Source organism: Cryptomeria japonica, chromosome 4 (genome assembly GCF_030272615.1).
Source record: "Cryptomeria japonica chromosome 4, Sugi_1.0, whole genome shotgun sequence".
Lineage (NCBI taxonomy): Eukaryota > Viridiplantae > Streptophyta > Pinopsida > Cupressales > Cupressaceae > Cryptomeria > Cryptomeria japonica.
Window position 1 is genome coordinate 226,264,251 of NC_081408.1, and position 72,089 is coordinate 226,336,339.

Here is a 72,089-nt window from a genome sequence, read left to right on the forward strand (position 1 = left end):
GTTTTCTCATCTTGTGGTTGACATCAACCTGCGTGGTGGCATCAATTACCTATTTATTGTTGAGTATAAATTGTTTTATCCAATGACGACCTTCCTTTGGTTCTTCCTTCATTGTACTTCCAGCATGTATTCTTCAGTGACGTGAATGTATTTCACAATAAAATCTTTATCACCCAATATTTCCACGTCATAGTGGTTATTTCAGCACCATTGTATCCCGTGATGTTTGGAATATGGAAACTCACGATGGAGGACATGTGATACTAGCTATATGGAGGATGTGCTTTCTTGACGAAACTGCAGATATTAGTTTGTGAAAGAGGATGTGCTTGGTAGTTGGAGAAAAACCAACAATATTCCCATCTTAATTTTTGGTCCGTTGTTATAACAATGTTGATTTTCATTTGTGGATTAAAACCAATGTTTTACGTGCACCATTCTTGTAGCGATTGACAAGGAAACTCATGGTGGAGATGTGTTGCTGGAGGAGAAACACACAGATCCTCCCCTTCGCTATTTTTGGTTACTATTTTATATTGCTTTGTTATTGCTTGTTAAAACCCCGACCTCTATAAATATGGTCTACTATAATAACAACAAGGACAGATTATTGTAAGCAGATTTTGGTATCGATAGTATTAATCTCTGATAAATAAAAAACAACGTTTGCGTGATCAATCCAATGTTAAAAGGAATTCGTGCTCCATCACCAGATGTACTGAGGGGGCATGGCCCACTTCTTGGGATGTGTGGTGATTTTTGTTAGCTTAGCAATATGTTTATTTTTGTTCTTTATTGAATGTTGTTTCTATGTTATTTTCAAGTGGGTTTGTGTTTCATTTAAATTATGTACTCATTATAAGTTGATGTTGTTCCTATTGTCAAGAAGTGATAGTTCTTGTCACCAAAATTATTTCATTTTGCAATAGGTTTATTTTCTAGTTGCATTTTATGCCTACTTAGCTTGCCACCTACAACACTTGTGCAGATAGCCATGACACCTTTCACAAGTTTACGCCCTAGATTGACACGTAGACCAAGTTGAATCTAGTTATTAATTCCTTTTATTTTTTACCCTAATTTTGGCCTATCAGTATTGAAAATAGCGCATGACTATTTTTTGCTTCTATACGTCTTATATAGTGCAGCTGCCATAATGGGCTCCAATAAAACTAAAGAAAAACCAAAAAAACAATACAATATTTTTCTTTGGTTGATGCAAGATTTATCCTACACCCTGGATGCTGCTGCATTAGACCCCTGGGATTATTCAAAAAGTGACCTTATCACATCTCAAGTGTTCAAAGGAAAACTATGGCAGTCAACCTTTGCTTTAGACAACCATGATGAATCTTCAACATGCCTTCCTTTTCACTTGACCAAATACTCCTCATATTGCTTGTTTCTTGTGCTTCTACCCACATAGATATCCATGATGCCTTATATCTCCTCCTTCTCTGAAGTAGTTGCTAGAATATTCCACTATGCTTCTGCTATTTCATCTTCAATACCACCTTTAGCATACTCTATCAAACTTGAATATTACAAACAGGGGAAATATTAAGTCCACTTGGTAACTCTACCTAATAAGCATTTCTTGAATCATGCTTCATCAAGATTTTGAATGGCCCAAATTTCCTCATCTTTAACTTACCTTGTTGTAAACCTCTCTTTTCTCAAATGAACCATGACTTCATCTCCAATATGAAATTCATTATATCTCCTTTTATGATCTACCTTAGCCTTGTACTGAATATTCATCTTATTAATATGTTTTCTCACTTCTTCATGCAAATTCTTTAGGTGCTTTGCAAAGTCTTCAGTTGCAACACTACTCTTTTCTCCTTTGCCCATCTTCCTTAATTCTGAAGCATTTCTAGGACTACTTCCAAATACAATTTGGAATGGTGATTTACCAGTACTCCTATTGATATAATTATTGTATGCAAACTCTACCTATGGTAAAATCAAATCCTATCCCTTGGGCTTATCTCCTACTAAGAATCTCAGTAAGTGACCGAAACATCTATTCACCACTTCAGTCTACCCATCAGTCTGCAGATGGTGTCCTGAACTAAACTTCCAATTTATTTTCAAATTTTTCCACAATGTCCTCCAAAAGTACCCAACAAACTTGGTGTCTCAATCTGAAACTATACTCTTTGGTAAACCATGTAGTCTCACCACCTCTTTGAGAAACAACTTTTTCACGTGAACAACATCATTAATCTTCATACAAGGAATATAATGTATCATTTTTTAGAATCTGTCCACAACCACAAAAATGGAATCATGTCCTCTCTGATTCCTTGGTAAACCAAAAACAAAATCCATACTGATATCCCCCATGGCCTCTCTAGTACGAGTAATGGATGATACAACCATGTATTATACCTACTGCCTTTTACTATCTGACATACTCTACAAATTTGCACAAACTTTCTAACATCTTTCTACTATTCTGGCCAATAATAATACTCATTGACAAGAGCAATGTTCTTATCTTGACCAAAGTGTCCAACCAACCCTTCACTATGCTTCTCATTAATCAAGTTCTCTCTCATGGAACTCTTTGGAATTCACAATTCACTTCCTCTGAATAACATCCCATCTTGGATTATAAAATCCAATCACTTGGTTTTGTCTAAAGTAACAGGATCCTTGCAAGCTCTCCAAGCCTCTCCAAAATTGGGATCTTCCAGATACAAACTCTTGAGTTCATGGAACCCAACAACTTTGATTTGCGTCTCTATCAACAAATTCTACCTTCTACTCAAGGCATTTGCAACTCTATTAGATTTTCCACTCATGTGCTTCAAAACAAAGGTGTAACTATATAAAAAATAAACCCATTTTAAATGCCTTTGATTCAACTTTCTTTGGCTATTTAAATATTATATAGCTTGATGGTGAGTAAATAAAACAAACTCTCTTGGCAAAAGATAATGTCTCCACTTTTACAATTCCTGAACTATAGCATAAAACTCCTAACCATAAACATAATACTTTCTCTTAGAATCATTCAACTTTTCACTAAAAGAAGAAATGGGTTTACCTTCCCAATTCAAAATAAATCCAATGGAATTGCCACTAGCATCATAATCTACCTAAAATGCCTTCTTAAAATCTAGATGTGCCAAAATAGATCTTTCTCTATAACTTTTCTTTTCAACAAATCAAAACTCTTTGTTGCTCATGTTTTCCACTCAAACTCTTTTCTATCCCCTCTCATTGTTTCAATTAGGGGTCCACAAATACTATTGAAATTCTTGATAATTTTTCTATAAAAACTAGGCAAACCATGAAAACATCTCACCTCAGTAGCACTCATTGGGGTAGGCCATTCAAGGATAGCCTTTACTTTTCTGGGTCCATTTTAAGATCATTTGTTGAGACAATAAATCTCACGTACAATAATTCCTTCTTCACAAAACTTCACTTCTTCAAGTTAATCAATAACCTTTCTTCTGTTAACTTCTCAAAGACCCTATGAATATGCATTATATGCTCCTCTAATTTTTTACTGAAAATTAGAATATCATCCAAGTAGACAATAACATTTATCCAAAAATTATTTTAATACCTTATTCGTGAGCTGCATGAATGTGCTTGGTCCATTGGTTAGCCCAAAAGGCATGACTAACCACTCATACAAGCCCTCCTTTGTTTTCAAGGTTCTTTTACATTCATCTCCTTCTCTAATCCAAATTTGGTAATATCCACCCTTCAGATCTATCTTTGTGAAGTACTCAACACTACTCAAGGAATCCATAATATCATCCATCATTGGCAAGGGAAATCTATACTTGATAGTAATCTTATTCATGGCTTGTGAGTCTATACACATCCTCCATTCTCCATTTTTATTCAGTGCTAGTATTGCAAGTACCACACATGGACTCACACTCTCTCAAATCAACCCTTTATGTAACAACTCTTGTAAAACTCTTCACTGTTTGTTGGAGTCATTCTATGGGTTGCCTTATTTGATAAATTGGCTCTTGGAATCAGGTACATCTAATGACTAATCTTTCTCCCTAGTGGTAAGCCATTAGGTACATTATTAGATACAATATCTTATAACTTGTCCAACAAATTTGCAACTTTCACTGATAAATCTTTCACTTATTCTTTTTTAGCATTGGGAATTAAAGAAAAACATAGATGCTCATGCTTCATTCCATTTAGAAATTTTCTTCCATCAACTAAACATATTCTTACATTATTGCATACCTTTTTCTTTGTCTCCTTAAATGGCTTTATCTCAATAGTGGAAGCTTTCATCTCTCTAAAAATAAGGCTTTTACTATATAACCTTCTTTGCCATTGGATCCCAAATCTTATACTCTTTGACACGAACACCATAGCCAATAAACATGCACTTAACAATCATGTTCTCCAACTTAGATCTTTTTTTCACTCAGAACGTGAGAATAAGTTTCACAACCAATCGCTCTAACATGTATCATTGAAGGCTTCTTTCTTGACCACACCTTTGTAATTGTCTTATCAACAAGTACTTTTGTTGGTGATTTGTTAACCAGATAGTAGGTATTGGCTACAACCTTGGCCCAAAATGAGGCTAAAACCACTAAGAATACTCCTAGCCCTCTCCATCAATGTCATGTTCACCCTCTCCACAACTCCATTTATTTGAGGGGTGTACGGATTTTTCTTATGCCTCTCGATTCCATCATCCTTACAAAACCTATCAAAATCTATTGATTAAAACTCACCATTATTATCAGTTCTTAAATAATCAATCTTTCCATAAGTTTGTGTTGGACTAATCGCCAATGTCCCCTTTCAGATTAGGGAAATGGACTAATTGCCTCCCATTGATTCATTCATCTTTGGGGTTTATATCAAGCATTTATAGGTTGATCTTTTGGTGCCATGAAACCAACAAGTGGTACCAAAGTTGGGTCGTAGGTTCGAATCCCCTCAAGTGACATTGAGGGGGGGATTGTTGGACTAATTGCCAATGCCCCCCTTTGGATTCAAGACATGGACTAACCACCTCCCATGGATCTATTTATCTCTGGCATTTATATTGGGTTTTAATAGGTCAATCTTTTGGTGCAATAACAAACATGTTTCAACTATTTCATTCTCAACAAGAGCTTTAAACTCCTTAAATCAACCAAAGACTTCATATTTACTTTTGAGAAAATAAAAACATGTCCTTCTATTGTAGTCATCAATGAATGATATATAATACAAATTTTGAAATAAAAAGAGCATTAATAGGACCAAAAACATCAAAATGTATCGACTCCAACAACCAAGATGATTTGTGAGAACTAGAGTAAAACTAAACACAATTTTTTTTACCATCAATGTAGTGTTCACAAAAATCAAACTCGAGATTATGATTATCAAGCCCCTCTATGAGGCATTTATTTTTCATGGTTTTGAGACCCTTCTCACCGATGTGACCAATTATTTAGTGTCATAACATTGTTTTCTTAGATAGAAATTTCATCTCTAAAGCATTGGCACCCTTAAGTACCTAGAAAGTATGACCATCAAATATAAAAGCAATAGTCCTCGTCACAGCTCAATCTGATAGCAAGGATAAAGACTCTATCTAGCCCTCTTTTTCAACTCCACATAAGTACTATTTTACTATATCATGTATGCATCCAAATTATATAAGGTGCCAATGTGAACACTCTTAGAAATCACCATAGAACCTCTAATCATCTTACATCCACCTTGCAAGAAAACAACCTACACACCTACAACACTCAATTTACTTACAAAGGGTAGATTATATTCCAAACTCAAGATATGCATAACATTATCAATCCCCTTCACTCTGCCTTCAAGGAATCTAAACTTGACTCTTCTATGACCAACAACCTTAAAATCAGAGATATCATTGAGATGCACCTTCCCACCACCATATTATTCATGCTTTATAAACCAACCCCAATGTGAGGTCATGTGAAAATATGCACTCAAATTTATCAACCACACATCTTTTGATGCATGCATTTCCAAGGCTTCAACAAATGCTTCAGTGTCAAAGTTTCTCTTCTTCTTCTTTTTCTCCTCCTTACATTTTTTATAAAAGTGATCATTTTGTTGTAGTTCCAACACTTTGCCTTGGACTTTTTAGGAGACTCATATCTACCATGGTATTTGGATCTGCCTTTTTCATTTTTCTTGTCCTTCTTCTTTCCTTTCTCTTTAGATCTACCACAAACTGTAAGATCCTCCTTAGTTATCTCAAAAGTCTTCCTACACATCTCTTTGTAAAGTAATAACTCTACAACCTCATCCATCTTGAACTTGTTGGTTGTACTCCTGATAGCCATAACAAGGTGGTCCCATGAATCTAATAAAGAACACAATGGAAGCATGAATTGATACTCCTCCTTGATCTTATCACCAACAAAACCTAACTAAGGAACTATCAAGTTAAATGAATTGAAATTATTCATAAACGATCCTCCATCTTCCATATTCAAAGAATATATCTTCATTCTTAGGTAAAATTTGTTTACCAAGGATTTAGCTTGATAAACATATCCAAAATTCCTTTTGCAATCTTCTCTTCATGGATATTCAAAAGAATAGAGTCTGCCAAACATAGCCTCCTAAGGCCCTTAGCTATTTGATCTATTGTATCCCAAACATTATGTGGTGTAGATTGAGGTTTTTTTTCCACATATTTCAGCCCATACATCTTGATCTATGAGCATATCCCCCATCTTCAACTTCCATAGTTTGAAGTTGTTTTCATTGAACTTCTCCATATCAACTTTTTTAGATATGCTTGTCATCTTCTTTCGACAACAACATTTTGAAAATTCTTTTTAAATGTTCCCACACAAACCAAGATCTGTATAAAAAAACCCTCTACCCAAAAATGAGACCAAAATTGACCAAGTTTTGATACCAACTGAAAGGAAGCAATGGAGCAAAAAATGCTTCCTAACACTAATCTAGTGGGAGAGATAGTACAAATTTTCTTTATAATCTTTAACTATTACAGAAATGGAAACACATTTAGATAGAGGATATGAACATCTAAATAGATACACACAATGAAAACATGATATACATGGGGAAAACCATTTTAGGAGACAAAATTCCACACACCAAAAGCATAATACTTTGTATTCCAGTAAATTGATCAGTTACAATACAACATTAACATTTAGCTTCTTTATTTAGAGTATAGAACCAACAACCCACAAATCTAGATTAATTTTGGTAGCATAACACTTCACCTACAAAACATAAAATGCATAATGATCTCTGAGACTACCTTACATATAGTCATATAGAAATACAACAAAGGAGGAAGCTTCTCGATGAAGGCAAAAGAAGGGGTTGTGAGAAATGCTTGACATACTTTTCAAGCAACTTGTAAGCATGCAAATGTCACATGTACATAATTCTATGACTCTTCATTTAAAACTCATAAGTCGAGTGCCCAAAATTTGCTATATTTAAACAAATATTTTTACACATCTTATAGTTGTCATAAAAATAATCATAATTGACAACACTTACAACTATAGGAGAATCCATCATAATTGACTATTAATAATTGAGCCTCTTACAACCAATCATTACCCAACTTAGGCACCCACCTTCTCCATACAAATGTGTCTCCTAACACTTCTCCATCATGTCGTAGAATATGTTTTAAAGTCATCATAAGTTGTCATAAATTTCTATAGGTATGTGTGTCATAGAATCTTGTCATATTAATTTTGTCACTATGTGACACTTGTCACCTACCTCACAAAAATCAAAGATCTTGTAAGTGGGATGCCTACTTCCATGTAAGGACAAAAATACTCCATGTCACGTCAAGTAGGATGACAAGTCAACATACGAACTCCCACAAGATGATGAAATAGCATGTGCAAATAAATTTGTCAAGTAGGCTAGTAAAATTAAACCAAATATTAAATAAATAAATCCGAATATCAACGTTAGGAATTTCAAAGGTTGAGACACCCTAATGCCAAAAAAATAGTGTTTATTCATGTTTTTTTCTTGGAGTGGATGAAGTGGCTTGCTAATCCTTGAATCTAAGGTTTCTAGTCATTTAATTAAAAGAGTCTAAAATCCACAAGAAAAATAAAAAATTTTATGAATGCACTAGGGGCTATTGGATAATAAATCTTTATAGTGCTATGTCATTAGAATGAACTTAAATTCCATATTTTTATCTTTTACACCCATGAATTTTATGGAAAGGGATCCTCAAGCATGCTACAAAAATGGTTTAAAGACAAACTCTAATGAATTATACCATCAAAGTAATTAGCTATACTATATTATTCTTTGACCATTCATGTAAACATTTATTTAAATTAATATTATTTAGATGAGTCATACCTCTTCCTAGCACAACTTCTTAATAAAATACTAAGCCTTCTTCAAAAACATAAATGCTTTGAGATTTATAAACTACTAGTTTTATTCTATTAATGATGTAAACTATTTTTTAATTCATGAATATTTGTAATATACCTTAGTTACACTTTAAATATGAGTTTTATATCATTTAGTTGACTTAACAAATGCATCCATGTCATTAAATAATACATCAACTAGCAATAATAAAATTTTAATCGTATGACAAAAAATAATGAGTCAAAAACCAAGGAAATGAATCAATTATAAATATATGGTACAATCCAATTCCTACAATCAACTTGGAGAAAACAATTATACAATTAATATAATGCATAAAACATTAAAAAGTTAGTATCAAATTCAAATATCTTATTGTTATATTGGTTAAAATTGTACTCATGCAATTTTCCCTTATGTTTTGGACCCACAATGAATAGGTACTTCTCAATGCATTTTTTCTATTTGATTAAATAAGGTGTAATATATATCTTCCCTTTTTTACAAAATAGCAAAAATTAATCATTTATTTTGTATATCAAACTTGTAAATAGGAGCGCAAAGGAGAAACAACAAAGATCGACCTACATGAGACAAACCTAACCTACATCTTAATTAACCCTAATAAGAGAGAAAATAAATATCTCTAATAAAATATAAAATCATATTTTCCCTATAAATCATACTTACCCATATTAACATGATAACATAAGGTCATCCTATACTAGTTATATTTGGATTTACAAATTTCTACTTGATAATTGTGCATTTATTATGCTATAGTTATCACTCTTACTCTTGGAAACAAGTGCTTTGCACTATTGCATACTATAAGCTATATATTAAGATACTTTTTTGTTATTGTAATTCATAATGAAAATGAGTAGACATTCAAATTGAAGTTAAAATCTACTCTAATTGCATCTATATATATGTATATGCATATGCATATATACATATGTATAATTAAAAAATTGTCAAGAGAAAAATTAAACTAATTTTTTGTTGTTCACAGTGTTTTATTTATTAATTTCAATTTTTTTATTTTTAAAGATTTATTCTTGATTGACCTGTGATATTTTTCTTCTATGTTAAATTCTTTTAGGCAGATGCCAAAAACCGTGTTAGGAGGAAAATTAAAGTCATTTGCTATGGTTGAAATCTTTTATTTATTAATATCAATATATTTGGAAATATATACATATACACATATACGTATACATATACATATATATACATAAACATATATATAATATATATATGCATATATGTATACATGTATATATATGTATATACATTATGTACACGTGTATACATATGCATATATGTTTATACATATATATGTATATATATATGCATATATGTGTATACATACACGCTACAAGTGTGGCAGAGCTTACAGTTCAAGTTCCCTTACGATAAACAAATTTGCACCAAAAAATTATGTTATTACCTAGCCATACATGGGTGAATGCTTATAGCAGAGCATAAATTTTAATCCTACTAACAAAATGACCATTGGGCTTATTATGCAGGAGTATATTATGCAGGAGTAGAAATTTTAATCCTACTACATTCATTGCAGTAAACTAGAGCACAAGTGAGGAGAAAGGAAAAAAACAATGGCTAAAATAGATTGTGCACATCATAATAACATAATTTTATAGTGATATTGAAAAATGGGGTAATAGTTTTTTGGAATTATAAAAAGTACTAGCATATCAAAAAGAAATAGGTGCTTGATAGGAAGAGGCATTTGGATAGTGTAATTAAACTAGAGAATATGTTTGATGTTTTTAAACTATGCAATCGTGATAAAATTCAATAGAACAAGAGTCATAAACGTTTATGCCAAAAAGCAAAGTAAACATGTGCGAGCAACTATGATTTGTTTGAGCCAGGCAAATCAGCTATCCTGCAAATAGATACAAAAGCACCTAGGTTAAGTTCGTAAGATATATGATAATTTCAATGCATTTAAAAAAAAATTGTATTGATAATAGATAAGATACGGTGCATTGCTTTGTGTATCTTTTGTTATCTCCAATAGGAAAGATATGAACTTGGAACCTAAGTTTGCCCCATTGCTCGAAGATGCAGATATCTCCTTTGTGTAGATTATTGTCTTGTACAAAGTACCTCCGTCCTGCAGAGAAGATAGGTGTGCGTTTATCAATTATGCATCGCACCTTCCATATTCGTTCAATGCCAATGAACAAGACTATTTTAGTGTTATGTTTTGGTAGCTGAATCATAGATGCAAACTGTTTACCAAATTTCTACAATTGCATATGGAAACAAATGTCATGATATTTGATACAATAAATGAATCAATTGGAAAGAAAAGAACAAAACTATATATGATATTGTAGAATCCTTGAGCATAAACATAAATGTGGAAAGATATGAACATTGATAGAAAGGTTAACTTATTACATGTTTACCAAAAGCAATGGTCGATTCATGTTGAATGATTTCATTGCCATTCTACAAAAGGGATCTTCTATTTTGAAAACAATTGCACCCACATGTGGGAGGTATGTGTCCTTGCACCTAGCATGCTCTAGGTCCATGTGTCCAATATCTGAAACAGGAATAGTTATATTGTTATGCGGATTCTGGTAACTAAAACAAATATGCAGATTACAAATAGCAAATGCTTTCCCAAAATTCTTGAACAAATATTGTGCTCACCTTGTGTGACAAATTCATTATGGTTTTCAAACTTATTAGCAAAAGAAAATTTCTGACAACCAGATTCATTGAATATGTGAACAATGAAATAAAGTTCTTGAAAATATTTGAACTGTAGAAAGTCTCCGGACTACACGTTGTGGTTATTTGTTAGTTTAAAAATGAGCAGAGAAGACACATAATAATGAACAGAAAACAACAGAAAGAATAATAGACAAAACAAAAAACTCAAGACACAAGATTAACGTGGTTCACCACTAAGTGGCTACGTCCACCAGAAACGCAGGGAGGATTCTTATTAACCAATATCCAATTACATAGTACATTATGTATGGGCTGCACATAGCCATTTATATAAACATATCAAATATGAAATGAAGAGTCTTCTGGGGGAGACAAACAGCCATGTGACTGTTGGGCTTCATATACCCAACAATCTCCCCCGTGAAGTCCAACCGGCACAACCTGTAACATTCCCTGCATCTCCATTCCAAGACTCATACTACAACCAGCTCTTGAGAAGATTTTAATATCGCCAAACTCTGTTCATGAACAATGCGAATTAATCTTCTCCAAGTCAGATCAGAGTTAAAAACATATTCTCTAACTACTTCATCCGATAATCCATAATCAGGAACACTACTATCAACAGATGCATAATACACTCCTCCATCAAAGTCTCTTGTTCTTGTGCTCCCCCGTAATAGATTATCTAGAAGATCACCATTATCAGATTTTAATACCCAAATATAAAACTCTCGTACATGTGTGAATATCCTACAAACATCACTCCCAATTCTCACGGTTGCCTCACTGAATGAATTTGTTGTATTTTGTGCAGAAACTTGTGCAGTACCTGCAATCAATGTGTTCCACTCAGCGTCTATTTCTACAATCTGGAGCAATAAATCATCACTCTTTTGTTCTTTTTGAAATTCATTTTCCTCAAAGACATTATCCTCAGCCTTTCCGAAGTCTTTTGGATCTTGCGCAGCCTTGAGCCAGAGGCTCTCTCCCGCCTCCGTGAGCTCTATAATCCCTGCGCTTCTGGGATATTCAATCTCCAGGCACCCTGAATCCTCTTGTAGATTCTTTCCACCAAAGAAAGGCTTTCTTATCAACAAGGCATACATTTTTGTGAGGAAAGAGTCCTCAGTTAGGAGCTTCCCATCACTTTCCTCTTGCTGAAATACGGTCTCTTCAGAAAAATCTCATTCTTTCTCAAAGTTATCTTTTCCAATATTCATGATGCGACACAAAACCATCAACTTCTGTTCCATACAAATCAGTTTGTCGGTGAGTAGGAGATTCTCTTCCTTCAACCTCATAAATTTTTCTTTTTCATAATCCTCCTGAGTCTTGGTCTCAACCTCATCAACTTCATCCTCACTTGCTTCAGCATCCTCTTTTTCAGTCGAATCAAGAAAATCTTCAAACAATGAATACTTCAAACCCTCTTCTTCTTCAGCCGAAGTCTCCTCATTTTTCCAGCCATCCCACCAATGAACATGGCGTTTTGTTTTAACTTTTGCTTGCACAATTTTACTCTCCACCGAGTCTAAATTTGCAAGAAAATCTTCGATGACTAGATCGGTGTCTTCATCTTTTGGCTACCTTTTAGCCTTCTCGAGAAACCAACAATTTTTTTTGACGTGGCCTCGCTTGCCACAATACCAGCAACTAATTTCTCTAACTTCGAACTTCTGCATCTTCTCAAGAATTTTCAATCCTTTATCTATCTACCTTTCCGTCTCTGCTCAATCACTTCACCTAAGCTCTGATACCAATTGTTAGTTTAAAAACGAGCAGAGAAAACACATAATAATGAACAGAAAACAGCAAAAAGAATAATAGACACAACAAAGAACTCAAGACACAAGATTAACGTGGTTCACCACTAAGTGGCTACGTCCACCAGAAACGCAGGAAGGATTCTTATTAACCAATATCTAATTACACAGTACATTATGTATGGGCTGCACATAGCCATTTATATAAACATATCAAATATGAAATGAAGAGTCTTCTGGGGGAGATAAACAGTCATGTGACTGTTGGACTTCATATACCCAACATCATTAACAAACTAATTCCAACCATTGTCAAACTCTAGATTGTTTTCTATAGCAACCAATTCCACTTTCCATTCATCTCCGGCAGTATCTTGCAATATCACATGGTTATGCTTGCAATTTCTCAAATGGGCATTAAATGATCGAGGAATCATCTACAAGAAACAAGTTCAAAAGGTCATACGAAAAAAGTTATAAATAATTTAAATCACATGAATTAAAGTGAGATTATAATGGTGTGGAATTTACAAATCTGTTCATAAGATCTGGACGCATAACTGAGAAAAAAGAACTAATATTGGAATGTTTCGTGCAACAATTCTGAGTGCATACTGTGCATGCCATGAAACAAATGTTCGATTCTTCATGCATTTTCCAGAAACAACAATATATATACTGCACAGCAATCACGATGTTCAATATTGTTTGAATATAGAAAATAGAAACAAGCATAATAAAAAAATAGAAAGACTTGCAAAAAAGTCGAAGATCAAGAACATTGCAAATCAGAGATACATATTGCAGAAACTATAAAACTGCTTTAGCATACTTATCTAAAGTTATTTGGTAAGATTTTGTTCCTCGATTTCCTTTTTCTATTTTTGACAGATTGTTAAAAAAGCTTCCATGCTCAGCCAAAAATGAGAGAGTCCATGTTTCTGACATAGATGTTAGGGAAAGAAAAAAAGCATAGTAATAAAAATTTATCATTGACTACTTCAAATCTTACTATCTTGATAGACTTGCCAAAGAATAATTTTTACTATCACAAGCTTTGGCTATTGAATGGTTTCTAGTTTCAGTGGACCACTCTAGATTTTGGTGATGCTTATTTTAAAAATCATGTTTAATGTCAATGTGCTATTTGTAAAACCAGTCTATTAAATCATTATCTGTAAACAAAACAATATTTACAAACTTATTACCACTGCAATAAGTAGAAAATAGTGTCATATAGACTGATAATTTATATGTTGGTTTGTATTCTAAGCAATCATTGATACAAAACAACCTCAGAAGTCTAATCTGGTTCCAGTTCAGGGTAAGTTATCAATTCTTAAACTTGTTGCTGATTCAATTTCTGAAATATTTGTAGCTTGACATAGTTTTTGTATTTGTCAACTAGCATAGTTTTAGTTCAGTACAGGTACAAGGTTCTGTGGTGGAGTAAAATGCTTCTAAGCAACTATGCAAGCAAGCAAATATGTCAAAAGAACTGATCATAGTAGAAGCATATGAAACGCATGAACAACCACAGACAATATCAATTGATGAAGCTTTAGACAATGCACATTATTTTCGAATTGAGGCATTCAACTATAAAATTGGTGAATGCTTATTTGACATGGTCCATGTGTTTGCTCCATTGTAGATATACACCAAATAAGCTACGCAATGGCCTTGTAGATCATTTCTTGCATTGTCTTTACAATGGTTGTCCTATAGCTTTGAACTCTTTTGAACATGAGTTACATCCAACAATACTTTATGATTTGCATGATATACGTGACAAAGACACTTATCTACGCAAAATGACGCTTTCAGCAATAGAAATAAACGCAAATGGTGAAACTGGTCTATGGGGAAACACATTTTGTGTGCATTGGTTAGCACAATGGTTGAACATACCTATATGAATATAGTCTCTAACACGGAAAAACCATATTTCCATTTCAACAAAGGTGCATGTCATCCTACAATATCAATCCTTTTTCATGATACAAATCCAAGAGTTGGACACTTGAGCCTATCTTTTCAAGAGTAAATACATGTAATTGGAACAAAGACATGCAATTACATTTGCCAACTGTAAATTGGAATTTGGACAATAATTGGGTTGCAATTGCAAATGCATTCTACATATTAGGTCTATGGCGAATTAATGCATTCGCAACAACATGTGGCAAAAGCATGTTTGTTATTGTACCAACACTAGTTGATGAGCGGTTTGACACAATTGGTCTAGGATTATTCATGGCACAGTCATTAACTAATACATTGAAAGTGAAAAACAAATTTGCATTGGCATATTTTTCTCCAACACATTAGCTTGGTTTTACAAATAACAATTATGTGCTACAAATGCAATCACTTATTTCTAACATTCGGAGACTGTATGTTGAAAGTTGAAGGTTATGAATTTTGCCTACTATGACTTTCATACATATTGTTGGTATTATGGATATGTTTCTTGGTTTTGTCATTGATGTCAACACTTATCAACACTTATCCTTCTGGAGATCTTTTGATTATGTTCACTAGCAAGTTCAGTGACCTATGCACAATCACCGATATTTGGTTCACTAGCAGGTTATATTGTTCACTGGCACTAAGGATAATTTGTTATCATCTGGAGATCACTTGGTTATGTCAAAGACATGGTTTGGACACTTGGTTTTAGAGATTTGATTATTGATCTAATCAGGTTGACATATTTGTTGTTACCGGCAAATTGGTCTAGGTTATGGACCGGAATGCATTATCTATTTCAGATCAGCACGGCATGTTATGGAGATTGTTTAATCAAATAATATTGTTGTTAAGTTGACATGTTGCATCGCATCTTGACTTGTTGTAAAACAAGGGTGCATAGAAGAAAAACCAGCAAGGAGGAAGCTCAAGTTTTCTTCAATTTGTCACATTGGAGCTGCATTGTGTTTGGATTTGGTGCATCAAGAGTTGAATAGGAAGAGTTTGCAGCTCATTTAAAGCTTGTTGTAAGAGGTAAGATTGTTTTATTTTTTTGAAGATTATTTTGTTTCTTGTATGCAAAAATTCCATTTTCTATTCATTTATTTTGAAAGTTTTACATTTTCTTTCAAAATCTTTTGTATGTTTGTATGTAGCATGTAGTATGTAGTTATAGTGTTATACTATGTAGGGTTTGTAAATTTCTTTTTTTTAAAAGTAGGGTTTGACAAACCCTACTTTAGTTTTTTTGAATATATGCATTAATTTTATTTTGTATTTATAATGTTTTATTGTAGCAAACTTCACTTTATTATTTGCCTCAACTTCAAGTTTCACAAAACTATCCTAAAATGTCTACTTCAACTTCTAGACCCCCCATTAGAAAGGACCCTGCTTGGAAATATCATGAGGATTTTCCAGGGCAAGGAAAGGGGCAAACAAAATGTACATTTTGCAAAACAATATTCCATGGAGGTATATATAGACTGAAATACCATATTGTTGGTGTGTGTGGACATGATGTCGAACCATGCCTAAAAGCACTCCCTGAGGTCGTACGTGAATGTTATGTAATGGTTGAGGAAATTGAAAGGAAAAAGAAGCAAAAGGAGGATCGAGTGGCCATTGGGAGAGAGGCAAATTTAGAAAGAAGGACACAATTAGGTTGTGTTGGAGGCCCTTCTTCCTTACCTTCATATCATCCCACTCAGTTTGCTACTATTGGTGCTTCTGCTTCTGCTTCTACTTCTAGAAGTGGCCACCGCCACTTCTCATGCTCCTAGCACTAGTAGTTGTAGTGGTAGTGTTAGCATTGGACCTAGGATTCGTAAATCTAGGTTGGATTCCTTCTTTGTGCCTCACACTATTCCTGGGTCCCAACCATCACTTGAAGGCATGGGCTGGAACAAGGAGGTCCATGATGCTACTAAAATGGCAATTGGCAGGTTTTGGACCTACAGCAATATTCCATTCTTTGTAGCCAAGTGAATATTTTACTAACTTTTATGTTTGATTATTTTAATTTTTATACTTAACTTATCTCATTGAATTTTTATACTTAACTTATCTCATTGAGTTTATTTGCGATAGGTCTCCTTATTGGCAAGAAATGGTTGATGCCCTTACCATATGCGGGGGGGGCTTCAAAGCCCCTAGTGAGAGTGATTTGAGGGGACCCATTTTGTCTCAAATGGTGGATGATGTGAAGAAGGATTTAGATGAACAATGCCAGATGTGGAGCACTAAAGGTTGCACCATCATGACTGATGGTTGGACGGATAGGAGAAATAGAGCTCTCCTTAATTTTCTTGTTTCTTCCGCAGGTGATTGATTAATTTTAGTTTCATATAGTCTTTTATTTTTTATTTTTTATCTAATTTGGTTTATTGAATGATCCTTGACCTAGCTTTTTTATTTTATTTCAGGGGGCACCGTTTTCATCAAGTCCATTGATGCCTCCGCCCATTGCAAGAATGCCACCTACCTATGTGAGCAGCTAGAGGAGGTGATTCATGATGTGGGTGAGGAGAACATGGTACAGGTGGTGACCGACAATGCAACAAATTATGTTGTTGCGGGTAAACTTTTGACTACAAACTAATTTTGTTTGCAAATTAATTACTATCTTGTAGTTTGTACCTTCATTAATTACAATTTACAATGCAACAAATTATGTTGCTACAGGTAGACTATTGGTGGAGAGGCACCCATCTATAGTTTGGACTCCATGTGTTGCTCATTGCATTGACCTCATGTTGGAGGATATTGGAAAAATCCTATGGGTCAAGATATGTGTAGAAAGGGCAAGAAATGTCTGTAAATTTGTATATAATCATTCATGGGTGTTGGCTCTTATGAGACAATACACAGAGCAGAAGGAGTTGCATCATCCAGGAATCACAAGATTTGCCACAAACTTCCTCACATTGCAGTCCATGCTTAGGTCTAAGTCTGCCTTGAGACGTATGATTGTTGGTGAGGAGTGGTCTTCCTCATCCTATGCTACCACCCCTGTAGGGAAAGATATGGGAGACTGCATTTTTGATGAGAAGACTTTTGGGTCCCTTGTGATGAGATAGTGAAGGTAATGTTTTTATAAATTCTACAATTTAACTTCATGTTTTATAACTTATTATATGTATTCTCTTATTTGCTCATTTTTCTAAATTACACAATATTTTCAATTTTGCAGTTTGTTAAGCCCTTGGTGGTTTTGTTGCGAGTTGCAGATGGAGATAAGCCCGCAATGGGCTATATATATGAGGGCATGGATAGGGCGAAGGAGGGCATCAGATTCATCTATGGAGGAGATGAGAGCAAGTATGGTCCCATTTGGGAGATCATTGATAGGAGATGGCATCATCAGCTTCATAGGCCTATCCATGCAGCAGCCTATTATCTGAATCCGACATTCCATTTTATCCCTTCTTTCAAGGCTGATGTGGAGGTCCTTAATGGGCTATACTCAATCATAGAGAAGATGAGACCTACTGGTACATCTTAGATAGACCTTATTCGAGAGCTACAGTTGTTCTCAGATGCACAAGGGGAGACCTTCTCTCGTCCTGTCGCCAAAGACGGTAGGACAACTATGATGCCAGGTAAAAATATATTGTAAGGCTTAATTTTAGTTTTATTGTATATTGTAACTTGTTAAATGAGTTCATGAGTGAGACTGATTTTATTTATTTTTCTCATTTCAAACTTAGATCATTGGTGGACCTTTTTTGGCCCAATCACACCAAATATTCAGAAGTTGGCCATTCGCATCTTGAGCCAACCATGCAGCGCATTAGGTTGTGAGCGCAATTGGAGTATGTTTGAGCACATACACTCCAAGAGGCACATTAGATTATCTGTGGAGAAGATGAATGATCTCATCTTTGTTCACTACAACCTCCTCCTGAGAATGAGAAAGAATGCTTTAGTTGACATCTCTCCTATCATTCTAGATGAGGTTGATCTTGAAGCAGAGTGGGCCAATGAGAGTCAGATAGATCCTAAGATTCCTGCAGTTGTCTTTAGTGATGATGACACTGATTGGATCGACCAAGTAGATATAGAGGCTGAGGCTATAGCCATGGCAGAGGAGGAGCAGAGAGCACGAGCAGAGACAAGAAATACTGAGACTCAAAGTGACACAGTTGTTCCTGATGTTGGTGAGCATGGCATGGTATCACAAGGAGCAACTATGGTTGTTGAATCATCCAGGACCTGCCTTAAATGCCTTCGCAGGGGACCAGGGTGAGAGGGTGCACGCTCCTCTAAGCCATATACTTGTAGTTGTATTTACCTTTGGTATTTGTATGAAACATTTGATGATCATCATATGATGACATGGGATTTTTATTCCATGAGTTTTGTAATATTGTATACATTTGAAAATATTTATATATCTATGTTTGTTATTTTCTACAATTTGCATTTACGCTTATGTGATTGATGTATACTTGTGTATGTAATCAAATGAGCCTATTTTGATGATATTATTGTGTCTTTAAGTTGTATTCAATAAAGGGTGTCTGAAACATGTTTTAAATCTTTAAAAATCTCTAAATTTTTTGAGTTTTTCACTTTCCCGAATCCAGTCGAGTCTGACGCCAAGTCCTAAGTCTGAGTCTGAGTTGGCCTTGCCGAGTCTGAGCCCCATTTCTTTGCGACCTACACATTTGGTCTTAGGTTTTGGTATATATGTAAGATCTCAATTGTGAGATTAACATGGTATGGGTATGGTATGTAATAAGGTATTGTAAGGTTTTATATGCAAATATAAGCAGAGCTACTCACGCAGACATCATTTGAAGATTCAAGGAAGGTTTGAAGAAGACAATTAGAGCTTAACCGGCATTGAATCCAGCATAGAAGATGCCACTTTGAGCAGTACATTATCATTGGATTTAATCATCCATTTTGGAGTCAGTGTGACTCCCATTATGTGATTGAGTAGTGAGCTCTAGGTAGCTGGCCTTTCTGCATGTGCAAACTCCATTTGTAGACACATACTATGTATTGTAAGGTTATATGCGAATATAAGCAGAGCTACTCACACAGACATCATTTGAAGATTCAAGGAAGGTTTGAAGAAGACAATCAGAGCTTAACCGGTACTAGATCCAGCATAGAAGATGCCACTTTGAGCAGTACATTATCATTGGATTTAATCATCCATTTTGTAGTCAGTGTGACTCCCATTATGTGATTGAGTAGTCAGCTCTAAGCAGCTAGCCTTTCTGCATGTGCAGACTCCATTTGTAAACACATACTATCTGCAGTAGTATCATCTGATTGTGGGTAAGGTTTCCCACCATGGTTTTTCTCCTTACAGGGTTTCCACGTACAAATCTCTGTGTTATGTGTTTTGGATATTGTTTCTCTTTCTGTTTCATGTGTTAAGCTTCATCGGTACTATTATTAACTGTTAATATGTTTACCAGCATTTAGTTTGGTTTACTGGTATTATGCATCAAGTTTGGTTAAAGTTGTATTTGAGATAAAATTATTAGACAATTGATTCACCCCCCCCCCCCCCCACTCTCAGTTGCCTCCGGGTCCTAACACATATTTCATACAACTATATACGTATGGAAATCAAATACATAGTCCACAACTAAAGTATATTGCAATTGCATAGAACCCAAAAAAGCATTAATTTAATCTACTTCCAACAAGACTTTGGTTATTCTCATTAAGAACCAATTCGCAAAAAAGTACAATTAGCAGATACTATGCATATGAACCAATCTATTCCTATGCAAGTTACATCTAATGCATTGATATGTCAACAATCTTCCACAAGTTAGAAAAGTGCAAGATTGCCATTACCAATAAGCATTACTAAGTCAAATAATTATAATAAGTCAAAACTGCTATGTTTAGAAAAACATTGTAGCAAACAATACAACTACGCCAATTGTGACAAACTCCTCAATTAAAATAGCTACAACTTTGCCTACAACAAATTTGGAAGCTTGACACTCATTACAATATCTTAAAGCTACAATGTGTAATAAACATAAGCAACAATAAGAAATAGCGACCAATTAGATTTTCCCAACACATGTTCAATAGGTTGTAGCTCACTCTGATGACTGAAAGCTACATTACGTAGTAAACATAAGGAAAAACAAAACAAAGGCAAATAACAAACACCAGAAACAATGGAAATTTCAAATGAACTAAAGACATGTTTAGAAACTAAAACAATTGCAACTAGTACAAAACAAGATGCTACAACTATATCACACAAAAAAAAATAGGCTAGACAAGTGTTCTTTGCCTCACAAAACAACACCTAACCATCAACCAAGAAAATATAGAAATATAATTGCAAAAAGCAATGCAATCCAAAAACCTATCAAAATGTATTTGCAAACTATCAATGATACACCTACTTGACCATGTGCTATTTGCAAAATGTTACATTTCTCATCAAAACATGAGTATAGCTGACAATGCATTTATAAATGCTTTCTCTTTACTCCCCATCACAACAAGAAAAAATAAAATTGCAATAGGGCAACCCATTTGTAAGCTATGTATAAAGATTACATTTGTTGCCAAAATTCCTCCTTTTGTTGCACCATGGAATATAAGACGAAATGCAAAAATAGATGTCGTCAACTCATTAACTAGTCTGGAAGAGAGGTTGGTATCATTGTGTATTGCTTTTGCACTAATAAGACAACTAGGATACAAAAGAGCAAAGTATGGACTCGATGGCACAATCATCAATGTTCCAGATGATTTTGAATAAGTTCAACAAGCATTGCCTAGGCAAATAGAAGAAACTAAAACAGTCACAGTAAAATTGAAACACAAATTAGAATATGAAAATGCATATGAACAACGCAATGTTAGGCCTACTACTGTAATGGAAGCATTAATAAGTTTCTCGAAAACCCTATTGTATATAAAAGAAAAAATTGCCATAAAAAAAGATTGGTGGGTACTTGTAACAAGCAAAAGAATGTGCATGGACACAAATATTGAACTTGAAATAGTTGTAGATGATAATATAAGTGATCATGATGAGGATCCAATAACTGAATCCTTGATATATTGGTTTAATGAACCACATTCAACTAAAGACCTTGACAAGACAATTATTGAAATTGCAGCGTCAGAAGTATTTTTCAAGACACCTGCTTAGAGGAAATGAATTTCCCAACTTTGTTCTATGGATATCCTCGGCCAATTGATATCACAATAAACTTATCATTTCAAGAGATAGAAAAATGGGAGCTTATGCACAAAGACTACGAATTCTCAACACACATAACTAATGTTTTTTTCAAAGCTATAAAAATCATTATTCAACAAATATCTTCACCAACATGGGTATGCATAAGGAAGTCTGAACTGAAAGGTGAAAATTTACTTGCAAAGGATGTTCATAATCCTACAAATTTGGAAACAATATTATGATCTTTGTTGGGGTTTAGATCACGAAAAAGTATTCGCACATCTCCCAACTATTTAGAGAACACGGGGAAAAACATATTTGTAATGATAAGACAATTAGGGCCTCCAACTTTCTTTGTCACATTGCCAAGTGTTGATCATTTTTGGGAACCATTATGCAGTGCATTGCAAGTTATTTGTGTTGGAAGTGGACTAACTCTGAGAGGGGTGAATCAGAGTCAACAGAAATTTTGACTTAGCAATATTAAAACACTTTACATATAAGATATGATCTATAAAAGCATATGGATTTAACCATTCAATATGAACATAATTGAATAATTCTTATATACCTTTGAAACTCGGACTTTTTGATATGAGAATAGAATGGAACAACACATGTGCAACATAGACATATATAAATCAGAACAACTTTAAACCTTGAATAAAAACAGTCAACATGACAAGCTCTTGACCAAGATGACAATAATAGGGTAGATTAATAAAAAGATATCAGAGCAATCTAATGAGACAATGAATAAAATGCAACCCAAGACACATAGATTTTCATTAGTGGAAAACCCTCTTGGGGTAGAAAAACCACTCGTTAAGATTGTCTTTTATTAATTCATACAGCACCATCTCATTACACTGAATTTAGAAGTCTTAATACTTCAAGGAGCACCAACCCCTATGCTTCTTACAATGCAAAGTGTCTACTCAAGTTACAGTCAATGGTAACCTTGTAATTTCAAGATTGCAATCACAAGATTATCATTGGTTGGAACGAGTATAGTGAAGTAGTATATATCACATGATTCCAACTACAAAGAGTATTTCAACATATCCTTCATATATTTTTGTTAACAAATAGAGAGTTACAATTTTCTCAACAATCACACTTAGAGAGAGTAAACTCAATCTCTAGTTTACAGCAGAGAGAGATAATACACACCTCATTTCAAAAGAGTTTTCAATCAATAAAAACCTCTGACAGATAATCTATATTATGTTCTTAGATTGAAAAAATATATATCTCTTTTATATATATGTGTCTCATATATATGTCCCATAAAAACTTTTTTTCTGTCTAAATAGCCTGTCTGACTGTAATTTTATCATCAATATGTAACCGTCAAAATAGGGTTACCAAACCCTAACTAGGGTTTGAGAAAACTGAAACAACAAACTTCATATCAGCCAAGGAAGAAACCGTTATATGTAACCCTTACAAGAAATAACAGACCCTCAAGATAGAGTTTCCACATGAGAATGCCAACTAACTGAAAAAGTTGCAAAAAAAATGGTAGAGACTTTCTCTTTAGATTTCACAAGATTACTTTAAAAAACAAACAATAACCAGAAAGCCAGTGAGTTTATTTCACATTTTTACTGTAGCTTTCATTTTTGCCAAAATGAAAGCTATTAGAACCATAAACTATTTTCATTTTCCATTTGAATATTTGACCAAAGAACAAAGATTCAGGTGCACAATGTTACCTGTTACCCAAAGATAAGAACCTGAGTATTTGACACCAAGAAAACTGCATCAAATCCCTATAAAATCAACCACAAAGTCCACCATTAAAAGCGCCTATACATGTACTTTATTATATCCAGAACCCACATCAAGATTCTGAGTAAACAAAGCACTGTAACTACCTTCACCTCTACCATGGCGGCAACATGGGCTAGGGTTCGAGGCAAAAATACAAAGTCTTTTGTTTCTTTCCTTACTTTCCTTAAGACCAAACCCTTAATTCTATTTCAACATTATTTGAGGTCCATTGATATTATTTAGTAAATTCTCAAAACCATTGTGCAAGTCGATGAGCTAGGCTGGGCCCACTAACACTCACTGTCGATAAGCACTTATCTATAGTACTTTGTAAATAAATAAAAACTTTTTCATGCACATAAACCCAATAGCTTATGTTAAGCTATATGAATGATCATTAAATGCAAATAGCACCTAGTCAAGTGTTTTTTAATATATACTAAATGTTAGCACGAGAAAGCTTCATGAAGATATACAACCTGTCACACAATAGAACCCTTTTTCTGTCATCAAGGACAAATAAGGGACAACAAACTCCCCCTTTGTCCTTGATGGCAAAAATTATGCCATCATTGACATGTATCAATATCATTACTAAAGCAGAGTGTCAATAACAAAAGAATAAACCAAACTACTGCCAATACATGAACCAATAAACACACAATACCAAAATGAATCAGAATGAATCATTACAATCTGTAGAATGCCAATCTCTGTAACCAAAATAGCACAACTATTGAAATGTCATATGTAATAGCAAAGATATACTGATAGAATGTGATAAAGCACTGAAGTCTCTGAACCAGTCAGAAAATTTGTGAAGCCACTATGAAAGGATATACTATCATGTCAAGGTACCAAAACACTATAAAGTACCAAAACTCTGTAAATAATGCCACTGTCAATAAATACAAAATGTATAATCACCACTGAAACTTGTCACATGCGAAAATCCTATAAATGATGCTTTGTTGAATAAAAGTGAATACCAATATATCAGTCCGTCCAATATATCAGTTTGTCAATACCAGTGAATACCAAAATGAATATCAATATATCTATAAACGATGCTTTCTCCCCCTTTTTGTCTCAAGGACAAAGGGCAAAGCAGTAGAATGTTGCTTGTGGAGATCTAAGCTCCCCCTTACTGAAGGCAGGGTTTTAAGCAAGAGTAGATTGAGAGATGACTCCTAACATGTCCCTGAAACGTTCAAATGCTTCTTTAGATAGAGCTTTTGTGAAAATGTCAGCTACTTGTGCCTGAGAAGGCACATTCAACATCTGAAATTCATTAGCTAACACTTGTTCTCACAAAAAATGTAGTTTTATAGCAACATGTTTAGTGTGAGAATGCATAACAGGATTCTTAGAAAGATTGATGGCACTAGTGTTATCACATAAAATGGAGATGGGTTTGTCAACAAAGATACTCATATCAGTAAGTTGATGAGACATCCAGATTATATGGGTACAGCAAGCAGTTGCTGCAATATATTCAGATTTGGCAGTTGATAAAGAGACACAATCTTGCTTTTTACCATGCCAAGCAACAAGACAATCTCCTAGAAAGAAAGTTGCACCACTGGTGCTTTTTTGGTCATCCATACAGCCAGTCAGCATCAGTGAAACCAACAAGAGAAAATTAGTTTTCTGAGGATACCATAAACCATAGTCTAAAGTACCCTGAATATACTTAAAAACTCTTTTCACAGCATTCAAATGAGATTGTTTAGGTGCAGATTGGAAACGTGAAACCAAACATACTGCATGCATCAAGTCAGGTCTAGATGCAGTCAAATAAAGCAAGTTTCCTATCATTGATCTATACTCTGATTGATTTGCCTCTGGTGAGTCATCCGATTTGATCAACTTACAGCCAATCTCAATTGGATTGCTAATAGATTTGCAATCTATCATGTTAACTTCTTAAGCATTTCTTTTGCATATTTAGTTTGTGACAGAAATATTCCCTGCTCAAGCTGCATTACTTGAAGACCAAGGAAAAATGTTAATTCACCCAAAATGGACATTTCAAATTCTGATTCCATGAGTTTTGAAAACTTTTTAGATAAGGAATCATTATTGCAACCAAAAATAATATCATCCACATATACTTCAACAACTAAAATATCATTACCTTCAACCTTGACATTCAAGTTACTATCAACTCCACCTTGAATGAATCCATTTGTTGTAAGATGGGCATCCAACCTGGAGTACTAGGCTCTGGGAGCTTGTTTAAGTCCATAAAGAGCCTTTTTCAACCTATATACATATACACCTCCTCATCAAGATAATCATTTAGGAATGTTGTTTTAACATCCATTTGATAGACTAAAAAGTTTTTATAGCAAGAAAATGCAAGAAATATTCGTATTGACTCTAGCCTAGCAACAGGTGCAAATGTTTCACCAAAATCTATAGCTTCTTATTGTGCATAGCCTTTACAAACAAATCATGCCTTATTCCTAACAACTTTACCAGATTCATCAAGTTTATTTATAAAAATCCATTTTCCCCCTATAACATTTTTATCATCTGATCTAGGCACTAGTTCCCAGGTTTTAATCTTTTCTATTTGACTAATTTCATATTTCATTGCATTTAGCCAACAATCATCAATCAATGCATCAAAGACAGATTTAGGTTCAAAATCAATTACCAAATAGTAATGCTCAGCCATTTGAGCTTGTTCATCAGTTTTTGTTTTTCTCCTAGTCATGATTCATGCACCTATGTCACCAATAATTTGACTTTGAGGATGTCTTTTAGCAATGATTCTGGAGGGTGTAAGTAGAGGAATTTCTTCTTTAGGATTGGATACTGCTTTAGGACTAGATGCACTCTCTGCATTCATTATTTCTATTTTAGCAAGTTTAGGAACTTGATCAAGTCTTATTGGAGTATCCTCCTCAACATTATGCACATCATTACTTAAAAGAAATTGTTCATCAAATCTCACATTAACTGTTTCAACAATTTTATTTAACCTATTATTGAAACATTTATAATCTTTTCTATGAGTGGAGTATCCAAGAAAGATACCTTCATCAGTTTTAGTGTCTAAGCTACCTATATTTTCTTCATCTCTTTTAATGTAACACTTGCATCCAAAAATCTTAAAATATTTAATAGAAGCAACTTTACCATACCAAAGTTCATAAGGAAAAAAGGTAGATTTTACCTTGATTTGAACGCGATTCAAAATGTAAATTGTTGTGTGAACATCTTCTTTCCAATACCTTTCTAGTAGATTTGCTTCATTGAGCATTTTGCGAGCCATTTCTTTGAAGTTGTTCTATTTTTTCCATCAACCACTTCATTCTGTTGAGGTGTTCAGGAAGTAGCATATTGTCTTTTAATGCCATGACTTTCACAATAATCTATGAATTCATGTGATGTAAATTCACCACCCTTATCTGACCTTAAACATTTTAGTTTTAGATTAGTTTCACGTTCAACCATTTTCCTAAAAATTTTAAATTTGTCAAATGCTTCAAATTTGTGTTTGAGAAAAGTGACCCATACCATTCTTTTATAATCATCCACAAAGAGCATGAAATATTTTTCACCATTGATGGATTGTATCCTTGTTGGACTACATAAATCTGTGTGAACAAGTTGTAATGGTCTGGTAGAAGTGTGTTCTTTAGATTTAAAAGATACCTTTGTCTATTTATCTTTCAGACACTCTTTACACACAGAGTTTGTTGGTTTACTCAAAATGGGTAAACCTCTAACATTCTAATTATTGTTGATTTGAACCAGATTATCAAAATTCACATGTCCCAAGTGCTTGTGCCACAACCAGTTTTCCTCTACTTGACCCATAAGGCACATGTCTTCAATGTTTTCATAGTTTATAGAGTCAAGCAGGTTATAAACATTGCCAATTGTTCTCACACCAGCATCAACAGTTTTACCAGACTTATTTTTGATAGCACAACCTTGAAAACTAAAGGATATATTATAACCATTGTCATAGATTTGACTGACACTCAACAAATTATGTTTTAATCCTTCAACAAACTATACATCATGGATTGGAGTATCATCATTCAGTAGTAGTGTCCCCTTACCTCTAACAAAGGCTCCTGAATTATCACCAAATCTTACAAAATCTCTGTCAAAATTTTGCAAATGAAGAAATTTATTCCTGTCTCATGTCATATGGTGTGAACAACCATTGTCCAACACCCACATTGATTTCTTATTTGACATAAATGCAGTTTGCACAATCATTGATTGTTCAGTGCTAGGTACAAACTTTTGTTTCCACACCTTATCAGCATTTGCCTTTGATTTGCATTGACTAGAGGTATGTCCAAAAATATTACATTTAATGCACTTCATAGTGTTTGGAAAGCCATAAGCTTGTTTGTGTCCAAACATGGGAGATCTATGCTGAAAAAATCTACAAGTATTTACCTTATGGCCAAACTTATTGTAATAAAAACAATAGCCATGAAAGAACCCAAACCTAAATGGTGTCATTCTGTTGTAAGTTTGAAATTGCTTTCTGTTTGTAGGCCTAGTGATTTGTTTTGATGATTCAAATTTATCAAAACCTACTCCAATCAAATTTTGTGTTGCTTTTGCTTGCTCAAGATATCATTCAAATGCATGGAAATATCATATTGTTCAATCTCCTTTTTTAGTTTTATTAATTGTTGTTCTGGTTTCAATTTTCTTTTCTCTTTCTTCAAGAAGAGATTTCAGGTTTGTAATTGCCAAGTTTGAGTCATGCAACTCAACTTGTAGGATTTGATTTGAGATTTCATGAGAAGCAACAAGTTTCTTTAATCTCTTGATTTCATTGAGAGCATAAAGTAACTCTCCTTCCAGATCAACTTTACCTTGATCCACATCATCAAGTTTATTTTTTGGTTTTCTAATCAAGTCTTTCTTTGAAGAGGTTTCTATTTCAGCCATAAATAAAGTTTCATCACCTTCACAAGGTGAGTCATCTGATTCAACTTCAGAGTCTTCTTTAGTAAAGAGACTCTTCTTTTTCTTAAAAGAATTAAACTTCTTTTTAGGATTCCACATTTTTTTTGTAGAATTTTTCTTGTTTTTCTTCCTCACTATTTTGATCACTCAGAGGGAACTGAGCAGCAAAGTGTTCAGTTTTGCCACAATTAAAGCATTTAAAGGTAAATTTGCCCTTATACTTGTTTTTTAGTTTTCTAACAAGTAGGGCTTCTATAGCATATGAAAGTTCAGACTCACTCTTAGGTTCTTCTTTCTTTTCTGCTTTGAAAGCAGTCTCTTTAGAGGTGGAAGGATTACTACATATCCTCATTTCATATGTTGTGAGAATGCTTTGTAAGTTAACAAGAGACATTGTCGAAAAACTCTTCTTTTCTTCTAAGGTTGAAAACTTAGTTTCAAATTTAGGTAACAAGGTTTGAATGACCTTCCTAATGTAACATCTTTTTCAACAATAGTTTCTCCAAGAACTCTTCTAGAGTTTACAACCTCATCAATTCTGAGAAAATAACTTGCAATAGAATCATCTTCCTTCATTCTCAAAGACTCAAACTAATTCTTGAGTGTGAGAATTTTAGATTACTCGACCTTTGCATCCCCTTGATAAATAGTTTCAAGTTTGTTCCATATCTCGTGAGCAGATGCATAGTGCATGACTTTTAAAAAAACATCCTTGGTGAGACCACACAACATAGCATGCTTAGCTCTAGAATTTAATTCATATTGTGTCTTAGCATTAAGATCAGTGGGAATAGTAGTGGGAACAACATAATTTGTGGACACAATGTTCCACACATTAAGATCAATAGAAATCAAGTATGTTTCCATCCTAATTCTCCAAAAATATAATATGTGCCATCAAAGAGAGGAGCTCTTGAGAGTGAGGAACGTTCTTGTGTTTGAGCCATGACAGAACTTCCAAAATACCAGGAACAATCCCTAGGACAAACCAAAATGGAGGGACCCTATGCTCTGATACCACTTGTTGGAAGTGGATTGACTCTGAGAGGGGGGGTGAATCAGAGTCAATAGAAATTTTGACTCAGCAATATTAAAACACTTTACACACAAGCTATGATCTATAAAAGCATATGAATTTAACCATTCAATATGAACATAATTGAATAATTCTTATATGCCTTTGAAACTCAAGTCTTTTTGATATGAGAGCAGAATGGAACAACACATGTGCAACATAGACATATATAAATCAGAACAACTTTAAACCTTGAATAAAAATAGACAACATGACAAGTTATTTCCCAAGATGACAATAATAGGGCAAATTAATAAAAAAATATCAGAGCGATCTAATGAGACAATGAATAACCTGTAACCCAAGACACATAGATTTTCATGAGTGGAAAACCCTCTTAGGGTAGAAAAACCACTCATTAAGATTGTCTTTTATTAATTCTTAGAGCACCAACTCATTACACTGAATTTAGAAGTCTTAATACTTCAAGGAGTACCAACCCCTATGCTTCTTACAATGCAAAGTGTCTACTCAAGTTACAGTCAATGGTAACCTTGTAATTTCAGGATTCCAATCACAGGATTATCACTAGTTGGAACGAGTATAATGAAGTAGTATATATCATGATTCTAACTACAAAGAGTATTTCAACATATCCTTCATATCTCTATGTTAACAAATGGAGAGTTATAATTTTCTCAACAATCACACTAAGAGAGAGTAAACTCAATCTCTAGTTTATAGCAAAGAGAGATAATACACACCTCATTTCAAAAGAGTTTTCAATCAATAAAAACCTCTAACAGATAATCTATATTATGTTCTTAGATTGAAAAAATATATATCTCTTTTATATATGTCTCATATATTTGTCCCATAAAAACTTTTTTTTTGTTTAAATAGCCAGTATGACTGTAATCTTATCTTCAACATGTAACCCTCGAAATAGGGTTACCAAACCCTAACTAGAGTTTGAGAAAACTAAAACAACAAACTTCATATCGGCCAAGGAAGAAACTGTTCTATGTAACCCTTACAAGAAATAACAGACCCTCAAGATAGGGTTTCCACATGAGATTGCCTAGTAACAGAAATAGTTACAAAAAAAATGGTAGAGACTTTCTCTTTAGATTTCACAAGATTACTTTCAAAAACAAACAATAACCAAAAAAAAGTGAGTTTATTTCACATTTTTACTGTAGCTTTTTTTTTTTGCCAAAATGAAAGCTATTAGAACCAAAAACTGTTTTCATTTTCCATTTGAATATTTGACCAAAGAACAAATATTCGGGTGCACAATGTTAGCTATTACCCGAAGATAAGAACCTGAGTATTTGACACTAAGAAAAATGCATGAAATCCCTATAAAATCGGTCACAAAGTCCACCATTTAATGTGCCTATACCTGTAGTTTATTATATCTAGAACCCACATCAAGATTATGAGTAAACAAATCACTGTAACTACCTTCACCTCTAACATGGTGGGAGCATGGGCTAGGGTTCGAGGCAAAAATACAAAGTCTTTTGTTTCTTTCGTTACTTTCCTTAAGACTGAGCCCTTAATTCCATTTCAACGTTATTTGAGGTCTATTGATATTATTTAATAAATTCTCAAAACCATTGTGCAAGAATGTCAACCAATCAACATGCTATGTCACTTGATGATTGTGCAAGTCGATGAGCCAGGCTGGGCCCACTAACACTCGTTGTCGATAAGCACTTATCTATAGTACTTTGTAAATAATAAAAAACCTTTTTCATGCACATAAACCCGATAGCATATGTTAAGCTATATGAATTATCATTAAATGCAAATAGAACTTAGTCAAGTGTTTTTTAATATATACTAAATGATAGCACGAGAAAGCTTCATGAAGATATACAGCCTGTCACACAATAGAACCCTTTTTTTGTCATCAAGGACAAATAAGGGACAACAATTTGTATTGGACATAATGCTAAGGATAGCGAAACGATAGAAGATAGGACTTAGACTTTGAAATTAGAAAAAAATCTAATTGTTTGTAGCCGATACTTCAATCATAGAATCAATGCATTTTACAAAATGATGCTAAAAAAAAATCAGTTATTTGGCAAAGTTTTAGACTTTTTTTTGTCACAGAGCTCCAAAACAAAGGGAATTGATACATGTACATTTCATGCTATGGATAAAATACACACCTACATATGAAAATTGCCAAACATCTGAAATAGAAAACTTTGTGGACAAGTATGTTTCATGTAATTCTTCCTTACTTGGTACAAATATTGTCAGAATACAAACACATCATCATACAAGGACCTCTAAAAAATATAAGATCTCCAATTGTCGATTTAGTTTCCCTTTGCTACCTGTGAGGAAAACTATGTTGCTAGAACCATTATCAATTCAAAACCCTAAGAGGAAAGCTAAAGAAAAAAGTTTCTTCGGGCAATTGGAAAATAAACAATATACAAAGAAAATCACATTTGATGACTTCTTACAAGAATTACAAATGGATGAAGAAGACTATATTGCAATTCTACAATCAACATTGTCAAGGAAAATTGTCATGCTAAAAAGGCATCCATCTGATATATGGATTAATGCATTTGCAAAACAAGTTTTAGCCTTATGTTGTGCAAATACAGACACACAATTCATATTGGATGCATATGTTGTTGCATCTTATTGGAGTTCATAGATGACAAAACAAGATAGAGCATTGTCACTTTCATTTTGCCAAGTACGAAAATAGTGTACTTATGCTTATGATGAAAAAACAAATTTCATATGAAGATTGGGCAATGTATTACTTAACTACCAACAAATGTCTAGTCGCTACGCTATCCACATCGTTTTGTCATTATCATTGCACAAATTGTCAAAGATAATTATTTTTATTAACACTGCACCATCTGAACAAAGGATCTTCATGCTAAAAAGATCTAAGCTATAAGCAGAAGAACAAGGTGATTCTGAAAACATAATGTATGCATATGCAATAGAAAAATACACACAATTCCCAAAAGCTTATGACAATTTATCACTAGCTGAATATATATCCTTCTACTGTAGCGATCTGACAAAAGTACACAAAAAAGAAAAACCACACATCATACGATATGTAAAATGCAATCCATATTGATCACGAAAACTATTGCAGAGAAAATGTTGTGCTATATGTACCTTTTAGAATCAATGAACAAACATTATTGCTTGGGCATGAGACATAGAGTTCAACATTTAATGCAAACAAAACACAAATAGAAAATATTGAAAAAATATTTGTAGCACACACCGGTAATAGATGGCGTGATATTGAACAAGCTACCACACAAACTGATATTGACAAATATCCAATAATAAACTTTGAAGATGAAGACTATGAAAATAAAAAGAAAAATGAAATAGAGACTTATGACATTATAAATGACTTGAGACATACAAGAAATGAAATACATGCTACTTCCAATTCACTGTTTACAGAAATAGCTCATCCATTTCTGCTTAGTAACGATGAATATTTCAATTTGTGAAGACAATTAAACAAAGAACAACAGTCAATTTTCAAAGATGTGATAATGACAAAGAAACTTGCACCTCAAAAACCATCGTAATTTTTCTTGACAGGTGGAGTAGGAACAAGAAAAACATTACAGCTAAAATATTATTTGAAGCAATGGTACGATTCTATGATAAACAATTGGATAGTGATGCAGAGTGTTTGGTGTTAATGAGCAATCTCCTTGGTTTCTTCTATGGGTTAACACTTGGCACCATCCAATGGTCTAATGCCTTCAACCTTACAAAGGTTCTTAAGATTTCCCTTGACCCCTCCCAATGATCAATTCACTTAGGACAACTTGGTTTCATAAGGAGACTCATACTCCTATGTACTCAACCACCTAAACCAAGGCACCTCACAACCCCAAACCCCTTGCCAATAGGCCCTTTTGAGCAAATGGTGAAATATGTCATGTGTGGGTGTTTGAACATGTTTTACATGGTCTTTTCATTGATTTGGACCTCTTTGGTTTGTTCTTACAAGCCCCTTATGTCTTCTATTCTTAGTGACCTACGAAACAAGGCTACAAGCAATTAGGCCTCTTTTTGGGCTTTTCCCTCTTTAACTACCAACCTCTCTAAACAATCTATGGAATAAATTTTATATTTTGATACCCATTTGGATTCTCTAAAGGATTTCAAACTTTTGCATCTGGGTTTTGAATGCAAGTATTCAAACCCTATTGTGCCTATTTTGGCCTTGTTAGTTGGTATAGAAGTTTTGGGCTTCAAAGTCTTCACCAATCACATGGGAATGAAGTTTTAACTTTTTTAAAATGTCTACACATGTATAAGGGTTCCCTCCATGTAATTTTTTACCACTATTTGGTCCACTATACCAAGGATTCAATTAATCCTTCACTGCACAGACTTGCCACATAGGAGATGTCAAGTCTGGGGCATCACTCCAAAAATGCAAGGTGAGGTCTCCTTCTTCAAAAACTAAGAAAACCATTTAATATACATGGTTAATCAACATTCCCCAGGGTTTCAGACCATTCCCATGGTGGAATGTTGAGTGGTGGCACCTTTTGCATCCAAACCCTGATTTTTTGGGTTTTCTCCAAGCAACGAGAAAAAAAATCCAATAACCTTGCAACCACTGAGTTTCAAGTCCTCAAACCAACATCAATAAAACATTATTCACTATTAAAACCTATTCAATATATTATCCCTTTTATATGTCCTTACAGATCCATACCAAAGTCAAGAACACAAGAAAATGTAGTAAAAATGACAGTTGTAGAGTTGTTTTGAAGCATAAATTTCATTCAAAGTCTCTATCAAACCTTTAGGAATAGTTCCTTAGGCTTAAATAATTCCAATGAACTCCTCTAACCACCTCCTATTGTACAAGTTCAACCAATTAGCCGTTGGGTAACCACAACTCAAATATTGACAAAGTTGCTTATGACAACATGGCAACTTTGGACAAATTATTACATTACAAACCTGGCTTCACACCAAAGGCTACAAAGTGGACACAAGTGGACACACAACACATATAGGACCCCTAAACACCAAAAACATAAATAAAATTCCCATACAAGGCTTTTGACCATTTGCACCCACCTTGGAGCCTTAGGGCTTATTACATAGCATTGGACCTACCACATCCATTTAGGACCTAATCAAGAAACCTTCAAGGAAACACATTATGATGCATTTAAACACATGTTGAAAAGATTTTATCACACCTTTGAGTGTCCCTACACCAAATAGTAACTCATTAAATCCCAAAGCATTATTATTGCTTCTTCAGGAAAGGCAACATTCAATGTAGGTGGGCACACAACTCATTCAATATTTCATTTACCGTGCAATTCCACAAAACTTCTACATTTATATTCAAACACACTTAAAAGCTTAATCAAAAGGCTTGAGTAACTGCATGTCTTATTCATTGATGAGACCTTGCTCATTTCTCTACAATGCTTTACAACATTGATCAAAGACTTTGACAAATTAAGCACAAGCCAACTAAACCATTTGGCAATGTCGATATCATATTTTGTGATGATTTCTACCAAGAACAACCCATATGCGATTCTTGGATATTTGAAAACCCAACAATAAATAGTGAAAAAATGCCATAAACATTTTGGATTGACAACGTCAAATGCTTTGAACTAGATATTGTAGGCAGACAAACAAACCAACATTTCATCCTCTATACTTAACCATGCAAGGACTTCTCATCAACCTGATGAAGACATCTATTATTTGAATACATATTGCTATAAGCCTCCACCTGCTAACCCAAGATTTCCATACTTATTCCAAATTAATTCAATTATTGATGAGCATAACGACAAAATGCTAAATTTCTTGCCTAGTAAGCTATATTTGTTAGAAGCAATTGATAAAAAAGACACCCTAATTGACAATGACCAGAAGTCATCATTATCTAGCATGTACATGGTTAAGCCAAGAATCTTGATAGAGATGATTTTTGGTAACCTTGACATACCATTGATGGTGTTTTCTAGTTACACACAACTAAAGTAGAAGACATTGTCTGGGTTCAGTTCAATGGCCTTGCAGTTGGAAAGATGTGGCAACAAAAAATGCAAAGTCTATACACAAGATCTATTTTTCCTTCTTGGACACCAATAATGAGAATTGCTAGAAAAGTTAGGACATTAGCAAATATAGTGACACATAAACAATTTCCTATTCAACTAGCATATGCTAGAACTATTCATAGATTGCAAGGCCTAACAATGGATGCACTTGCTTTTGAACCTTTCAAAGTCTATCAAAATGGTATTGTTTACAATACTTTGTTATGTGTGAAAAACATTGAATAATTATAGTTGATGCACAAATTGTAACACCAAAATTTTAAAATATCCCAAAAAGTAGACAATGAGATGTAACGCCTTTGAACATTAGCACAATGGAAACTTCAATGTAGCCTTTTGTCTACATCTAGAAACCATTTCAGTATACGCTCTTTAAACAACCATAGCTTTATATTACATGCAGAAGAAATAACTCATGACAATGATTTGCTTAATGCATCAATACTTTGCTTATAGGAAACAAGACACAAGACAGCTAAACAACACACATTGTTCAATGGATGATTCACTTGCTATCCTTCACAAGCTATTCATGGTCTTTTTACATGTTGTACAAAATCAATCATAGTGCAAAATATACAAACTTATGCAACAAAACACCTGGAATCAATAACAATTGACTTACTATACAATGGCATTTCCTTTCGCATCACGAATCTGTATTTGATACCATGTGCTCCAATTTTTCACCTATTCAATCTAGTTCTCAATATCATTGACTCACAACCACCTAACTAAAAATTGATCATTGCAGTCTAGACTTCAACATTGATATGCTAAGTTGTACAAAAACAAAAACAATGCTCACTAAATTTATGGAACATCACAAACTATCATTTGTTATAGACAATCCAACAATGGATGCAGGAAGTTTATTGGACCATTTATGGATATGCAATGTCGATACTTCCCTTCTCAAATCGACTATTCTAGACACCTATTGGACTTATCATTTCACAATTACTTTATTAGTGGAGCTCTAGTTTATAGATTTTCTATTTACTACCACATCCTATGCACTTTCATTATCGCTCAATGGAAAATGCTTAGATAAGATGCATCTTCAATGCACTTGTGCAAAAGTGGCAATACAATATGCATTTCGAATTAGAATTGTCATGAACAATGTAAAAAGTAAAGAATTATTTGCAACTACAATTTTTGGCATATATTTGCATAGTTGCAATTGAGACAAAAAAACATGGAATAGTAACTGAACATTAATCTAATTCTAAGCCCTAGCAGTAGAAACTATTGATGTAACTCATTCACACGATAGCATACTGACACCCATTTTTTTTGTATACCTGCAGGTATGGTGGTTGATATCCTTGTTTCTATGTCTTGATTTAGATCAAAATCACCATACAAGCCATTTTTTAATTACTGGTATTCATAGGCAAGATGAAAGGTTATTGTTAGCTCTGGTTTATTTATTAATTTAGCAATGTTCATATTAATGATTTTCCATTTCTAGGGTGCAACAAAGCCAACTGTTATGATTCTTGAAAATAAAGAATAGCAAGGTAGATAGTTTATACCTTAGAATTATGCTTAATACATCTGATGAATTTACATCTTTGTCTAAGTTCTCTAGCAAGATAACATGTGAGGAAGAAATTAACCTTTGTTGATCTTGCACATTTTCATGAACATCAACCAATTTTTCATGTTCTTCCTAATTTACATGATTATAACATAGTTAGAAATACACACCGCAGACTAGATAGAGGCCAACGTGTTTCCTTGCAACAACCTACCCTACCTCCTAGTATACTCAATCTTTCCCGTACACCTACACTTATGAATAAAACTTTTTAAAAATATGATAGTATTCATGGAATCAACAACACAAAACCTAGAAACGATATTTTGAACAACAAAAAATTGAAGGGTTGTGGGATCTAACGGTGAAGCTTGAGAGGAGATCGACAATGGTGGGTGGCCTAGCACTGTGCGTGGGTTAGGTTTGTGCCCTTCCCCATGCTTTTCCTTCATTTCTCTATGTTTTCTCTCCTGTCCAAGGCTTTCTCTCTACTTTCAAGGTGTGCAAGGTATTTTTCTACGTAGTCTCTCACTTCTCTTTATTTTTGGTGGGGGTTTTTTTTGTTGTTAGTTTGGCTAAGGGTGGTTGGATTTTCCTTTGTGGGTATGGAAGAGTAGCATTTGTCCTCTATTCTGGTGGTGGCTAGTTTGGTGCCACCTCATGGTTCTTCTTCAAGTCTACATGCAAAGTTCATAAATTCTTTGTATGTAGGGGAGGGCTCTAAACTTAAAAGTGAATGGATGCTTGTCGACGAGTTAGGATTGTTTGGTTTTGGTCATTCCTCCTGAATCGGTTATGGAGGATGTTTCTTATTGGGGTAAGCATGCTCTGATCTGTAAATTTATTAGGATTCACATTTCTCTAGTGGCACTAAAAGATTGGATTAGTCGTTCTTGGCAGGTTGAACGGGATATGGAGATTATGCTAGCTGCGAATAGCTATTCCATGGTTGTTTTCTCCTGCATGTCTAATCGGAATCATGTTTTTGAGGGAGGACCCTACTTTTACAATCATGTGGGTTTGTTCATTAAACCTTGGCATGCAGGTTTTAACTCAGCCAAAAAATTTCCCTCGCAGGTTCTTATCTGGGGTCGTTTGTCATGGATTCCTTTGGAGTTTTGGAGGGAGGATATTTTGCAACAAATTGATGCTTTGTTAGGGAAGCCGACTACAATAGCTCAATAAATGCTTGAAAAGAAGGTTATTTATATTGCTCATATTTGTGTTGAGATTGATTTGAATAATTCATTGTTGGATTATTTAGAAATTTGTTTAGGTTCTTCTTCATGGGTTCAATAGTTAGATTATGAATCTCTTCCTTTTTGTTGTCGTATTCGCCATGAGTATGGATACATTCAACATTAATGTCCTAGGGTTAATAAGGCAGATGGTGGTTCTACTTCTTCCTCAGCTCTGAAGGGGGATATTGGGGAAAAGGGGAAAGCCCCTCCGAATGATGGTGGCCCTGATAAGGGTGGATTTATACCTATTAATCCTCGGGCTAAGGGTAGAGGATAGAAGAGGACCTATAGGCATAGTTAGAATGATGTGGGCTTCAATAGATTTGAGGTGTTGGACTCTTTAGCCATGGAGGAAGGGATTCTGGTGGATGTTTCTTCTGGGCTACTGGTATGAGTAGGGATGTGGTGCAGGAGCTGGGACATACTATTTTGAACCCAGTTGTTGGGTTACAACAAGGGTTGTCCCCTGATGGTCCTGACTCGGTAGATCCAGGTGACCTTGCAGATTTACAAGATGATGTTGTCTTGGCAAATTTGGATAAGGAGGTATTGGATTCAAGTAGAGGAAGAGGATCTTCTCAGGCCTTGGGTTTGCAACAAAGGCCCTTAAAGAAGGGTTCTTTTGATAATTCTTCAAAAGCTGGGCATAAAAAGGATCAGGAGAAGATTAAATTAGTGGGAGAATTGTTGGTGGAATCTGGGTCTATCAAGCCAAGAGAGGCTCATTTCTCCCCATCTCTCTAATGATTATTCTCTCTTGTAATGTTAGGGGGTTGAATAGCTTCCCTTATCAAAAGGCTATTCATAATTTGGTTGTAGTTCATTCTCTGGATATCTTATGTGTTCATGAGGGTAAGCTTTCAATTGACTCCATGCTTTAGCGTGCTTCTAATATATGGTGATTCAGGAGATGTTGGTGCATTAGGTCTTTGGGTTGTTTTAGGGGTCTGGCTCTCTTTTGGGACCCAAGGAAATTATTCCACTTTGGTGGATTTCTATCCTCTCTTCTCTTTCGATGGTTGCCTCTTGTTCGAAATTTGGTGAGATTATTTTGGTTACTAATGTTTATGCTTTGATTGATTTCCATGGAAAATATTTTCTTTAGCCTCATATTAAGTACGTTAGATCATGTGCTCCTTTTCTACCTTGGGTTTTAGTTGGTGATTTCAATAATGTGCTTAGTTTGGAGGTGAAAAGGGGGGATTGGCTCGGTTGGGTCCTTCCTCTAATCTTTTTTTGTTCGTAAGAACGTAGACTTCCTCAGCTTAATTGATATTAAACTAGTTAATGGGATCTTTACTTGGAACAATCTATGGTGTGGACTTCAAGCAATTTATAAGTAGTTGGATAGGTTTCTCGTTTCTTATTTTTTGGTTGGTGGTTCTGATCATTGGCCTATTAAACTTTCTTCTGCTTTTGTTTCAGTTCCTAAAAATCCTCCTTTCAAGTTTCAACTTATGTGGAATCATGACTCTTCCCTTCTAGACTTAATGGCTTAGTGGTGGAGAGATGGTGGCCCTGCCTATGGTACTGCTATGTATTCCTTTGTTAAGAAGTTGTAGTTTGTCAAATTTCAACTTAAGAGATGGAATAGGTTTTGCTATGGTAACCTTCATGCTATGAAGAGGAATTATCAAGCTCATCTGGATGCTATTACTTGACAAATTTGAAATCATGGTTTCTTTGAAGATTTGGGTAGGGTGGAGTCCTTAGCTTTGAGGGAATTAGAGGAGTGGGAACATTGCGAGGAAATTTTTTGGAAGCAAAAGGCCCGAGTTGATTGGCTTCAGAAGGTGACAGGAATACTGCTTTTTTTCATAGATCAGTACAATCTCATAGGAATAAGGGTTATATTTCCTCTTTGGTAAATTCTTAAGGCAATTAATTGACTTCTCTTCGTGCCTTATATCATGAGGCTACTCGGTTCTACTCTGTTTTGTTCTATTTTTCGATGACTCATCTCCAATTGAGGATGAGGAGAATATCATCCTTGCTTGTATCCCTCCTTTAGTCACCAATGTGATGAATGAATCTCTCACGCGGTCGATCTCTCTATCTAAGTTGGAATAGGTTGTTTTTGAGATGCGTAACAGGAAAGACCTAGGATCATATGGGTTTCCTATAGAATTATTTCAAGAATTCTAGGATATTGTTAATTTTGATTTGTTGAAAGTGGTCAGTGAATTTTATGGTAGCAAAAAAATGCTTTGTGCCTTCAATTCTACCTTCCTTTTTCTTATTCCTAAAAAGGAAGGTTCTAACCAAATGGATTCTTTTAGACTCATTGTTCTTTGTAATGTGGTCTACAAAATTATCACTAAATTGATTGCAAATAGGCTTAAAATTTGGCTCCCAAATTTGATCTAAGAAGAGCAAGGGGGTTTTGTGGCAGGTAGACAAATTTTAGATGGGGTGGTGATTTCTTCTGAATCTATCTACTCTATGGTGGTGTCTAAGGAGAAATCTATGTTAATCAAACTGGATATGGCCAAAGTTTATGATAGAGTTAAGTGGTGCTTCTTGGAAATAATTCTCACTGTGTTTGGTTTTAGTTATGAGTGAGTCAGTTGGACAATGAGTTGTGTCACTTCTTCTTCCTTCTCTATTATTATCAATGGAGAGCCATCTGAGTTTTTTGGGGCTTCTAGGGGTCTTCGCCAGTGGGATCCTCTCTTTCCATATTTGTTTATTCTTATGGCAGAGGGTCTTGGTGCTTTATTAAATCTCAGGTCTCTCATGTCTTGATTCAGGGTTGGAGATGGGGTCACAGGTTGCCATCACTTTCTCACCTCTTGTTTGTGGATGATACTACTCTTATGGGGGTTGTTTGTCTTCATAAAGCTGAAGCTTTCAAATGGACTTTAGATATTTATTTGGTTGCTTCAGGATAGAAAGTTAATGAACATAAATCTTCTATTTATTTTTTCAATACTCCTGAAGCTATTCAAAGAAAGATTGTCAACATTTTGAGGTTTCATATTGGTTCTCTAATTTTGGTCTATCTGGGTATCCCTCTTTCTTCTGGTAGGCTACCTAGATTGTATTGGCAGGAATTGTTGGATAAGTTGCATTAGAAGGTTAATCAATGGACTCATAGATGATTGCCCACTACTATTAGGGTGACTCTTCTTCAATTTGTGACCCAGGCTCTTCCTCTCTACAAGTGCTTTGTCATGTCGGCCCCTATGTATTTTATTAAGGAATTTGATGCTCTTTCTTGCAAATTCCTCCAGAGTTGTAATTTTCAATCTTGTAAGTGGAGCCTAGTTAAGTGGGATTTTGTGTGTAATCCAAAGAAGGAGGGGGGTCTTGTTCTTCATTTTGCTATCTTGAATGGCCAAGCTCTTGCTGCCAAATTATATTGGTGTTGGTGTGCCCATCAACGTCAAATTTGGGCTTGTTTTCTCATGCATTTGTATCTTAAAGGAGTTAACTTTTTGGATGTTCCTCATTATTGTTTGGAAGGTAGAGGATCTTTGATTTGGAATACTTTTAAAATTGCGGCATAGTTAGTTAAGAAAGGTTTATTCTAGATTTGTAATAATGGCTCTAAAGCTCTCTTTTGGCTAGATTTTTGGGATGGTAATCCTCCTATCCTCTCTATGTATCTGCACCTCCAGCCTATCTGTGATAGTTTTTTTGTTGCAGGTTGGGTTAAGGTGGAGCATTACAAGGTTGTTAGAAATGTAGGTTTGGTTGATGGTTATATTTGAAAGGACCCCTTGTGAATGGCCATTGGGTGGATCTAAGGAGGCTCTTCAGCAATTGGCTCAAATTCTTTCTTTGCAGGAGTGTAACTCCTTGGTGAGACATGATGTCCTGGCTTGGGGCAGAGATTCTTCTAGTAAGTAATCAGTTGTTGTTGGTTACTTGGAACTTATTTGTCATTTTTTTGGAGAGGCTAAAGTTCCCTAGTGGAAACATGTGTTGAGTAAGTTTTCTTGGTCGAAATGCAACTTTTTCATGTGGCTGGTAGTCCAAAATTGGTGTCTTACTTGGGATAATTTAAGAAAATGAGGCTTCCAAGGTCCCTCTAGGTGTTTTCTATTTTGCAATGGTGAGCAATGTGTTTCTCATCTCTTCTTTCAGTGCTCCTTCTCCAAAGAAATTTGAAACTTTTGGTGGGTACTTTGGAATTAGGCCTACTGGCATGTTTCCTCTGAGTGAGTTCTAGGCCCGCTTAAATAAGCCTCCTATTAAGACTTATTTTCTCCAAGTTTCTTGGCTATTGGTCCCTCTTTCATTATCTATCACATTTGGTTGGAAAGGAATTGTAGGATTTTTCATGATGCTAAGATGGTTGTTCAACATTTGTGGTGGTAAATTTTTCATTCTCTTTGTGAGACTATCTTGGCAAAATGTGACTTTGCTATGGATGTTGATATTTATAATTGGTTCAATTTTTCTCTTCGGGGAGGTGATCCTTCTTCTGGGGGATAATGTTCTTGGCATATCATGAGAAATAGATGTCATCATCATTTGCGAAAGATTGATAGGGAAGGTCATTGGTCCTCTCCTCCTCGGGGATTTTTTAAATTTAACACTGATGGTTCTTCCTGGGGGAATCCCAGTCATGCTGGTATTGGTGGGCTAGGTCGGGATAGCTCTGGAAGAGTCCAATTTATTTTCTCTATTTATAAAGGTGTTCATACCAATAATCTTATGTAGGCTCTTGTCATTTTGTATGCGGTGAAGCATAGTTGTGTCCTCGGTTGGAAATGGATTGTTTGTAAATTTGATTTGTAGGTGGTGGTGATTCTTCCCAATGAGCATCGATTACATGAGGTTAGTTGTCACTTGGTCATGGTGATTAGATAGATTCTCTGGTTGTGTGACTCCTTGGATTCTATTACTTTTAGTCACATTCCTAGGGAGTAGAATGGTGTTGATGATTGTTTGGCCAAATGGGCTTCTGATCATGGGCAGGGCTAGAATATTGTGGATAGAGAGAAATTATTTCCAAATATGTCTCTCCAGTTGGATCACTTAGTGGAGATTGATAGAGTTGTGTAATTTGTTTTTTGTTGGGCTTGTGGCCCTTCTTTTTTTGTATCTCTTTTTGTGATTTAATAAATTTTTACCCCTCTTTTATTAAAAAAACAACACAAAACCTAATCTATTACTTTGGGATTAGTGTGATTTTTTTTTTCATTTGCTATTATTTCAAATGGAGGGTTGGAAATCACAACCTTCCTCTTTACATGAAAAATAACAAAAGAAAAATGATCTCATTGACAATGAAACAAAGAAAAAAAAAATTTACAATACAAATATATTAAGCTGCAATTCGATTATGACACAAAAGATACGGATACAACTGTATATCTAATAGCGTTCACACATAAATGGAAATAATTGCAATGAATATTTCAGACAAACATATGCATAGTATTGTCTAGGTGCAAGTACACTTGAACTTAGTGTACAGAAGGATGAAATCCAATAGTGTAGACTATTCTCATCTCTCACCCTCTTCATCTAAGTTTGCAATGGAGATAGAAGAAATGGGAGAGCTTTATATGCCATGCACAAAGTGTAGTAAAAAATGTTGTTAAAAAAAACACTGTGAGAAAGAATGCTTTGATGGGTATGCTTTCTTTTAAAAAAGTTGACCCATCAAAACATTCTTTATCATTGTGTTTTTTATAGCATTTTTTATTGCATTCTTAAGTCACACTAGAGCAAGTTGTCATGTAATTCCTGACAACCTGCAGACATTATACAAAAATGAGTTAGCAGAGACAAGGAACATATACTATATCGTAAAGGACATGCGTTTGCATGGATATTAACAAGCATTTGTATAAGCGATTTTGGTCTAGTTATTGTTTCTCATTTATGCTATCATATTTTTAAAAATATATACTCTATTCTTGATTTAGCTCTAGTGTAGTGTAGAAGAATTTTTTGTTACCTTCATTCATAAGCAAAATGAGTAGACTTGCAATTTTGTTGCAAGAAGACCGATTTGCATTATGTGGCAACATGAACAGGTTAAAATTGCTTATAGTTTGTTGATTTTAAGTGGTTTTCACTTTGCAAATGGCATATCTCATATTCATAAAGATAATTTATATATAATTCTTGTTAACTGTGTTCACTGATGAAATGACTTTTTTCATTTAAAGAGCCTACTTGTAGCTACCTTGGCATAACAATAAACATCACATTTTTTTGTCATACTAGATGGCACAATCTGTCATGTAGTAAAGCATTCACACAAAGTCCTATATTTTTCTTGTAAGATTTGAATTCTTAGAAATAAAAACAAGTATTTTGTTCAATTTGAAAGTGTTTTGGTACTAAGGTGCCCAATATATTAAGGCTTTTCTAAGGCCCCAATACATCAATTATTGCATTTTGTAGTAAATACAACACACACAAAAGACTCAACATTGACCCACTTTGTCCAAAAAAATTGAAACAATTGTTTTTATTCAATTTGATTTTGTTTTGGCGCTATGGTTTATAATATATTCAAAGTTTTTTGAACGACCTAATACAATGAGAACAATAACATACAAATTCTATTAGAAATTCTTAATGCTACCCTATTCTTGTCACCACCTATTGCTACATAGTAAATAAAGTTTACAAACACACCTTTGTTACTTGAGCTGATGTCTTGGAAGAACTGAAGACATAGTTCATGTAATGCCCACCAAAATTATCCTAGAGAAATTTACCGACTAACATGCATAAAGAGATTAAAAAAAATCAAAACATCATCTAATACAACACATATAATCATTAACTCATATGCATTAAGCATCCATATGCATAAAATACACATAACCAACATGAACACAATCATAAAATCATACTCATATAGTCTCATAATGCAAGTGAAATAAACTCAACTCAACATCTAACGTCCCTAGCATATCTTCATAAACAATAACAACATGAATACTACTATAATCCAGCACATCCTAACTCAATTATCATTTACTCTTTAATGCATATACATAAGATCATTCACTATTCCATCTATTATAAAATCTTTCATTAATAGTTCAAATGTCATTTAAACCCTTAGATTCATTTTAGGAGCACCAAACCAAATGTTTCTACTTCCCAAGACTTAAACATTATTGTAACATCATTAATCCATTCCCATTTAACTACCACATTACTAATCCTTTTCCTTAACACATTTAAAATTCTCATAACACTAAAGGTACATCAATAATCCCAATTACATTCTTCCAACAATATCCAATATACAACATGATACATCGATGTGTTCTCTTACAAAAGCCATAACCATATATCCTATCACATCACCTATCATTACATGTACATCATCCATTTACATCAAGGGGCATAGCTATCAACTATAAATACAATATATGAATTCTAAAAATAAATGATCTCATGATATCTACTATACACGTGTCATATGAATCATGTACATGCATCTGCTACAATATCCATCCATAATTTGAAGAGATAAGAATCCACATCCACGTACAAGAGAATCCAACGAAGAACATCCCAATGGAAAAAGGAATCAAACCACCCAACCATGTGGAACCAAAGGAACCACCCCACGTGATAGGAGATGGTATAAGGTCCCACATACACTCTAGACCTAGGTTGACACCTAACAACCAAATAGAACTCAACAACTCAAGAATCACAACAAGAAGTAACACATAAACATAAGCTAATCATATCACAAGGCTAATCACAAAACATATAAACTCCCTAAGGCGTATCAACAACCATGGCATAAGGGACAAAACCACATGTAGGGAAAGAGTGTCATCACATGTTATCCTTACATAGAAGGGAAAATCAACACCCTGATAGACATGCCACTACATGTTATCCTCACATAGAAGGGATAATACCAACCCTGATAGACATGTGGAACCGTCTCAACCTATGAGATATTCAAGGGAGTTTGGTCAACACATATGGACATTAGATCAGTCCATATGAACAATGTGCTAGTGCTTATGAACATTAGATCAGTGCATATGAACAATGGGCTAGCGCTTGTGAACAAAACATTAGCACCTATGCTACATGAAGCAGCATTACACAAACACATATAGCGCATACGTCTCCAAAAACAACACTTTCATAATTTAATGCATACACAGGAAAAACTCAAAAATGATAAGCACGAACTTGTGACAAGCCCAAAACTATAACAAGGCATAAAATGAACATCAAACTTATCTGGAACAAATGCAATATAAAGTATTAACCAAGGGGATTCACAATTACATTTGGAGATCAAGTAACAAGAACACAACCTATGAGCACAGATATGACTCCCAACATCATACAAAGAGATTCTATATTCAACAATACGTGAAGGCAACATGGATCACAACAATTCCAAAGCAAGAGACAAAAAGAGCTAACCAGTTCCAACATTTCCAGACCAAAATCAAGATTCACAGAGAACTAAAGTAATCACAAAAAATCATAGAGTCGTTCATGGAAAAACTTTGAATAGCAAAGGAATAAATAAATATGCATGCATATACATTGATCCCAAACCTTATGATATAGCTTAATAAACATCATAGTCATGATTACTCCCAATCCTAACAACCAACTTTCTCGGACACAATGCAGACAGATCTTTTTCAAAAACCAAATTGCAAGGAGGTAAAGTTCACCAATCTGAAACTTAAAAGTGATGGAAAATGAAGCTGAAGAAGAGCAAGTCCAATTCCAAATCCCAACAAGTCAAACCCAAAGCCCAACAAGCCAAATCCAAGCAAATACAAAATTCTACAAGTTGCAGAAAAACTCCCAAAACCAACCTGGCAAAATGCTCAGAGAGCACAATAATGAAACTTCATACCCAGAAGTATAGAAGATGTCAACTCATGAAAAATAATATCAAATATAGAATTATTTAGTTACCCTAAAATCTCAACCAATAGGAATATAGGATAGGTAAGCTTTATGATATTTAATTATCCAAATAGTAACAAGGGAATAATAATAATATAACTAACCAATAGAAATTAAATAATATATCAAGGCCCAATAAAATAAATCAAGGGCAAGATAAATAAATGTCACAATTTAATATAAAATCATAACCAACATACAATCATAAATAATTAAACAATAAATAAATAATCAATTAAACACTAAATCATTAAATCGATTAAATAAATATAAAAGCACCAAATAAATATAAACCAATAAAACATTAATCAAATAATATCAATAAATTGCTCAAATAAAATAAATCAAAACCATACATTAATTTAATTTCATTAAACTATATGAATTAATTATTAATTAATTAAATAATAAAATACTCACAATGCCACAAGGCAAACACATCTCATGATACTAACACGACATGACCCACGCCAAGACACTCAACTGACAAGGATGACAATGCAAGTCTAGAGCATGTAGAGGAAACTCATGTCATCTCCAATCAACTTTCCATTGGGATAAAGACACGCTCAGACCTATGAGACCAAGTGGAGTTGATATCTAGTACTTGCAATCCTAAAATCCACAAATAACCATGATACAACTTTTACCATATATATATCATAAATGATCAGGAAAGTTAGAGAGAATCACAACATCATATCATGCTCGTGATGAGTGATATGATATTGTCTCTATCATAAATATAGTAGTAAAACAATCACAAACACCACAACACCATCTCGTCACACATAATCATGAATTGGGTTCAGCATAATCAAGATACCATCATAATCCCATAAGCAATATGATCCATTTAGAATAGTAAGTGCATATAGATCATCAAATGTAAATCCATCATCATAATAGTCAAGGATAGATATCATCATCCACATAAGTCGTCATGTATCACAGGTCCATATGAAATGTGTAGCATCATCAAAAGCATCTAATATATGGATAAAGTCGTAAGTATCAATCAAAACATCATATAAGAGTCTAAATAAGTCTATTGATGCATAAATCAAAAGATAAGCTAAGGAGGGACACTACATCCTCCCCCACTTTGCCTAGGCTTACTCTTGGAACCTGAGAAAAAATAGGGATAAAGCTTTCTCATCCATGTTGCATCCTCCCAAGTCATCGAAGAATCACCACTCGAGTCCCATTAGACCCTTACCTAGTCTATGACCTGACCCCTGAGGGTTAATCCTCGACAGTGGATAATGTGCATGGGATCCAAATAAAGTTTCCCATCCTCTACCTACAATGCATTCCAATCTAAAACATGTGATACATCGGGAAAATAAGGCCTCAAAATAGATACATGAAACACATCCTGGATGCGGGACAAGCTAGGCCGCAAGGAAAAGTGATAAGCCATAGGATCAATCCTTTTCAAAATCTCAAATGGTCCAACAAGATGAGGTGCCAACATAGATCCTTTTCCATGATGGATCAGACTCTTTCATGGATGAATCCTTAAAAACACCTTGTCACCCACCAAAAAGTGTATGCCCACGTGATGAGCATCTACATACTTTTTTTGCCTGTCTTGCACTGCTATCAAATGCTCTCTAATATGTGTTACCTACTACTCCATATCCTACAACATCTTTGAACCAAGAAGCACTCTGTTCTCCAAACAATCCCAACTCAAGGGTGTATGACATGTTTTCCCATATAATTCCTGAAAATGAGACATACAAATTGAACTGTGATACCCATTATTATATGCAAACTCCACCAAACAGAGGTAATCCTCCCATCTAGACTACTGATCCATCACATACATCCGCAACATATCCTCTAAAACCCGATTAACTCTCTCGATCTAACTATATGTCTTGAGATGATACACTAAACCAAAGTTCAGGTGAGCTCCTAAATCATGCTAAAGAGAGGTCCACAATGCTAAAGTGAACACTGGATCATGATTTGAAATAATCTGATGAGGAATACCATCCAATCTCACTATATCCTTGATGAAAATACAATCCAGTACTGTCACTATTGTGCATGAAGTTTGATGGGGGAGAAGTGTGCTACCTTAGTCAACCTATCAACAGTGACCATGATAACATCATGACAACAAGAAGACATTGGTAATCCAACAATAAAATTCATAAATATGATGTACCATTTCCAATTCGAAACTAGGTTCAACTGCAACAAACCTGTTGGATGCCAATGTTCTACCTTCACTCACTGACACTCCAAGCAACAAGACACAAAATCTGTTATATCTCTCCTCATGCCAGTCCAATTATACAACTGTTGCAAATCTGCGTGCATCCTCTTGACACTTGGATGTGCCAATTAAGGTGCATGATGAGCCTTTAACAAAATCACAGCTTGAAGTCCATCTGAAGGTGGAACACAGATAAGTCCAAATTGTCGAAGAAGACCATTTGACTCTAATGAATAACCTACATACCTCCCCTCAAGAGCCTTGTCTGAAGCAATCTCTGCACTAACCTCCTAGTACCAAGCATCTGAAGGGAGGGCACTAAGAATCCTACTCCTCAAATCTATGATGAGAGTCAACATTGAAATCTCATGCCTCCTGCGGCTCAAAGCATCTACAACCACATTCTCCTTTCCCTAGATATACTTCACCTCAAAATCATATTCACAAAGAAACTTCATCCAACGTCGATGCCTAGCATTCAAGTTCGGTTGCGTGAAGATTGTAAAGGAGAAATTAATTTAGTAATTTGTAACATAGAAGGAGAAATCCCCAAATCAATTTTCACTTTTTGGGGTTGGAATTCCTTTACATTAAAAAGAGGGGAGGAATCCACTAGATTCAATCACAAATCAGATAAGGATTGAATACTAAGTGGATTGATTGATTATGATGTATTTTTCCCTCTTTTGCGAGTTGAAATGTTTATTTAGGGTTAAGTACTGAAATTGAAGACAAACTGAGAAAATAATGAGCCACAGGTTTGGGATTTCGTCGTGCACCTAGATATGAGTAATATAAGATAATTTGGATTTACCCTGCGAAAATGCCCCAAAAAAGTAGGGATCGTGGCACTGCCTTTTAGTCCTCCAAAGTTTTTGGATGTCGAAAAGGGTTTTTCCATCTCTACAAATAAAGCTTAATTTTAGAAGTACAATTGCGCACCTGTTTCTTGCACACGGAAAGAAGGGGGAAAAGGTTGGGAATAGGGGCTTGCCTAAGTCAAACCTTGATTAAGGAATCAACCTTGAATGAAATATTGTAAATGCTTGAAATAAATAATGGAAATGTATACCTTCAAATCTGCAATGAATGATGACAATGCTTTGCTTCTTGAATGTAGTCACATATGTTGTATGAAATGGCATGAATATGACAAAACCCTAACACATACACAAATTATTGCAAATGAATGATATAATGTTGCTCCACAATTGATAGATGAAGAATATACAGCCTTGAAGACCTCTACAAATCTTGATGATGAATGCTCTGAGCTTGAATGCTTGATTCATTGAATGTAGTCTCCTTACCTTATTGCCTTATGATCTTATTTTTGCCTTATTCCTTATGAGAGGGAAAGACCTCCTTATATACTTTCCTATCGTCAAACTTATTAATTTTTTGACATAGGCCGACATAGAGCAAGCTTTCCCGCTCAAGTTTGAGATAGGGCCTAGGGTTTGAATTGGGCCCCAATTAGGGAGGACTAGGGTGTCACACCTTGGTCCTAGTGAGGACCAAGGCATCATGCCCTAGTCCTATCCCAAATTGGCTTAATTTTAAGGGGTCCTAGCAAGGCACAAACTGAAAATATCAAGTTTATTGCATGGCAGAGTCATAAACAGGTCTTGATCAAGCATGAGGACGAGAACACTAAGTTGAGGGACCCAAATATTGTCAAAATTGCACAAGGTGCAGTTTTAGGATGTTACAAAGATATACTACAAACTACAATGATCACTATGCAACTCAAACTGATGCCCAAGAATAAAATGCCTCCATCTCACCAAAGCATGCACAATTGTGGCTAACTCTAAATCGTGAGTGAGATAATTCAACTCATGATCTTTGATTTTACGTGACTCATATGCTATCACATGACCATCTTGTAAAGGACTGCTCCTAAACCCTCCAAAGAAGCATCTGTGCACACCACAAAATCACCTAAAGGATCTAGCACTGCTAGAATAGGTGCACTAGTCAAATGCTCCTTGAGGATTTGAAAAGTTGTCTCACACTAATCTGACCACACGAAATTCTTCCATTTCCTCTAAAGAGAAGTAAAAGGATGAGAAATCTTTGAAAATCACTAGACAAACTAACAATAATAACCTACAAGGCCCATGAAGTTGTGAACTTCACCCACATTAGTGGGTGTTGGCAAATCCACAAGAGCCTGAATCTTAGAGGGATCCACTGCGATACCCTCACCTGAAATAACCTGGACAAGGTACTTAACCTCTATTTGAAATAACTCACACTTAGCCATATTGGCATATAGTTGATTCTCACAAAGACACTACAAAACCTGCTTCATATGCTCCTCATGCTCCTCCACTGTCCTTGAATGCACCAATATATCATCTAGGAACATGAGCACAAACATGTCGAGATACGTCCTAAAAATACCATTCATCAAACTCATGAGCATCAAAGGCACATTAGTAATCCCAAAAGGTACCACTGTAAAATCACAATGTCCATATCGAGTATGGAATGTTGTACTATGAATATCTGCCTCATGAATTCACAACTGGTGATGCCCTGACTTAAGATCTATCTTAGACAAGACCTTGGCATCCTTGATTTAATAAAAGAGGTCATCAATCCTCGACAAAGGATAATGATTTTTCATCATCACCTTACTCAACTTCCTGTAGTCAATGCACAAATGAAGAGATTCATCCTTCTTAATAAATAGCACAGATGCTTCCCATGGGGAAACACTGGGAAAATGAATCCCTTAGCTAGAAAATCCTCTAATTGCAACCTCAACTCACTCAACTCTTGAGAGCCTTAGATATAGGCTCTGCACCAGGAACCAAATCTATCCGAAAATCAATGTCACGCTTGGGTGACATACCCATAATATCGTTAGGGAACACATCTAAAAACTCCTGGAGGAAGAGATGATGACAAAAGAGATCATCATGATTCCCTTCTTCATCCAAATCATTCACTCTCATTGCAAATAACTAGTAACCCTAGTGCATGCATCACTTTATCTGCATGGAGGAAATCATGCGAAGAGAAATAGGTCGTTGCACACCCACTATCTCCACATTAATCTTCCCACTATTATCAATACACTACACCCTCTTACCATGGCAATCAATCTTATCCTGATGTGCCTCAAGCCAATCCATACATAACACAACACCATAGGAACCCAAATAGAGAACATGAATATCCACTGAGATAGTACATACTCACAGGTCCAACACACAACCATGCACAAAAGAGTCAACTGCCACGTTGGACCCTGTGGCCAACTCTACCTACCACCTATCATCTTACTTTGCCACAACAATCCTGCATCACTCTACTATAGATGGAGAAATGAAAGAATTTGAAGCACCTGAATAAAATAATATTGAACAAGTGATACCACCTATCTCACCTATGGCCTCAACGGTTGTAGCTTGGTGCTCAACTTGACGGTTATCAACCACCGCAAATACCCGATGAGATCTCCCTATATCACCTATTGTGGGCTCTAAAGCAACCGACCTTTGTCTTGATATCTAAGTAGACCTCTAAGGATAATATATCATAATTCGACCTAGCTAACCACAAGAGAAGCAATATTTCCTACTAAAACCCCTAGTCACTAGAGGTGCACTGTACTCTTGAACACTACCTCTGCTGGAAACCTGCTAAGAACTTTGTGATGACTGTGAAGGAAGAGATCACCTATCACACTGCCTGTTGTGATTCTTATCAACCTATGATCAAGCTCCATGCACAAAGCTCTAACTCTGTGGATACTTCTTCAAATATCGTTGACCACTTTGAAAATAAGAGGGATAACTTCTGGAAACACCTGAAGATTGTTGTTGTGCACCTCTCACAGCTAGTATTGAAACTAGAGCACTAACTATTTGCACACTTGGTGCACCTCCTAATGCCAAAGTCAAGTTCTCTTCAACTAAATGCACCTTCTCCACAGTTACCTCCATAGTCTTAGGCTCGAGAATCCCAACCCCACCGTTGATGCGATCGCTAAGACCTCCAACAAAATGCTGAATCAATATAACCTCATCATTAGCTATACCAGCATACTACTTAAGTTCAAAGAACTTACGCTCGTAGTGCTCAACTATCATGTTCTACTACCTCAAATCATGAAACTCGTTTGCCTTCTTCTGCCTCCAATGATCTGACAAGAATCAGGCATGAAACCACTCAAGAAACTATCGCAATATCTAAATGTGGCTTTTGCTCCTCTGTATGCCACTGCATAGAAGAAAAATCACGAAGATTCATGATTGTACACCTAGCCTTGGAGTTACTCCTATACGAATGTATAGCAAAAAACCTATCCATATCTAGAAGATAAGTATCCCCCTCCATGCCATTGCTAGAACCATCAAAAGTGGGAGGACGAGACCTCAAAAGATCTCTCATATGACTAACTGCACTCACATCCTGATTTGGAACAACATCAAATGTCCTTTGAGGTGAATGCGAACACTCCCTCTCTTGCTCCTGATACTCAACTCTCTCATATGACTAGTTTACATTATTTGATTTCTCTAGGACATTTGAAAGCTAACAATGAGAACAATATCATACAAATTCTAGTAGAAATGCTTAATGTTACCCCATTATTGTCGCCACCTATTTCTACATAGTAAATGAGGTTTACAAACACATCTTTGTTACTTAAGATAATGTCTTGCAAGAACTAAAGATATAGTTCATGTAATGCCCGCCAAAAATTCCCTAGAGAAGTTTACAGACTAACATGCATAAAGAGATAATGAAAAAAATAAAAATCATCTAATATAGCATGTATAACCATTAACTCATATGAATTAAGCATCCATATACATAACATACACATAACCAACATGAACACAATCATAAAATCCTACTCATATTGTCTCATAATACAAGCGGAATAAACACAACTAAACATCTAACTTCCCTAGGGTATCTCAACGCCATTAATTACAATATCATCATAAATAATAACATCATGAATACTACTGTAATCCAATGCATCCTAACTCAATTAGCATTTACTCTTTAATGCATCTACATAAGATCATTCACTATTCCATCTATCATGAACTTTCATTAATAATGCAAATACAATTTAAACCCTTAGATTCATTTTAGAAGCATCAAACCAAACGTTCCTACTTCCCCATCTTTAAACATTATTGTAACATCATTAATCCATTCCCATTTAACTACCACATTATTAATCCTTTTCATTAACATATTTAGCATTCTCATAACACTAAAGGTACATCAATAATCCCAATTTCATTGTTCCAACAATATCCAATATACAACATGATACATCAATGTGTTCTCTTACAAAATCCATAACCATATCCTATCACATCATCTATCATTACATGTACATCATCCATTTACATCAAGGAAAATATCTCTCAACTATAAATACAATATATGAATTCTAAAAATAAATGATCTCATGATATCTGCTATACATGTACCATATGAATCATGTACATGCATCTGCTACAATTTCCATCCATAAGCTGGAGAGATAAGAATCCACATACAAACAAAAGAAAATCCAATGAAGAACATCTCAATGGAACAAGGAATCAAACCACCCAACCATGTGGAACCAAAGGAACCACCCCCCATGCTAGGAGATGGTACAAGGTCCCACACACACTCTAGACCTAGGCTGACACCTAACAACCAAATAGAACTCAACAAGTCAAGAATCAAAACAAGAAGTAACACATAAACATAAGCCAATCATATCACAAGGCTAATCACAAAACATAGAAACTCCCAAAGGTGTATCAACAACCATGGCATAAGGGACAAGGACACATGTAGGGAAAGAGTGTCATCACATGTTATCCTCACATAGAAGGGAAAAGCCACACCCTGATAGACATGTTGTTGCATGTTATACTCACATAGAAGGGATAATACCAACCCTAATAGACATGTGGAACTGTCTCAACCTATGAGAGATTCAAGGGATTTCAGTTTTCCATCTCTATGGCCTTCCCAAGGTTATCCTAAAACATCCTCCCTAGGACTAAGCATCGGGGCTCAAAACAACCATTATTATCTTGTTAGATGTTCATCCTAATTACCCAACCCCTCTAATTAACTATTAATGGTATCTCTCATTTAAACAAGGGAAATTTCCAATGTGCCCTGGTGATCTAGACTTTAAGTATCCTTACTAGGAACCTCTTAGTAGCCTATCTCTCAAGACCCCAGTCATCACATGAAAGCCCACTCCCCTTAACCATGTTCCAAGACCTTATGGTAACATGAACAATAACATCAAGATAACAAGGAGGTTCAATAGAAACATCATAAAATAATCTACATAACATAAGCAATAAGCACAACAACCAAAAAGCCAAGATGCCAATCATATAAACAAGGGTTCATTAATAATCAACAGTTCAATAAACAAGAGTAAGGCATAAATCCATCTTACTTATTCATGAACAATATCAAATCCTCAACATCGAGGCACAACCATATCGCTAGAGCTAACCTAAAACCATCCTCTACAACAAGGCTTATCAACTTGCTAGAGTTAACAAGACATCCTCAATGACAAGGCACAATACATCTTGTTGGAGCCATAAATACATCATATAAACAAATTTGAATAAAATACAATACTAGAAATCTCAGAAATGTCAACAATAGCCTCTGGTACAAAAGATAGAACTAGAAAAATCATCACAAAAGACTGAAAACATCAAACATAGTCGACAGAGCCTTATAGAGCATTTGTAGAGAAGAATAGCGCTTTCATCAAATGTTTTAGCGCCTTTGCATAATTGTCCAACACCTTTGCCAGAATCTTCAATGCATACACCAATGGAAGCAAAGCCTATAACACTAGTTACATCGCATATACAGGTAATTATAGTGCATATGAACATTAGATCAACACATACGAACAATGGGCTAGCACCTATGAACAAAACATTAGCGCTATGCTACATGAAGCAGCGCTTACACAAGCAAATATAGTGTATACGTCTCCAAAAATATTGCTTTCATAATTCAATGCATACACAAGAAAAATTTAGAAATGATAAGCACGAACTTGCAACAAACCCAAAACTATAACAAGGCATAAAATCAACATCAAACTTATCCCGAATGGACGCAATACAAAGTATTAACCAAGTGGCTTCACAATTACATTTGGAAATAAAACAAAAAGAACACAGCCTATGAGCACAGATATGGCTCCCGACATCATACAAAGAGAGTCTATACTCAATGGTACGGGAAGGCAACATGGCTCACAACATCTTCAGAGCATGAGACAGAAAGAGCTAACCAATTTCATTATTTTCATACCAGAATCAGGATTCATAAAGAACTAAAGCAATCACAGAAAATCATAGAGTCATTCACGACAAAACCTCTAACAATGAAGGAATAAATAAATATACATACAAATACATTGCGTTAGAGCTCAAAATTATAGGTTACTAAACCCTAAAGGTATGTCAAGCCTTATGCTTAAGTTCATAAATCAATTCTGGCCAACGAACAAAATGAACCAATATGGTTAGTATTCCCTGCACTTTTGGCTCTGCTAAACCAATGCAGGTGTATCGTCTCTATGATTAATAAGATTATTAAATTGATATATCTTCGATTAGTTCTTTGATTTATCTCAAACTGGCATGAAGGTTCGAGGTAATTGGTTCTAATCTAAACCCTACTTCTACCCCTACTCCTACAACACGAAACTAAAAAGTGAAAGTAGTTTAATTGTTTTGATATGAGATGTGATCAGTACCTTCCATTGATTGGGAAATAGTGTCAATCTTCTACCTCTTCAACGGTTCTATATCACTCTATTAGACAATTTTTACATCCACACCTTGCATGAATCTATCAATTTTTTGAATCCTTATACATCCAATGATTTTATCCTTATTACTATGACTTGTCAACATGAATTTAATCTCTCCTTGAGAGAACCAAGTCAACAAATCATACTGGGATACTAAAATCTCTTTGATCAATTTGAAATACCCTTGATACTCAAATTAATATCATAGGAAAAACATGACATATAGGGGTTCTCAAACAACCTTGGCTACTTTAGCCAGCATAATGGGTGAAACCAAATCTGAAAAGCATTCAATTGTATTATGTGCACAATATCAAGAAGAAAATAAATATTTACAAAAATATGAATAGTTACTTCCAATGATTCCCCTCTAAAATCTATCTTAGGTCTACTTCAAAGAATTATATCCAACCTTCATTCCCCTTTTATAAACACAAGGGGTCTTTTCAGATTGGTTGCAAATTTTGGCTATGAAACAGTGTGGCTATTCATCTAGAAACTAATTAGTTATTCCCAATAAACTAATTAACTACCCCATAAACTCAACAGACATAAAAGAACCACTAACTACTTTACAATGCATTTGAAATTGTTTGTTAGAGCACTTGTTTTATTTCTCTATGTGATCTTCATCTCCTTATTTGAAAATATCTTCCTCTCATAAGAATTAAATCATTCAAAAATGATCTAAATAGTGATATTTTATTTGATATCACAATACTTAATGATTTTCCCTCATGTTACCAAATAGTGTCCTGGCCTGCCGAAACAATGATCATAATGGTATTTCATAATATAGAATGAATTGTCACTGGTAACTGCAACAAAATCTCCACTTCCCCCTCCTCACAAAATCTATCAAATGGTCCACATATCCTTGTCTAAAATTCCATATTTTGCATGCAGGTTTGAAAGAGAAAGTTTTTACATGCCCTTTTCACTGAATTTCTCAAAATTCATTTTGTATATATCGCACTTAGAGATAGAACACCTTCACAAATTTATTATTTTGTTTCTTGAATAGATGGAACAGGGGACATATGTTTATCAATGAGAGAACACGCTTCTACAAGACCTTTTCAGTGTTTTGGAGATCAGTTAAATCTCAGCAATGGCCAATTATGCTTTCCACTTTGGTGTGACTTAACACTTCGATGAGACATCTTTTCTCCTTTGTTCGACATTCATAGTTATACCAAACTCCAACATTTCAATGTAACCTTGAAATATCTCTCTGATACCACCACTTTTGATGTGAGACCATTCTTTGGCAAGACTCTGTTCGTTTTTGTTAGACTTTCATCGTCATACCAAAATTGAAATTTTTATAAGATGTAAAACATGTCTCCTCGACAAGTCTATTTTCGGTAAGACTTCGCTTTTCGGCAAGATCTCTTTCAGCTTTGGGAGAACTTTGGTGTCACACCGACATTTACGTTTTGGTGCGAAATGGGAGGTGTCTCCTCGATAAACCCCTTTTGGGTATAACTCCTCATTTTAGTAACATCTCCTATGAGCATGGTAGACCTTCAGTGTCTTACAGATATTTGCATTTCGGTGAGACATAGAAGGTGTCTCTCTAATAAATTGTTATTCGTCGTGACATGGTCTTTCGGCAAGACATGATTTTCATTCTCTCGACTTTTAGTGCTTCATCGATGTAGTGTTTTTTTAATGTAACAAGATAGGAGTCTTGGTGAAATTTCACCACTATCTTAGATGGAAAAAGGTTTGCTTCCTTGGTGATTCATATCTTTGTTTTGTAGAGACAAAGGGGATGTCTACTTGACATAATGAAATGGACCATTTTGAATTTGAAATTCCCATCATATATGAGATATTCCATTTGTTGTGTTCTTTTTGAGGATTTCTCATTATTCCAAACATTTGGTTTTGGTAACTTTAGGCTAGGGAACATACTGAACCACGATGTGTAAAATAGATGTGGGGTTAATGGAAAATAGTGGGAAAACTATAGGATTCTTATGAAAAGTAGTGGGAAAACTTGCAAGATTTGGAAAAAAGTGGGGAGATTCATTCTCATTTTTTGAGTTCCAACACATTGATCCCAAACCTTATGATATAGCTTAATAAACATCATATTCATGATTACTCCCAATCCCAACAACCAAATTTGACGCAGGATCATCCTTGATTCATAGCAATCTAGGATCATCCTCGATTCATAGCAATCTTGCATCAACCAAAAACATTTTCTTTATGTTTGTAGTTTCATTTATTCTTTCTATGTGTTCCGGTTTTGGCTCACCGGATCCTGTGGAGTTGGATTCTACTTGAATACTTGATCATATTTCTTATTTCTAGACCGCATCGCATTTGGATCATTTTCTGGTAAGATATCGCTATCGGTTTCCTTGACAGTTTCATGTTACCGGTTGACAGTTCTTGTTACTGGTTGCCTAGACCTATTTTAGTGATCTACCAGAGCCCCTTCTGAAGCTTGTGGAGCATTGGGCATTGATTCCAATGTTCCTTGGTATGTGGTCGACCTTTTCCCACGATCTAAACTTCATCCTTTGGATTTTCCAGAGGAATCTCTTGGCAGAGGCCGACCTTGTTAATTTTACACGTTAGGTCTTGTTCTTCAGGTTTTCATCCCTTTTTGGGCCAACCAGATCCTTTGGATAATATATATAATTGTAAGTGTTCATTAGAATGAATCAATCTAAGAATCAAGTAGCTAGACTGAGCGTAGAAGATAGATCTTAAGATTCAAGGTCCCAGTTGTGACCTATTCTGTATGTTCTAGTAGGCTTGTGAGTCGGTTATGTTGTAACCCAATTGTTATCGGTTGGTTGTAATCAGTTTTCATGTTATAATACAATCTATCCTGCATTGCCTCCATCATATCTTTGTGTTTTCATTGTGTTTATTCTTGTTGACCGGTCTGGATTGATCTCTTTGAGGTCCCTCCTCACTGGTCACTGCTTCAAGTGCTATCAGAGCGAAGTTTCATTTTGGAGGTTGTCTGTCCTAGAATTTTTGTTGTTGGGTGGCGGATTGTGGATCCAACCTACAGTTGCACAAGATCAACATGAACGATGGTGCAAAGAGGAGCTAGGAATGGTGGAGTGTGTGGGAATGCAAACCTTGTTGTGATGGAGATGTTGTGAGGTATAGCAGCCTATTTGGAAGCCGTGGAAACAGAACAAAGAAGAGGCCAACATAGCAAAGATGTAAGTCAAGATGAAGGAGAAGAAGCGCCGACAGAACAAGCAAACCCATCGACGGTTGATCCAGATGAGGAAAGGTTTTTTGAGGGTTTTGAGTAGGGTGAATACTAAACCTCATTTTACCCCACCACAATATGATGGGAAGCTAGATTTGGATGAATTGATGGATTGGATCTTGGAGATGGAGGAATACTTTGATTTTGAAAACACTGCAGAAGAGAGGAAGGTGAAATATGCCTGTACCCGGCTGAAAGGTCATGCATCTCTTTAGTGGGAGCATTTGCGAGTTGATAGACAAAGAAGAGGTAAAGAGAAGAATAAGACATGGGATCAGATGATTGCTAAGTTGAAGTCAAAGTTTATGCCTGCTGATTATCAAGTGAATCTATTTCGAAAGTTACAAAATTTGAGATAAAAGGAATCTAGTGTGAAGGAGTACACTGAAGCATTTTACAAGTTGAACATCAGATCCAGGCATGTTGATGATGAAATTGAACAAGTTGCAAGATATTTGAATGGATTGTGAATGTCTATACAAGATGAACTTAGTTTGATCAAATTGGAGAGAAATGAAGAGGCTTACCAGTATGCCCTAAAGGAAGAAGAGAAGTTGAACAAAAGACATGGGCAGAGGCAGAGAGGCAGAGGAGTAAGAGGATATACCGGAGGTAGGGGAACATGCATAAATCAAAACAAGGACAAGTGAACAAAGAAGGTAATTCATACCTGAAAGATAGAAATTTCTACTGGAGGAGAGAACCGTATGGCTACCGAAATGAGAATTTTGGAAGACAAGACAAGAGAACATTCAAAGGAACTTGCTATAAGCGTAGAGGAGAAGGACATCGTGCTTTCGAGTGTAAGAAGATAGAGAATACTAGAAGCATAGTAGTGGTGGAAGAAAACCCCACCAGATCAGATAATAAATCAAAAGATGGAGAATTGTTGATGATGAGAAGAGCTTTGTGCCATACCAGAGGAGATGGCGAGCCCTTGCAGAGGAAGAATTTGTTCAAGACTAGATGTAAGGTATCTGGTAAGTGTTGTAAAGTTGTTATTGATAGTGGTAGTTCAGATAATCTTGTTTCAGAAGATATGGTGAATAAGTTGAATTTAGAGAGATTGAAACACCCTAAGCCTTATCAGATAGCATGGATTCAGGATGAACACAATTTGTTAGTAAGTGAGCAATGTTTGGTGAAATTAAAAATTGGGAATTATGATGATGAATTCTTGTGTGATATTATGCCTATGGATATTTGTCATATTTTGTTGGGTAGACATTGGTAGTTTGATAGACAGTTAGTAAATGATGTGAGGAAGAATAAATACACTATTGTGTGCCAATGGGAAGAAGAAAACCTTGTTTCCTTTGGAGGAAACTTTGAAGAATGAAGTCTATACGAATGCTAGAATCTATTTGGTAGATAGAAGGAAATCCCTAGATGAATTGAGACATGAGGATGTGTGTTTTGCCTTAATTCCTAAGAAAACTGAGAAACCGAAACCGGAAGGAGAACAACCGGAAGAGATAAAAGATTTGTTGACAAAATATGAAGACATCATTTCTGATAATGTACCTGATGGATTGCCACATGTGAGAAGTATTAGTCATTGCATGGACTTGGTTCCCAGAGCTCATTTTCCTAACAAAGCTGCACACTGGATGACACCGACGGAGAATGAAGAACTGAATAGACAAGTGTAGGAGTTGTTGAAGAAATTTTTGATTAGGGAAAGTTTGATCCCTTATGCAGTACCAATAGTATTAGTACCTAAGAAGAATGGAGAGTGCAAAATGTGTATTGATTCCAGAGCAATAAATAAGATCATAGTGAAATACCTATTTCCTTTGCCTAGGATGGGTGACATAATGGACTATTTGAGTGGAGAAAAATACTTTACAAAGATATATTTGAAGAGTGCATATCATCACAGAAGGAGATGAGTGGAAGACAACATTCAAGACAAATGAAGGACTGTATGAATGGTTGTTGATGCATTTTGGCCTGACTAATACACCAAGTACTTTCATGAGCTCGATGAATGAGGTATTCAAGAAATTATTGGATAAGTTTGTTATTGTGTATTTGGATGACATTCTGATTTTTAGTAAGACAAAAGAGGAGCATTTGTTGCATTTGAGACAAGTTTTGCAGAGGTTGAGAGAATAAAAGTTGTTGATCAATATTAAGAAGTGCACTTTCATTAAAGATGATTTATTATATTTGGTATTTGTGATATCTGAGGATGGTTTGAAGATGGACCCTAAGAAAGTGAAAGCAATTATTGAATGGACTACACCGAAAAGCATTGGAGAGGTAAGATCATTTCATGGATTGGCTAGTTTTTATCAGATGTTCATCAAAAAATTTAGTTTAGTTTGTAACCCTATGACTGAGACCATGAGGGGAGATAGGAAGGAATTCAAGTGGACCACCGGAGCAAATAAATTTTTTTAACTGTTGAAGTAGAAAGTGACTGAGCAGACTGTGTTAGCTTTACCAAATTTTAATAAAGTATTTCAAGTGGATTGTGATGCAAGTGGAACAATAATAGGAGCAGTCTTGAGTCAGGAAGGGATAGCAGCAGCTTATTTCAATGAGAAAATGAATGATGCATGAAGGATATTTTCAGTGTATGCTTAGGAGTTTTATGCCATAGTTCAAGCCTTGAAGAAGTGGAGATATTACTTGTTGCCTAAGGAGTTTGTGTTGTATATAGATTATCAAGCTTTGTAGTATTTGAACAGTCAAAGGAAGTTGAATCAAAGACATATGAGATGGGTAGAATTCTTGCAAAGTTACACCTTTGTGTTGAAGCATAGAAGTGGGAAATCTAACAAAGTTGTGGATGCATTGAGTAGGAGAAGGAATTTTCTAACATAGATGAGACTGACAGTATTAGGATTTGAAGAATTGAAGACCTTGTATAATGATGACCCAGATTTTGTAGAACCTTGGAAAGCATGTAGAGAACTGGTTATGGTAGATAGAAGCAAGTGGTTGGATTACTTCATTCTAGATGGGATGTTATTCAGGGGAGTTCAGTTCTATGAGGGAGAATCTGATAAAGGAGAAACATAGTGGAGGATTAGTTGGACATTTTGGTATTGACAAAACAGTAGCATTCGTGAGTGAGCAATACTTTTGGCCCCGGATTCATAAGGATGTTAAGAGATATGTGCAATGTTGTAGAGCTTATCAAGTTGCAAAGGATAGTAGTCAGAATGTGAAATTGTATAAACCTTTGACAATACTAGTAAGACCTTGGGAGGATATAAGCTTGGATTTTGTACTTGGATTGCCTAAAACACCGAGAGGGAATGATTCTATAATTATGGTAGTGGATAGATTCTCGAAGATGGCTCATTTCATACCTTGTAAGAAGACATCAGATGCATTACATGTAGTAGACCTATTTTTCAAGGAAGTAGTGAGATTGCATGGATTACCTAAGAGCATAGTTTCAAACGGAGACTCTAAATTGGTTGGCTATTTTTGGAGAACACTTTGGAAGAAGATGAAGATAGATTTGAAGTTCAGTTCTACTTTTCATCCACAGACTGATGAATAGATAGAAGTAGTTAACTGGAGTTTGGGAAATTTGTTGAGATTTTTAGTTGGAGATAAAACCATAAGTTGGGATTTGATCCTTACACAAGTAGAGCTTGCCTACAACAATTTAGTAAATAGGAGTACCAGAAGAACACCTTTTCAGATTGTTATCAAAGTGCATCCTAGAGGTATGTCAAAATTGAGAGATATTAGCAGTGAAGACCAGAGAAGTTCAAAAGCAGAAGATTTTGCAGATCATATGGCAGCCTTGCATATCTAGGTTAAGCAGCATTTGGAAGACATGAACAGTAAATATAAGGAGAAGGCAGATGAGAAGAGGAGACAAGGAATTTGAATTTGGCAATGAAGTAATGGTATATCTGAGAAAAGAAAGATTCCTAGTTGGGAATTATAACAAGTTGCAGATGAAGAAGTTTGGACCTTGTAGGATTTTGAGGAAGTTCAATTCTGGAAATGCATATGAAGTGGAGTTATTGGATAATCTAAGTATTTCACCTGTGTTTAACATTGTAGATCTTCATAAGTATCATGAACCAGAATTCAATGAAGACAATATTGCAGACTTGGAGAAACAGTTGCCCCGAAAGGAACTGGATCAGAGTGAAGACATTTTGGATAGTAGGATAGGGCGTAGTACCCAGAGAGTCAGTATAAGGAGTATCTTGTGAAGTGGAAGAACAGACCAGTTGAAGATTAATCTTGGATTTCTCAGGCAGAGGTAGACCGCCTTGGTTTTCCTCTAACCCCAACAAAGTGAGAGGCTCACTTTTTCAATAACCCCGGATGTCTAATGTAGGAGCATCCCCGGTTCATAGAAATCTTTCATCAACCAACAACATTTTCTTTATGTTTGCAATTTCAGCTTTTCTTTCTGTGTGTCCCAGTTTTGGCTCACCGGATCCTATGGAGTTGGATTCTACTTGAATACTTGATCATATTTCTTATTTCTAGACTGCATCGCATTTGGATAATTTTCTGGCAAGATATCGTTGTCGGTTTCCTTGACAGTTTCCTGTTACCGATTGATAGTTCCTGTTACCGGTTGCTTGGACCTATTTTGGTGATCTACTAGAACCCTTTCTAAAGCTTGCAGGGCCTTGGACATTGATTCCAATGTTCCTTGGCATGTGGCTGACCTTTTCCCATGATCTACACTTCATCCTTTTGATTTTTCGGAGGAATCTCTTGGCAAAGGTCGACCTTGTTAATTTTACACGTTAGATATTTTTCTTCAGGTTTTGATCCCTTTTGGGGCCAACCGGATCCTTTGGATCATATATAATTATAATTGCACATTATAATGAATCAATCAAAGAATCAAGTAGCTAGACAGAGCGTAGAAGATAGATCTTAAGATTCAAGGTCTTGGTTGTGACCTATTTTGTATGTTCTACCAGGCTTGTGAGTCGGTTATGCTGTAACTTAGTTGTTACCGGTTGGTTGTAATCAGTTTTCATGTTATAATACAATTTGTTATGCATTGCCTCCATCATATCTTTGTGTTTCCATTGTGTTTACTCTTGCTCACTGTTCCACATTGGTCTCTTTGAGGTCCCTCCTCACCAGTGACTGCTTCAAACTTTCTCAGACACAATGCAGATGGATCTTTTCCAGAAATCAAATTGCAAGGAGGTAAAGTTCACCAACCTAAAACTTAGAAGTAAAGACAAATGAAGTTGAAGAAGAGAAAGTCCAAATCCAAAGCCCAACAAGCCAAATCCAAGCAAATACAAAATTCTCTAACTTACAAAAAAACTCCCAAAAATGAACCTGACAAAATGGTCAAAGAGCACAATAAATAAACTTCATACCCAAAACTATAGAACATGTCAGCTCATGAAAAATAATATCCAATATAATATTATTTACTTACCCCCAAATCTCAACCAATAGGAATATAGGGTAGGTAAGCTTTATGATATTTAACTACCCAAATAGTAAGAAGGGAATAATAATAATTTAACTAACCAATAATAGTTAAATAATAAATGAAGGCCCAATAAAATAAATCAAGGGCAAGATAAATAAATGCCACAATTAAATATAAATTTATAACCAACATAAAATAATAAATAATAAATAAATAATCAATTAAACACTAAATAATTAAATCAATTAAATTAATATAAAAGCATCAAATAAATATAACCAATAAACCAATAAAACATTAATAAAAAAATATCAATAAATTTCTCGAATAAAATAAATCAAAACCATACATTAATTTAATTCAATTAAATTATATGAATCAATTATTAATTAATTAAATAATCAAATACTCATAATGCCACAAGGCAAACACATCTCAAGATACTAACACGACGACCCACGCCAGGACACTCAACTAACAAGGATGACAACTTAAGCCTAGAGCATGTAGAGGGAACTCATGCCATCTCCAATCAACTTGCCATTGGGATAAAGACATACTCAGACTTGTGAGACTAGGTGGAGTCAATGTCTAGTACCTGCAATCCACCAATAACCATGATACAACATATGCCAGATATTTATATCATAAATGATTAGGCAAGTGAGAGAGAATCACAATGTCATATCATGCTCGCGATGAGTGATATGACATTGTCTCTATCACAAATACATTAGTAAAACATACACAAACACCATAGCACCATCTCATCACACATAATCATGAAGTGGGGTTTGCATAATCAAGATACCATCATAATCCCATAAGCAATATGATCCATCAAGAATAGTAAGTGCATATAAATCATCAAATGTAAATCCATCATCACAATAGTCAAGGATAGATATCATCATCCACATAAGTCATCATGTATCACATGTCCATATGAAATGTCTAGCATCATAAAAAGCATTTGAGATATGGATAAAATCATTAAGTATCAATCAAAACATCACATAAGAGTCTAAATAAATCTATCGATGCATAAATAAAAAGATAAGACAAGGAGAGACACTATAGTTTAGAATGAATTCTTGTGACCCCCTCCATTCTGAGCATAGCACTAAGGGCCAATGTATGTGTGATAGTCATAAGCATAGCTATCCTTGGCTTCCATTTTTGCATGGGATACTTGCCAAATGAAAGTACCAACACAGACACCCAAAGTACCATTGGCCCAAAACTTCATCGGTTCACACAACCAGTAGTAAAGTGGTAGGCTGAAACAACTAATAAATGTGACAACTCTAGGGATCCGCTATAAAGATTTACATTTGAGTAATTGCCTTAGTCTTTGAACAGTGAATGGTGTGTTGCTCAAATCTCATAGCATACAATGGATGTAAAAAAAAATGTTCCTAAGTCTTTATGATATCGAGGAGGTGGAGTTGACACGGGCTTTCAAATAGGACTTGTTTCTTGACTTGGATATGCACCTTACATTAAATATCAGTTTACTATAAAATAATTGTTTATCATAATTTAATTAATTTTTCAATCGTATAGTGTTGTTTTCATTTTATTAAGTGTTTATTTGCTGATAGTTTATTTTTAATAAAAGAGCAATTAATTCTATAACAATTATCTACACAGTCATGCTTCATGTAATAATTGCACTTTTGGTTTCCCTTAATTAAAATCATTTGTTGAAATTTTTCCCTTAGACTCTACCAATGAACACAAGAAAATTATACTATTAGTTTGAAAGCAACACAAGACTTCACATAAGAACCAACTCCAAGTGAATCTTTCTACCAAAAAGTAAAAGGTTAGATTATAAAATAAAGCTATTCCTACTTTTGCTATGACATTGATTTGTTCTTTATCTTGCATTTTCTCCACAACTTTTTAGAAAAAAATTGTATTCTACTAACTAAAAACTTGTTTTTGCATTTTTTGTTACTCCAAATATTTATTGCACACACCAATATCGAAGACATGCAATCTGAACATGGTTTGCAAATTAAAAAACGTCCAAACAATGATAACCTATCCTATAGTTACAAAAATTTATTACTCTTTTAGCACAAAATGTCTTCATTTTTAGTTCCTGCTCCGCATGGAACTATTGTGGAGGGTTGGCATTATACAGTGATTAAGCATGTATTGAACAGCCAATAGCATCGTCTGATTTTTCCTTTGCTATAGTTTAATTCTATGGTTGCTACATAAATGTGATCGGATTTTAATGGTTGCCTGCAAAATAGGAGCATTGGCAAGTTCTCTTTGGCGGATGCGGAGGCACCTCAAACCCAATGCAAGAGAACACACTTCTCTCAACGCACTGCTCAGAGCTCTACAGGATTGCAGATATTTCAAGATCAAAATTATTTGCTCATTTTTGGGTTTGTGCAGGAACGCAACGGTTTCAAGGCAAGAGGAAGAAATTTGGAGGCAACACTTAATCACCAAGTAAAAATGAAATAAATAATATGACCTTAATAACAATGACTAGATGCCAGAATTTTTTAAGTAGATCCAATTTTAATGGTTAAAGATTATGTAAGATTCAAAAAAACAAATAATACAGTCACTATCAAAACAATTTTTACCCAAGATTCCATATCATCTTGCATGTATAATAAAATAATTTGTAATTTCTACATTGTTCATCTGGAAAAGTAACATCTTGTCCTCTGATTTCCAACTATTTTCATGCAGATGGTGTAAGCAATTTATACAGAACAAAATTGTTCTTCCAGTCCTAAGCAGGAACTTAGCTGCCCTGCAGCCCTTGTTACTATAGTCTTTAATCTCATACTAGATCACATGTCATCTGTTTTTGTCTAGTTTGCAAACAAACAACCCTCTTCAACAAATTCTTCCTGACACTACAAGCTGCTCAAATGATGATCAAGAGCCAAAAAGGCAAGTGTTTGTTTTGAATTTCTGAAATAGAATACTTAATTCATCTCAAGAATAGTAGTCACTACTTCTTTCTTTTATTACTATTAATGTTTCAATTAACTTGATATCTATATTATAATATGATTCTAACATATATTTGCAAGGGTCTCTAGACTAAAATAGTTTGTTAAATGGCTGAAAAAAAAGTAGAGATGCCTAATGTATCAAGCATTATTGAAATCTACACAATGCAATCTGCTAATGCTTTTGAAGGCGATGTCCTTGTTAATTATGGGCCTTCTTGTAAACAAAATACAATAGGCGAGGCAAAATAATCGATTGCATATGTTGATCTGATTGATAGTCATGGCCAAATGACAATAACAACAAACATAAACAACAAGCTAATAGATATGTTTATGCCTCAGTTGTTGCTAGGTATGTACGTTTAACAAAATTCAGTGTCAAAAAGAAATCATAGGATGAAAGAGGAGACACTAAATATTATATTCAAATAACTGATAGAACAACAATTGAAACTATTGATAAAGTCTGCAAGCAACAAAGATTGACACCTGATACCACTATCTCAGCCAACACATACTCTATTGTATCTCCGGGTGTGCTTGTAACATCTCATAGTCAAGATATCATTTGAAAATTATAAAAAAGACATATCTATAGTTGTTTACCTAATGCGGAAGTTCAAAATACAAGGAACATTTACAATTGCAATGAACAATTCCATCATTGCTATTGCAAGAGAAGCCACTAGTGTAATACTCTTAGAACCGTTCTTCTACATTGCTATTGTTTGAAAACACTATTACTTACAATGAATATTGCAACTGAATTATTTCTTCTTTGTAAATTGCAAAGTGCGTAAGAGGATTGCTATTTCTAAGAAAATTATCATTGGCCATAGATTACTGCTTAAGGTTATGTCATTTTTGTTTCATACATTTTGCATGTATTTTATAACTTTTATACTATGCAGACTTATTAAATTACCACAATTACGATATTGAAAAATGCACTGCAATTCATTTGCTCACAGTTTTCCACTTGTCTACTTTTTTGCATTTTGCAGGTTTCTATTTGCACTTGCTCGTTGCAAATTCAAGAACTATTCTCCAAGTTCACTGTAGCTTTGGTTGCTACCCACGTGCCCAAATCATTTGAAATGATACGTACTTTAGTTTATTTATTAAATGTGTAGTTGACTGCCTTTGTCTTAAAACACTTTCGATTGTAATTAGTTTTTCGTAAACATGCATCTTCGCCTGTTTGCTTACAATATTGCATTGCACTACCTAGTCATAGTCTATTTAAAACCTTATTACTATCTAAATAAAAATTAATATTTGCAATAGTCTACTAGGCTCTTACAAAACATATTCATATATTTTATAGCTAATTGCACTACGTCTTTTTGTATGTAACTAAGTTAATTCTATCACTGCATATGTTTTGTTTTCCTAATATAGCTTTCAATCTATACTAAATTCTATTTTGTAATATAAGACAGATTTGAGAAACAATAATGAATTCTCCATTTTGTAACAAACAATAATGAATTCTCCATCGCCTATTTTAGTGTCCCTATCTAGAATAAAACACTTTGTCAGTGATGTTGTCATCATCCGATGAAATAAAGGTGTCGGTATAAATATATCACTTGAATACCAATGGTATAGATTTGTGTTAAAGCATTTACTCGTCATTTAATAAACTTCTATTATTGATAATTATGCTAGGTTCCCCACTATTCAAACAATGGCAATGCCATAATAAAGCAAAAATAGAATAGACTTTGCATTTTGTCATGAAGCTAAACTACTTTTACAATTATTTTTAGCATATAGAATTTGTAATCCTCAATAGCACTTATCCCTATTTTGTTTGACAATAGTTGTGCAGTTTGCCTTTACACCGGATACATACATTTGCTTTAAATTTTACAAACTTTGACCATAAAAGAATTGGAGCAAGAACAAGTACCACATTTTTCACTTGAAAGTAGAAATTTAGAAATATGATTTGGTAATATGAAACTGCATAGCATAAGTGAACGTTGTAATTTGACAATGATAATGTGGGTCCTCTTCTTCTGCAAGTTTCGACGAGAAATGTTTGTTGCAAACCAAAAAATAGAAATTGACAAGTGAAAAATGGGTACCTGTTTATTTCTCTGTTTGGATTCTTAACCCTACCTAGCACATGTGAATTCTCTTAGCAAAAACATTTGTTTCTATTTTAAGTTTCATAACTTTTTTGAATTTTATACACTATTTAGAATTGGATTTGAAATGCTCGACAATGTAATTTGTAATTAGGCAAACCTTAGGAACTGTGTCAGGAGAAAAATTAAACTCATTTGCAATGGTTGGCAGTTTTTTATTTATTAATTTCAATTTTTCGAGCTATATATATATATAAGTGGCTTGAAGATAATACCTAGAGTTTCATATGCATAAGTTACGAATATACTTATAGAAAACATTACAAGTGTGGCAAAGCTTACAGTTCAGGTCCCCTGTGTTCATTGTTAACCTATTATATATCTCACACAACTATTCAAGTCATTTGTTAATTTGTAACTTTTCCCTAGGAAAAAAATTATTGGCCTGCATGGCCTAGACACAAAATATGAGTTGCAGTAATAACACTATTTAAGATTAATGAAGGTTACAATACTTTATTATCATGAAATAGTTCAAGCTTTGGCTCAAAAACTTATAGCTTTATGAGAAAATAAAAATTGTACTTATTTTATATTCGTGAAAAGTTGTCTCCTATATTGTAAATAAAACATTCAATAGTAATGCAATGACTAGACAAACAAGGAAACACATAACTGAGAAGTTTACAACCAAACTAGAAGATTTGAAAATGTTAATGTAAAGAG